This window comes from Carex rostrata, chromosome 32 (genome assembly GCF_964058835.1).
Source record: "Carex rostrata chromosome 32, lpCarRost1.2, whole genome shotgun sequence".
NCBI lineage: Eukaryota > Viridiplantae > Streptophyta > Magnoliopsida > Poales > Cyperaceae > Carex > Carex rostrata.
The window spans coordinates 5,589,170-5,661,258 of NC_135949.1; the positions used below are offsets into that span (position 1 = coordinate 5,589,170).

At 34.5% G+C, this 72,089-nt stretch overlaps 4 protein-coding genes, 2 long non-coding RNA genes and 2 pseudogenes across 9 annotated transcripts in view; 7 read left to right on the forward strand and 1 right to left on the reverse strand.

The window, feature by feature from the left end:
* LOC144547897 (beta-amylase 2, chloroplastic-like) overlaps positions 1 to 3,569 on the forward strand; it is a 6,115-nt gene extending 2,546 nt beyond the window's left edge. For both annotated transcript variants that reach the window (XM_078296575.1, XM_078296576.1), the window contains exons 4-9: positions 640 to 834; positions 1,329 to 1,493; positions 1,938 to 2,198; positions 2,759 to 2,977; positions 3,101 to 3,320; positions 3,535 to 3,569. In XM_078296575.1, the coding sequence (XP_078152701.1) occupies positions 640 to 834; positions 1,329 to 1,493; positions 1,938 to 2,198; positions 2,759 to 2,977; positions 3,101 to 3,320; positions 3,535 to 3,563 (1,089 nt within the window). In that variant the 3' untranslated portion in view covers positions 3,564 to 3,569. The remainder of the gene's footprint in view (positions 1 to 639; positions 835 to 1,328; positions 1,494 to 1,937; positions 2,199 to 2,758; positions 2,978 to 3,100; positions 3,321 to 3,534) is intronic.
* A 6,968-nt stretch (positions 3,570 to 10,537) lies between these two features.
* On the forward strand, positions 10,538 to 19,411 carry ATSAC1 (Phosphoinositide phosphatase family protein). 2 transcript variants are annotated; one of them, XM_078296590.1, is made up of 16 exons: positions 10,538 to 10,717; positions 11,198 to 11,402; positions 12,454 to 12,619; positions 13,191 to 13,416; positions 13,550 to 13,626; positions 13,912 to 14,099; positions 14,866 to 14,963; positions 15,065 to 15,198; positions 15,636 to 15,773; positions 16,605 to 16,980; positions 17,314 to 17,435; positions 17,534 to 17,671; positions 18,122 to 18,325; positions 18,463 to 18,654; positions 18,799 to 18,907; positions 18,997 to 19,411. In XM_078296590.1, exons 1-16 carry the CDS (start codon positions 10,589 to 10,591, stop codon positions 19,249 to 19,251), a joined length of 2,757 nt encoding a protein of 918 aa, XP_078152716.1. In that variant the 5' UTR covers positions 10,538 to 10,588; the 3' UTR covers positions 19,252 to 19,411. The 2 variants fall into 2 exon arrangements, with proteins under 2 accessions (XP_078152716.1, XP_078152717.1); XM_078296591.1 differs by having other exon boundaries at positions 18,140 to 18,325.
* Positions 19,412 to 23,114: 3,703 nt separating this feature from the next.
* Positions 23,115 to 24,607, forward strand: LOC144547931 (UDP-glycosyltransferase 87A1 pseudogene; annotated as a pseudogene).
* Positions 24,608 to 35,956: 11,349 nt separating this feature from the next.
* LOC144547957 (uncharacterized) lies at positions 35,957 to 41,035 on the forward strand. The gene is made up of 8 exons (XM_078296645.1): positions 35,957 to 36,279; positions 36,601 to 36,736; positions 36,966 to 37,035; positions 37,119 to 37,209; positions 37,708 to 37,921; positions 38,640 to 38,781; positions 39,495 to 39,665; positions 40,710 to 41,035. The coding sequence occupies exons 1-8, from the start codon at positions 36,018 to 36,020 to the stop codon at positions 40,899 to 40,901; spliced, it is 1,278 nt and encodes a 425-aa protein (XP_078152771.1). The 5' UTR covers positions 35,957 to 36,017; the 3' UTR covers positions 40,902 to 41,035.
* Positions 41,036 to 41,876: 841 nt separating this feature from the next.
* On the forward strand, positions 41,877 to 43,575 carry LOC144548211 (4,5-DOPA dioxygenase extradiol-like; annotated as a pseudogene). Its single transcript, XR_013509286.1, has 3 exons — positions 41,877 to 42,293; positions 42,786 to 43,131; positions 43,305 to 43,575. The product of XR_013509286.1 is annotated as a 4,5-DOPA dioxygenase extradiol-like (transcript).
* LOC144548212 (uncharacterized) lies at positions 43,381 to 44,587 on the reverse strand. The gene is made up of 3 exons (XR_013509287.1): positions 44,451 to 44,587; positions 44,006 to 44,409; positions 43,381 to 43,522 (listed from the first exon to the last, which is right to left on the reverse strand). It is a non-coding gene; the product is annotated as an uncharacterized LOC144548212 (long non-coding RNA).
* On the forward strand, positions 44,471 to 45,885 carry LOC144548210 (uncharacterized). Its single transcript, XM_078296918.1, has 2 exons — positions 44,471 to 45,444; positions 45,754 to 45,885. Exon 1 carries the CDS (start codon positions 44,471 to 44,473, stop codon positions 45,344 to 45,346), a length of 876 nt encoding a protein of 291 aa, XP_078153044.1. The 3' UTR covers positions 45,347 to 45,444; positions 45,754 to 45,885.
* An 8,275-nt stretch (positions 45,886 to 54,160) lies between these two features.
* LOC144548223 (uncharacterized) lies at positions 54,161 to 56,451 on the forward strand. The gene is made up of 2 exons (XR_013509296.1): positions 54,161 to 54,291; positions 56,193 to 56,451. It is a non-coding gene; the product is annotated as an uncharacterized LOC144548223 (long non-coding RNA).
* Positions 56,452 to 72,089: the final 15,638 nt, after the last annotated feature.

Genomic DNA, 72,089 nt, shown 5'->3' on the forward strand with positions numbered 1-72,089 from the left:
TACTATGGATCAATATCTTTATTTTCAAAGTTCAAATAATTGATCTGAACAGTTCAACATGATCTCCATATGAAAATGTACTTGCAAACTAGATTTTACATTTTTTAGAACTTTTTTACTATTTTGTTAGATATGTAGAAGATCACAACTTTTGAATGGTCTAAGACTTTTTAGATCAAGTGATTTTCTATCTATCTAAAAAAATAGTGAAAAATTTCTATAAAATGTAAAATTTGATCTCCAGGTACATCTTCATATGGAAGAAACATGAGCGGTTCCGATTGACTGTTTGGATTTTGAATATGGAGATATTGATTCATAGTACTGACCAATCCGCACCATGCATAGTATCATAGCCACACTCGCTATGCATATGTAAAAGAATATGTGCAAAACACCCCTTGAACTGTTTTCATGTCTATCGATTATCTCTAAGGGTGCTGACATGGGCTTTTGATTACTCGAGCCAACACATAAAATAAATAATAAATAAAAAATCTACGAAAGTTTATGTGTAGGTCATAGTTTTTGATGGGGTCCACCTACCTGTTAATTCGTCAACTCAATAGAATCAGAAGATTTCTGGAGACTTAACATTCTACTTTCTCTTTTCTTTTCTTTTTTGGTTTGGAATATTAGGTAGTGATGTCTTTTCATAAATGTGGGGCCAATGTAGGGGATGATATCACAATCAATTTGCCAAATTGGGTTCTAGAGATCGGCAGCTCCAATCCAGACATTTATTTCACCGATAAAGACGGCCGGCGTAATACTGAATATCTCACTTGGGGTATTGACAAAGAACGAGTTCTGCGAGGCCGAACTACTCTTGAGGTAATATTAATCATTCGTCTTTTTTATTTATTTATTTATTAAAGGGCCTTGCTACACCCAGCATCTTTTAGATGCTATTCCCGAGAATTCAACCGGTGTCTCTTAGTAGAGAGACGAGGGCTCGTGTCACTGCACTAAGCTCGCGGTTCCTTTGTATTGTTTCAAAAGTAACCATTTTTACTTTTACATATATGGACTCCTCTAGTCCCCTATTTTGATTGGAGAGTAAAAGCTATCTAATGGGATTAAAACTTTACAAATTGCACAATTTATAAATTTTTTTTTCTTGAATGGAAAGATATTTGGTCTAGCAAATCTCATGATTTCTGCATCTTTTAGTAAATAGTAAGAAAAATGTGCAAATAAGAATTCATCTTATGATATTTACTTAAGAGCACAATATATCTAAAAGTATGAACCCATCTCAACATATCTTTGAGCAAAAAACTTTGCATAGTTACACCCAAATTGTTTGTTTTTTCATACATTTCTAGGTTTATTTTGACTTCATGAGAAGCTTTAGGGTAGAATTTGACGAGTTCTTTGAAGAAGGCATAATCTCAGAAATAGAGGTTGGGTTGGGTCCATGTGGTGAACTGCGCTATCCATCTTATCCAATGGAGCACGGCTGGAGATACCCTGGCATCGGCGAGTTTCAGGTTACAGTCCCTTAATATCAAAATTTATTTATGATCTGTGATTCTTAGTATCGGATCAAATGTGATTCAACTAGATCCAGTGCACTTATATTTCCTTCTCATGCACAATTATTTATTTATTTATTTATTTTTTTTGTGTGTAGATGTTACTTTATACATATTATTCTAAAAGGGTTGGGTACTTGTTTCCAGTTTGTTTGGTAAACCTATACAGTCCAAGAGTAACGAGCTCTCGACTCAGACCCAAAATGACCTAACTTGACAGTACCCAACTTATTTAAGACCGGGTTGCGCATGCAAGGATCTCTCAACATATGCTCTACTCATTTTGTTGTTACTATTTGACCGAAAAAAAGAACTCCATTCAACCTTTCCCATCTATAGTTGAAACCATGATCAATTAACATAATGCTTATGTCTCGTGTCCATTTTGGTCATTTCCAGTGTTACGATCGGTACTTGATGAAAAGCTTGAGGAGTGCAGCTGAAAAAAGGGGCCATTCATTTTGGGGGAAGGGACCCAGTAACACGGGCACATACAACTCTAGACCACAGGATACTGGTTTTTTCTGTGACGGGGGAGATTACAATGGATTCTACGGCAGGTTTTTTCTCGACTGGTACTCCAAGGCGTTGCTTGACCATGCTGATTGTGTTCTTATGCTTGCTAAGTTAGCGTTTGAAGGATCTTCCATTGCTGCTAAGGTATTGGCCACGAATTTGGATCCCCTACAGTAACTCAAATTTTTAGTTAAAAGTGGTCCCGTGCATTCTACCTCAAGCCGGATTGGTTTGAATTCTGGTCGGATGGTCCAGATCCAAACTCAAAATTTGGGTTACTTTTGGGGATCCGGACCCATTTGTCAGTGGGTGTTTTGCATATTTATCCAGGAGTTTACTGTATATGTTGCCTTGACAGATGGCCCAACACTTGTATCTGAAACTTAATGGCTAGTTGGTGGTATTGGGTGATACAAAAGATATCCCTACTGCACAATGACGATGTTTGCATCTAAAAATGGCAAATTGAATTGAAATCATGCCAAGCAGGTGAAATGTTGATTTGCTAGTTTATGTAACAATAGTGTACTTTGTTTTGCATGCTAGGTTATTGCAAAAAGAAAAATGTTGGCTGCTTGTGGATGTGTAAGCATGGGATATGTTGCAAGATATATTCTAATGTTCTATATGCATCTTTGGGAAGTAGAGCTTGCTTTTATTACAATATTCAGATATTTAATTTAATGGCATTCTACATGAAACAGATACCTGGTGTGCATTGGTGGTACAAGACAGCTAGTCATGCAGCTGAGCTGACAGCTGGATTTTACAATTCTTGCAATAGGGACGGTTATGCCCCTATAGCAGCAATGCTGAAGAAGCACAGTGCAACCTTGAACTTAACGTGTGTGGAGTTGTGTAGTTTTAACCAGTTCGATGACTTTGTTGAGGCGATGTCAGATCCCGAAGGTTTGGTTTGGCAGGTACAATTTTTTTTTTTTTTTTTTCTGTAGATTATTTTCTGCACAACAACCTTTTGTTTCTAGTACTATAAGCAGGTTTGTTAGGCATTACTTATTAAATGAATAAACTACTACTTTAATTAGGTACTAAACGCGGCATGGGATGCCGGTATACCAGTGGTGAGTGAGAATGCTGTGCCCTGTTTTGATAGAGATGGATTCAACAAAATATTAGAAAATGTGAAGCCATTCAATGATCCGGATGGCCGGCATTTACAATCATTTACATTTCTCAGGCTGACCCCTGCACTCTTTGAGGAAACAAACTTTTTTGAATTCAAGCGCTTCATCAAAAAAATGCATGGTGAGATTTTCTGTCTGATTGTTTTCTTGAATTCAAAAAGAATCCGCACGGGCCATTCATATCACCTAAGGTAACAGAATAGTTCTGTTTAAATCTGGACCATTCAATCAGAATCCGCACAGGCCCTGTGCATTCCACTCGGGCCAGATTGACCTGGATTCTGATCGGTAAAATGTCAAACATTTTTCATTTAATTTTTCCATTTTTGTTTCAGGTGAAGCAGTTCTTGATAATTATACTTAGGTCGAATCGAAAATAAATATTATTTAAATTCTTAAAGAAAAGAAATGGGGAGGATGTAGAATCTTGTTTCTATTCTACGTCTTATTGACTCGAGCATGTGAAGACATAAGAAGGCTATTTTGTACCCTGCTGTTCAAATCTCGGTTGTCGGAATTATAAACATGTGAAGAGTCTCTATTTTAATTAATCGTGATTGGTTACATAGTTGGAGTTGGAGTTTCTAAGAAAAAACTCGAATTTAAAACAAAGTATTTAAGATAAAAAATAAGAAAATAAAATGGGTAATAATAATTCATAATTCATAATTCTCGCGGTTATTGCTGATCATCTCTGTTCGCACTGTGTGCCCCCACAGTCCGCCAAATTAACTTCCAAGATATATTGAATTAAGTCTTCCTGTTCTTTTTCTTTGAAGACTCAATTGTATCGCTCTCGCCAGATTCATTATTTTATATATTTGTAAATTTTTTCAATGAGATATTAGAAAAAATCAACTAACCTAAATAAGACAAAAATGTATAGGCAATTGTCAGAATTTATGTTAATAGACCATTTTACTAGAGTTACTGTGAGATTAGAATTGATTAGAATTGATATTGTTATAGTTATAACAGAAAAAACTGTTAGGATGAATGACATTAATGTAATTTTTAGTAAATGACAATACTGTAACAAAATACTGTTAGGATGAATGACGTTCATGTAATTCTTAGTAAAGGGCAATACTGTATATAAAAGCAATTGTAATCAATTATAAATTATTGTTGTTAATAAGAATTACAGTATTCATTCTCTTGAAATCTCTCTGTTTAGATGTTATCAGAGCTGTATCATCTTCTCCGTTCCTCTCATGGCCAAATTACCAGCATCTGATTAGACCTCTCAGACCACTCGCACCTCCACTGTACCAATGCCTTCTTGGCTGATCCAAATCAGTATTCCTCTAGCGACGTTCTAACTTTCTGGCATGGGGATGCACGCCTATAGTCTTTTTCGCCATTTGGATGATTAGACTCCCTCGCCTCCTGAGCGCATCATCACCAATGGCGTCTCACAGGATAATCCGAGCTATCTCCCCTGGCGAGTGGCGACAGCAAGATCAATTCTTGCTAGGGTGGTGGATTCGCTCTTCCATCACTGGACCAGTCCTGGCTCATCAGGTGTATTCAGCAATTTCCAAAGCCAAAATATTGTTATGGTGTTGCAAATATGCATGTAATATTTTTTGTAGAATAGAATGAATTTTCTCCTCTAATTTTAAATATACACAAAATTTATTCAGTAGAATTTCAAATCTAGCAAGGTTTTAAATAACGATTACGTATCATCACTGAAAAGATAAAAAAAAATAACTATAGCTAGATATAGTGTTAAAAATGGTTGATAGTGTTATAGCTTTTAAGGTCGAAAGAACTATAGCACAATTATAACTAGATATTTAGAACTTTGAAATCTAACGATCTTCCACCCCAAAAAAATTATTAATGTTAAATATAACAAACTTTTCAAATATATTTCTACAGAAATTATCATACGCGTTCCGTTCCACCTCCAATCCAAACTTCAGCATAGAACAATATGTAAACCCTTTTTGGAGAGTAGAACTAGGGTGTTCTTAAGTTCACCAAGCTCCTTGGTGAGCTCAAGTCTAAAACTCATCAAATCGACTTTAAATAACGAATTTGAATTGTTGAAACCCGCCTATCTTACAAATGATGCGTCTATATGTGAAAATTTTATATATTTGAATTAATTTAGTATAAAATCAAGCGGTCAAAATTAGAAGGTTAATAATTTAATTTTAATGCATTCATTTCTTGAACTTTTTTGTCCTTTTGACTCTATGCAAAATTAGTTTCAAAATTAAATTTTTTTACATGTAGATGCATCGCTCATAAGGTAGACGGATTTCAATGTTTGGATTCGTCATTTGAATACGATTTAACGGGTTTTAGACTTGAGTTCACCAGAAGACTTGGTGAACTTAAGAACACCCTAGTTCTACTCCCTTTTGGATACATATATTTAGATGGCTATGATTACATGTAATAATACACACTATAATAATGCCTATGTTTTTTGTTACTTTTGTAATAAGAAAAATTGAAAAATGTATGGGATAGATAGTCAAGTACACGGACTCCATACAAATAATGAAGCAAAAATTAACGGATTAATGAATATTATTAGTGGTTTATACATGTAAATTATGCCCAAGAAAGACAAACATAGAAAGACTTAATTAGAAATACAGCTGCAAACTTGCATGATTAATGTTTCAATTGATAATTTGAAACTTATAAATTGGCGTAGTCATATAAATACATAGTTAAAACTAGAAAGTTTTGATTGAAGTGATTGAAATATAAAATAGTAGAATTTGAACTTGATTATAAAGTGAAATTTCAATCACTTAGTTACAAAATACACATTTAACAATTTATGTGGGAGACGTACTGAACCATATATATATTTTTTTCAAAAATAAAATTCAATTAAACTTGAATATACATAATTAAAATTTTAAAATCCGTCGTACTTGATTCGAACTTGGTTTATCAAAAGGAGGAACGACTTCTATAAAACATGGTCTAATTATATAATTTGATTTCATGGAGTTGGGAGGCTCAAACATTTATTCAAGTATCAAACACTATATCTTCTATCCACCATAACGCATCCCAATTTCTTGTATTGTTCAAAATCAAAGGTTTAAATAGCGTTTATCGCGTCATAGAGAACTGGCTAAAAAAATAGCGCTATGCTTAAATAGCGACGCTATAGCGCAGAATAGCGCGCTATAGCGCTGATAGCGCCATAGCTTTTATGGTCCGAAAATGTTATAGCGCGCTATTTAGAACTTCAGATTAAATAGGTAAAGTTAAGATGTGATGTGCCCACTAAGAGGATTTGGTGAGCATAATTCTAAAAGTATATTGGATCAACTTCAAACATCAAATTCAAACCGTTGAAACCATATATTTCATGAGTGATGCATGCACATGCAAAATTTTGAAAGTTTTGAATTTATTTGCTAAAAGATCAATCGATCAAAGGAATGTTAAAAATTGAATATATAAAACAACTTATAAATTGACTTATAAAAAGTTCATTTCTTTGACCGCTTGACATTGTATCAAATAAACTCGAAACATTCAAAATTTTGCATGTACGTGCATCACTCATGAAATACATAGATTTCAACAGTTTGGATTCGACGTTTGAAGTCAATCCAAAATACTTTTAGAGTTGTACTCATCAAACCCTCTTGGTGAGCACATCACATCCTAACTTTGCTCCAGATTAAATATCAGTTTTATATCTAGTAAATTATTTAAGTAGTGTAGTTGTATATTTGGATGTCATATACTCATAGATTACATATTAAATATTTAGTAGGGGGAATTTCATGTATATTCTTCAAAAAATTTCAATATTACGTATTTATCTCTCTAAAATCAATAATTACATATTTATCCTTAAAATTGTACAAACTCACATATTTATCAAATCTAACTCTATTAACATATCAAATATCTCCAAAATAATTAAATAATATTTTTTAAAACTTTAAAATTTATTTTACAATATTAATTAATAATATATTGACTAGTATGCCATTCGGCCTCTTTAGTCCGTTTGAGTTCTCTTCTCTGGAAAGCACCAAACTTCCCCTGCTTCTCTCTCCACATGCGTCAAATCACAAATTTCTCCTTGCCTTCCCTAGTCGCCTCCCTTCTCATATATTTCTGCCGCCCCTCGGTGCTTTAATTTTCCATCTTTGTTTGGAGAGAGGCGGGAGGTTTGATGCCTTAGAGAAAAGAGAACTCAGATGGACTAAAGAGACAAAAACAAAGGACATAATGTAACACTGTGAACTTTTAAAATTCAGATTAATGAAAATAATATGTGGTTAAATCAAATAATATATATATACGTATATACGAAATTAGTGATGTGGATGGTGAAAAATAATTATACGATTAATTGTGTTAAGAGAGAGGAGCAATTGGGGTTATATAAATCATTTAAACAATATCGAACAAGTGGAGGGTTTATTTTGCAAAAATACCACTTACAAGTGGGGGCCCCTTGTCATTCCCTCCTCTTCCCCTCCTTCCTTTCCTTTCCTGCCCCCATCTCTTTTCTTCTTCTTTTCCTTCGTTTCCGCCAAGAGAGAAAGAACGAGAGAGAGAAAGAGTGAGAGAGAGACACCCCGGTGACCGTTTTGCCCGAAAACCGAGATTTAAGAAGAGAAGCTCAAATCTCGCACATCCATCCGTTCCATTGGTAATTCCCGTTTCTATTTCTCTCTCATTTCTCGATTCCGTATTTTTAGGGTTTCGGTGAAAACCCGTAGAATCGTACCAAATTGATTATTCCGTGCCTTTGTTGTTTATATAGTGTGAATTGACTGATTCCGTGTTCCAAAGTGCAACCAAATTCCAATTTACGGATTTTTCCCAAAAAAATTGATTTGAGGGTTTAAATTGTAAAAATGCCGGAATTTAATAAATTGACCTATGTATAGATCCTAACGAGCACGGCTAGCGGGATTGACGAGCTTACCGAGTCGCGAGATCGCGGACCCTCTACGTGCCCTACGTAACCAGGTGCGGGGGTTCACGGGATCTGTTTTGGGGTTTATTCGTAGAACTAAATAACGGTGCATATTATTATATTTATGTTGATTGCTTGATTTAAATAAACTGTGCATAGCATGTTGAATCTCTGATTGAAAGCATTTGTTGCCGCATTGCATTAATTGTGATATTAGTGAAATTGAATTGTATAACTGTTATGATTCTCATGTTGGTACGGTTTATCGATTGTTGATCTGTCGTTTTGAATAAGTGAGTGGAACCACAGTATGACTTGGATTGATTGTGTGAAGTGAACAGTGTATCATAGTGGAAAGTCTAGCTAGCTACTAGACTTTCATCCAGGACCCTTATGCGCATCTGGAGAATGGCCCTAGTGAACCCAGTACCGGTTGGGTAAGGGAAGTGCAGTGTAATTTTAGGTAGAACTGTGGTTCAGTGGTTCAGTGATTCAGTGATTCAGTGATTCAGTGATAGTGTCAGTGATTTCTTTTTGAGAAAAATGGTATTCTGTTGCATATTCGCGGAATATGCCCGTGTTTATTTTAAGTGATGAATTGATGAGATTGTATGACTTGAAACCAGAAAATAGAACTGTTAAGCCGGAGGCGATAGATAGTTGATATCTGTACCTCATAACCAGACTTATATATATTATATCTGTGAAACCAAATCTTTCTGGAAATTCGTTGATTGATGTTGATGAAATGTGAATTGAAATCCGTTTGAATCTATTCCTGGTACATGTGCATTTATTGTTATTGGTAAATAAATAACTCGATGCCTATTGCTAGTGTATTTAGTTCTGGTGATGGATTTCGCACAAATCCAGTAGCCCTTTAAATTCCGCACTGAGAAAACGGATGACAGGTTTTCTCACCCCCTCCCCTCGGGGAATTTTTCCCTTTGAATTGATATGTGCAGGTAAACGCGAGTGAAGTGGGACTCGGGCTCGACACGTGAGTTTAGGCCGGGCTAATAGGTTATGCCAAACCCTTTTTGTACCCATTTTGAATGTGTAGTTGAACCCGTAGTCGGTTATTTTGATGTATAGGTTGTTATCGAACCGTATTATGTTATAAAACCCTAACGGTATGTTTTAAATAGTTGTTATGATTTAAATGTTGAAATTGCATTTTTAAATGTCATTAAAAGGTCCAGTGAATGGGGAGTAATTGTTTAAGTATACGGGGATTTGATCGGGTTTGAAAACGGGGTGAAATTCCACGAAAATGGGCAAAGGAATGAAAAACAGTACTCTTATTGCGGGCCGCAATAACCCTATTGCGGGCCGCAATGAGAGCAGACAGAGGGAAGTTCGCAGGCTGACTTCCAACCAGGTCATTGCGGGCCGCAATGACTTTATTGCGGGCCGCAATGAATGGAGGCAGAGGCTCCCTTCAGAGGCTGGGAAATTTGGAAATTGTTGCGGGCCGCAATGAATGGAGGCAGAAGTGCTGTGCAGAGGCTGGGAATTTTGGAAATTGTTGCGGGCCGCAATGAATGGAGACAGAGGAAAATTTCAAAGGCTAGAAATTTTGGGAAGCGTTGCGGGCCGCAACAGCCCTATTGCGGGCCGCAATGGGGATTCTGAAAAATGCTGTTTTGAGTATAACTTAGCCAAATTAAATCGGATTTGAACCAAACTTGTTTTAAATCAAATCATATGATAATTTGACTAATCTGGACCGTCGGTTAAAGGATTTTCATGCAATTTGACTTCTCCAAAATAAAATTTTCCGTGCTCTATTGAGCGGTGCTTCGTAACCTCAGACAACGCTCGCAGGGGGCTGCCGCCCCCCTGCCACCCCCCGCATACTAATAGAATCAGGCCCACCCACATAAAAATATAATAATATAAATATAAATCCGCATGCATGAACAAAACCGCATTTTAAAACAAAACTGCGCGACCCCCTGTTCCGGGGTGTGACACATAATAATCAACATATTATTAATTAATACTATAAAAAATTTAAGTTTTAAAAAATATTATTTAATTATTTTTGGAGATATTTAATATGTTATAGAGTTAAATTGGACAAATATGTTTGTATGATTTCTAAGGATAAATATGTAATTAGTGATTTTTGGGGGATAAATACGTAATATTGAAATTTTGAGGAATATACATGAAATTGCCCCCTTTGTTCACAGGTAGTTGATAAATAATAATTTTTTGTGAAATAATATAATATCAGTTGAAAGTAATTTAGCTGCAAAAATCGAAATCATAAATTAAATTTTAATAAGATCCCGTGAATTTATTTTCAGGATAGAAAATACTGAAACTAAAATTTTAATACCGAATTTACCCTCCCCTTCTATTTTCATGCATTTTTTTTAAAATCCACTCTCCTCTCCAATTGTCAGAGAACTTATTAAATCCTCTCTCCTCTCCATTCCCTCTTTCTCAATCCAGCAATGGCGAGGGCTGAAAACCCCAATTCAATTTCTAGATCAATTTCGCCATCGCCTCTGTCACTGTCAGACCCTGACATGGATCCCACCGTCTCGTCGCTTCAGAAATTTCGCCTCTACGAGACCCGCGCTGTACTCTCTCTATCTTTCCATTTCCCCTTCTATTCCTTTTTAATCATTTTAACGAAGGTTGTTTCTCGTGATTAGTTTCAGAGCTAGTATTTTGATATTTTTTGGTAAATTTAGGTCTTAATTCCAAGAGTAGTAGTTTTTTTTTTGCTTGAATCCAAACTCTAGTAGTCGCTTGCAGTTGATTCCATGCTTTAATCTCTAAAGGAAAGGCCATTTACAGGTCTTCATCCTGCCAAAGTCCTTTGTCAGAGCGCACGAATCATGAATTTTGTTATAATTGAAATTAAACATTGTGTGTTAACATCACTGAGGATTACACTCTCAAACTTCTATACTGGTACTGGTACTGGCACCAGTATATGCTGATTAGCAGTGCAAAAGATCCTAGAGCTTGCTGCTTTTGTTTATCATGTTTGAACCTTTTAAGGGCTAAAACAAAAATTTAACTCATCTGATCGATTGACCTCTTGATGTTTGTAGCGCTATTACCTGATAGGAAGTGACAAAGAAAAGAGGCACTTCAGAGTGCTCAAGATAGATCGATCCGAGCCGTCAGATCTGAGCATAAATGAGGATCCTGTGGTGTACAATGCACAGGAGATCAAGAGCCTCCTTCAGAGGATTAGGGAAGGAAACCGCTCTACTGGTGGCCTCGCATTTGTAACCAAGGTTTATGGCATTGCAGGTCTCTTATTCTTTCTTCTTGCTTTTCTTCAATATTGATATTTACCCTCCAAAATCTGATAATTACATGTAGCCTTTCAAAAACTAAATTATTGTGATTCCTCATACTAACGATAGTAATTATTATTGATACTGCCCATTAAGCATCAAAATATGATACTTATCCTCCCTTTGTCTGGTCTAGAGAAATTTCCAAATGGCCACTCTATAGAGGGATCACTTGACAATGGTTATTTTGACAATCTTGACAATTAAAAAAAAGATTTAAATTAAATTGAAAATTGGAAAATAAATTTATAGGTATGGACATAAATAGCCTAACAATCAAATTTCATGCAATTTTAGTATTGTTTGAAGGTCCATTAATTTCTGACCATTGAAGTTTCAACTCACCCAATGTATGGTGAAACATACACCAAATCTCATCCTTTTTTATAGACATGATATGCCAATAATATACAATCATGTCTATAATGTTGGATTTAAAATTTAAGCTTTATTTTTAAGATTGTCAAGATTGTCAAAATAATGAAATGTCAAGTGATCCCCGTTATGTTGTTTTGCAAATAAAACCAGACATATTGTAACGTATGCAAATGACACTCAACTGCAGGGTAGCATGGTAAAATGGTACTGCATTCAACTTTGACAACTTTACCTCTCTCTCATGGATAAGTTATTTATTTTGTATTTTCCAACCCTAAATTGATTCAAAACCAAACCAAGAAGACACAGATGTTGGGTTCTGAGTTATATCAAATTTGTTTAGCTGAGTTAACCTTAGTTTCAATGGTACAGCTTGATTGCAATAACCCAAGAAGTTTTGGTTGTTACTTGCAAGAAGAATTTTTCGGTGTCATCTGCAAACCTGGTTTGACTCAGGTGTAGTTAGTAAATAAGCCATTCTTATTTGACAACATAAAATGACAGAGGTTGGGTGTTAGATGCTATATCATTCTCCAATTTTTACAAATATTAAAATATTTGTCATTTGTTCTTGACAATTTGTTCCAATTCTTCATTCGTTCATTTTTTTTGTTGTGATGGAAAAGGTTGCATAAAGTTTTTGGAGTCGTACTACCTAGTACTGGTAACAAAAAGAAGTCAGATTGGGAGCTTATGCGGCCATGCCATTTATGCCATAGATGAATTCGTGTTGCAAGCTGTTCCGCATCAGTCTGTCCAGTCTGATGTGGCACACTCCAAAAGCGAGCTCCGGTCTCTCTTTCCTCTCTCTCTCTCTCTCTCTCTCTAAGTTTCTGTTGGTTCATTTTCAGGTGTAATACAACCACTAGAATCAAACAGTCCCTCCCTTGTGGTTTTCTTTATATAAATGAGAAAAAAAAGTGGCATGGTCTGGTCATTTTAAAAGAAATTAGGAGAGCAAAATATCTGTGAATTTATGATATTAAGTGTAGCATATTAGATCTTTGTCTTTTGGAGGTACCGCATTTCTGTTGGTTCAGCAAACTCCTCAAGTATCTATTTGACGATGTGGAATTAGAAAAGGTTGGAAACAGATGTTGCTAGTTCTTGGACTATTTGGAGACTTTTAATTCGTAATTAAATAAAAAACAAATTGACAGTGCTAAAATTGAAAACTTTGACATTCTTTTTTTACATTTAGCATAGTGTGGCACTGAACCTTACCATGTTGGTGTCCAAATACTTGTCATGTGGGCCATATAAATAGAGTAATGATGAGGAGCTCTTGTTGACTTCCTCGTTTATCTTTTGTTTATTTTCTTAATTTCCTTCTAAAATAAATTCTTATCTTCAACTGAAACAGGTACAAGAAGCTGCTACTAGGTGTTGATCTGACAAAAGACTTCTTCTACAGCTACACATACCCCGTAATGCAAACTTTGCAACAAAATATGGTCTCCATTGGAGACATGAAAGAATTCCCGTATGATAATTTGTTTGTGTGGAACTCTTTTCTGACTGAACCAATTCGGTCTAGGTGCATCAACTCCCTCTGGACTATTGCTTTAGTTCATGGTTACTACAAACAGGTAGAGCTGAACTATCAAGGGCACTACTGTCTTTTACCATTTAGAGTGCATTTTTTAGATGCATCTGTTTGCAAGTATCCTATGCAATTTGTGTTAATGAAGAACATATTTTTTTTTTTTCAAAATATGCCAGGTTAAGTTATCGTTATTTGGGAGGGTTTTCAGCATTTGCCTAGTATCTAGACGGTCTCGTCATTTTGCTGGAACTCGGTATGAACTTGTTGTTTTGCCTTAATATTGTTATTATTGTAACATATGTGATACATCGATGCCATACTAAAATTTAGTTGAGTTCCAATTTGTATTAAGAAAAAGTACCAGTACTGGCCCTCAACAAGTTCTTTGGTTTGTATTTCTGGATTCAGCCCAAATCAGTATCAGTTAATTATCAACTCATTCCAGATTTAAACAAAAAATCATCCATTAGGGGGAAAAAAAAATGAATGTTGTCTCGGTTAAGATTACATAATTCTTGTGATAAATTTTGGGAATTAGGTACTTGAAAAGAGGGGTAAATGACTATGGAAAAGTGGCGAATGATGTAGAGACGGAGCAAATAGTTGTAGATGAAGAGGCGGGGTCTGCCAAGGGGAGAATGAGCTCTGTTGTACAAATGAGAGGCTCTATTCCTCTCTTTTGGTCCCAAGAGACCTCCAGATTCAGCCCCAAACCTGACATCATTTGTATGCCTTCTCTTTGTTTTTTTTTTTTCCTCCTCCTGCTGCATTCCAAATCAAGCAGAGTGAGGCTATGGTACTTTGCAAAGCACACATCAACCATACTATGTATCCATATCTTTGATTTTAAAGTCCAAACAGTCGATCCAAACCGGTCAATACGATCTTCATATGAAAATGTACTTGGAGATAAAACTTCACATTTTTTATAATTTTTTTACTATTTTTTAAAATAAGAAGAAATCACCTAAATAAAAATGTTGGACCATGTAAAATTAGTGATTTTTACCTATCTAAGAAAATAGTAAAGAAGTTCTAAGAAAAAGTAAAATCCAATCTCGAACTATATTTTCATATGGATATTATGTTGAGCGGTTCAGATTGACTGTTTGAACTTTGAAAACAGAGATATGAATTTACAGTACGGGCCAATCTGCGCTTTGCAAAGTACCATAGCCTCACTCAATCAAGCATGATATATTTGTTGTCTTTATAGTTGAGGCTAGTTTGAGGAGAAACTTGACTTGACCTTAGTGAGTGAATTAAACAGGGGCGTGGTGGGTTATGTACTGAATGTGAATTGTCATATATATAAGAAATCTCTACGCTTGGGGGGCCCTCAACAAAGTGGCAACAAAATAAATGACTGTTTTGATTGTAAATTCTATATTATTGTAGTTCTTTTTGTTTTTAAATTTATGATTGTCCTTATCTCTGGAGTCTTTTTCTTAATAAAGGAAAACCTTTTTTTTTTTTTTTCTGGGTTTTGCAGTACAGAGATATGATCCGACATATGAAGCCACCAAATTGCATTTTGAAGACCTCACTCAGAGATATGGCAACCCCATTATTGTACTTAATCTGATTAAGGTTATAATAATTTATTTATTTTATTTTTCTTTTTGTTTCCATTTCCTGTGATAATTTTCTTCTCTGATTCACTTCTGCTTTTCTATTTGGAAATGGCACAGACAGTAGAGAAAAGACCGAGAGAGATGATGCTTAGACGGGAGTTCACTAATGCAGTTTATTACCTGAATAAAATCTTTCCACCAGAAAAACAGTTGATTTTTATACACTGGGATTTCCATAAGTTTGCTAAAAGGTTTTCCTTCCTTCCTTTCTTTCTTTGTTCCTGTATCTTTTTTTTGAAATCTTGGTAGAGGCTACCAAGTTGAATTCTTTGTTTTTTTATCAATATTACACTCAAACACCCCCAAACAATGACTATTCTGATCCAAAACAATTTCATCAGTAGCAATCTAATTGACATGAGAAATTCTAGCACTTGAATTTCTTTATTTGAAACTCCTGCGATTAATATGCAAAAGTTAAAGCCGAAATGATGAATCCAGACTGTTGACCTCAATCTTCATCACTAGTTACACTTCTTAGACAAATACCTATTCAATGTGGAGTTCATATACTAACTTTTTATTCCAATTTTCAGAATCTTTGTTAAGGTTTCTTTTTCTGGTCTTATCATAAATCTGATCCTCCAAGAGTAATTGTTTAAGATGAAAAATCTGTGTGTTATGCCAGCAAATCAGCGAACGTTTTGGCTGTTCTGGGGTCAGTAGCAGAAGAAGCTCTCAATCGTACCGGGTTCTATTATAGTGGTAAGTTGAGAGTGTATAAGAGGAGGCCAATGCAACCAACCGGAGCTACTAGCACTACGAGGTATGGATAAAGTTGTATATTCTTGGTACAATTCAAGGTTTAAAACTTTGGTGTCTATTGAGATAGTTAGAGTTATAATACTAATTTTGTTTCTCTAAGGGTATATATTAAGGAGCTACAAATTTATCCATGTTTTCCCTTGAATGAATAAGGGGAAGTTATGTGCTTTTGGACTACTTTGGTTGAATTTTTGAATTAATTCGGTCTTTTATGTTTGGTTCGGTTTAGATTTTTGAAAACTGAAAAGAACGAACTGACCTAACTCTATATGGTTCAAATCCATGCTTTAGTGTGATCTATGGTTCGCTTTTTCCCTCACTGCTGGTTATTTTGGACTAAATGAAGAATTCTTGGTTTGGATATTTTATAGCATCTACATATTTTGTATGGAATTGAACAGTGTGTGTATTGTCAATAACTTGTATATATAATTCATATTTAATTCCATAATTATTAAATGTATTTTTCATGAATTTGAGTTTTGTCCTTTTAAAATTTAATCTCTCTTATTTTGGTTCAACTAAACAAACCGAAATTTACTTTGGTTATTTGGGTTGGTTATTCTGTCTGTTGACAAGTTTAGTTCGGCTGGTTCAGTTATATTTTTTAAAACAGAATAAAATTTTGGTTTGGCTATTTTAATTGGGTTTTAACCGAACTGATCCAACAAATACATTTAACCGAACTGATCCAACTGACTATTTTTTAAACCCCTACTTGTAGTACACGAGTTATTTTTCATTTTGTAAGGGATTGTGCTGCTTTTGGTATTTTTTCCAGTGGTACCTAAATCATTAAAAAGGAAAATATTTTACATGTTCATTGACACAGGGCCAGTACCGGTGACCTCACACGGTTGACAAGCTCCCATTCTGAAACCTTAACAACTCTTACAGCTGCTGCTGCTGTCTCGACCTCTAATAGAACGACGCCCGGACTGCAGGAGAGTATAGAGTACACTGACGGTGGGGCCCGGTTCCAGAGCGGGGTATTGCGTACAAACTGCATAGACTGCCTGGACAGAACAAATGTAGCCCAGTATGCATATGGCCTGGCTGCTCTGGCCCGCCAATTGTGCGCCATGGAGTTCATTAACGTCCCCAAGTTGGACCCGGACAGCTCCATTGCCACTGCATTGATGGACATGTACCAAGCCATGGGAGATGCATTGGCACAGCAATATGGCGGATCTGCAGCCCATAACACGGTAAATTCTTTATGAGTGAAGGAGGGCTATACACCATACCTACAGCTACCCTAATTGCCATTACCTTCGATTACAATGTCAACTATACCCTTGATTTTAGTAAATATGGGCATGAAATTATCTGTAGGCTGTACTTTTGAAGTTTTTAATGTTTAATTATTGTGATACACCAGGTCTGATACGTATTGTAAGGGAATAGTAGGTGTTTCTGTATCAGATAAAAAGATTATATTCTTGATTTCCAAAATTGAACTTTGTAAAATTTTTGTTCCCTACCTCTCTCTTTTATTGTTTCATTATGTAGTACCATAATTTCTTTCCTTATCATGCTAGGTATTTCCAGAGAGACAAGGCAAGTGGAAAGCCACAACCCAATCCCGAGAGTTTATGAAAACAATACAACGGTACTATAGCAACACTTGCACTGATGGAGAGAAACAAGATGCTATCAACTTGTAAGTGTTTCTTTTCTTTTCTTATTTTCTTATTAATTCAAAGGGAACAACGCTCAACCTCTCTTATATGATTACTTGTTCTCTCTTTCTTTTGTTAGGTTTTTGGGTTACTTCCGACCTAAAGAGGGGAAAACAGCTCTTTGGGAGTTAGACTCAGATTATTACCTCCATGTGTGTGGTCTTTTTGATGAGGTACCAAGTTCAACAACAAGCACTGATACAGGTGGTAACAAAAGGTCAGTTTGACTAATTTTAAGAATAATATCCAATACGCCCCTGATAATGAGAAGCACCTCAACTCTTTGCTTATATGCTTGTGTATAATAGAAAGTTAGAAACATGTCAACTTGTGTTTAATAAAAACATGTAAAAATATACCCCATTTTTGTGCTCTCCTCGTGTCTCATTTCTGAAAAGCAACCCTTTGTTTCAGCTGCAAACTCAAAACTATGTTTCTAGTAACTTCCAATTCTGTAATTTCATTGTGCCCCTGCAAATTGTTAAAGGCCCACATCTGGCTTTGCCAAACTAAACAGTTGTCAATATATTTGTGCATATCAGTGGGATGGATGAAATATTGGTTCATTATTTACAAGTAGACATGTTATTTGATAATTTGGACGGGCTTTTTGATATACCTGAAACCTAAGTCATTTCTGTACAAAAATTCTCTCTTAAATTGACAGTTCATTTGTTGGTGTTAGTGGGAGTGGATTTGACGCGTTTAAGACGAGAAAACTGGCTCCAGTTGCAGCTTGCAAGGAGGATTTCTCAAGAAAAAAGCTGACATCATTCGACAAGTTCCTACCAAAATCATGTAGTATGATCAAGAATGTCAGAGTGCATCCTGATGGCGGTGTGGCCAGTTCTGGCGTGGCCCCTGATGCAGCGTATTATTCCTTTCCATTTTGTCTATTTTAACTTTTTTATTTTGTACGGAAAAGTGCTTAGATAAAAGAAGCTGAAATCGTGAATTTGATTGCCGGAATTTCAAAATTATTTCGTCTGATGTTTGAAATAATTGCAGGGAAATACAATTGAAGACCCCTAATTGGTTGTTCGGCCAAAGAAAGTACGAGGAGAGTAGCCCTTATACAAAGACCACTCTACTTGAGACTGCGCATAAAATGGAAGCGGATGATTTAGATATCTCTTCTTTTCCAGGGTTGAATTTTCTTTCTCGCCTTGACAACTCTTCTGAAGAGGATATTTTCAGAAGGTACTTAAGTGCACTTGGTCCACAAGGACCAAAGACAGCATAATCATGAGAATTTTTTTGAATCTTTTATTTCATTAATTAATTTTTCTAGAAGAGATGCTGATGCTTAGTTTTATAATTTTTTTGATTTATTTTTCTTGTAAGATACCTATCCTACACGTCAGCTGAGGAAGAGGATGGTTGGTACAGCGGTTCCTTAATTTACGACAACGAGGATTGTAGGGCTTACAAGCACTATGCTGAAATTATAGAGGTAAAAAATCTTGATTTATTATCTTTTGTCTATCCATGTGTTAAAATGGGGGAAAAGAATCAACTAATTGCAAATTTGGAATTTTCCAGGGTCCTCGGAGGGATATTTTCGGGCATGATCATGAGTTGGAGAGAATGTATGAGGAGTCCCTTAATGTGGTTTTTGATGATGAATATGAAAAAAGAGTAGAAAGCGAAATGGCAGCTGTATTAAATGATGTTGATCAAATCGGGTCGGATTTGGTGCTTATTACCTCTAATCGAATGCAAGAGGTTGATTCAAGCCGGTTGACCCGGTGGCTAATCGGGGAAGAGAAAGACTTGTTACCTCCCAAAAGGAGATAATTGAAGGTGCATTTCTTTTATAATAGGTGTTTCTTGTTTATTTTGTAAAAACTTAGGTGTGCACGTGAAATTTGCACATGAAAACATTTTTTTGCAGAAAATTATGCAACTTACAATTGTTAATATAATTTTTTTATGAAATTGTAAATTGTAAATTGCCATTGAATGCTTTATAGTTGGTGCTATATATATATTTTTTCTCAAGATGCTTTTCGCAAGGCTAAATTTTGTTACGGGCTTTGCAGTAGAAAATAACACGTGCAATTAAGACGTATCAAACTGAAAAAAAAAAAAAAAAAACATCATTTTAAGTATATTGGTACCAGGGTTGAAAACGGGCCGGATAGCGGTAAACCATATTTCTTTTTCATTTTCCGTCGGATACGGAGCGGACACCGATATGGGTTCGGATTGGAACGGGTATTTATTAAAATAATATAAAAATTATTAAAAAATATATTAAAATTCATAATATTTATTTAATTATAATAATGAATAATATTTTTTATAATATATATTAAAATATATGATATATATCTATTATTTGAATTTAGATAATAATTCATTCGGTTTTTGGATATTCACATTTAATTTTTTAAATACGAATTTGATATTATTCATACTGTTTTAATAAAATTACATTTAATATTATCCATACTCGTTGATTTTTCTAAATTTCAAACACTATTAAACTTGTCTTTTATTGGCAACTTTTTGTAAAAAATAATTTCAGCCATCACTGTTGGAAATGTGGTGTTGATTTTGAATATCTAAAGTACCATGAATTTTAACGATGTCTAACAGTAATAAGACCAAGAGTTGCTGGCAATTTATTTTTATTGTGGAAAGAGTTGATTATATTATATTTCATACACGATTAATCACATAGAATCAAGGTTCTACATAAACTTAACATCTTTTTCTCTATCCCTTTTTATCTATTTAACATTTTATTTAACTATTTTAAAAATAAAATTGACAATTATACCCTCTCCCTCTCCCTCTCTCTCTCTCCTTCACCGAAAAGGCTGAACTTAACTTCACCTTTCTCTCGTCTCTTTCACATGTTTTCCTTCTACGATGATTTGTTAGATTCAGTTAGAGAAACTTTTAATCAGATTAGCGAATTAAGCGGAAATAAGCTCTTTTTTTTTATAGTTTAAAACCCATTTTATTTGTCTTTTTTTCTTTCTTTTCTAACGACTAACGACGGAGGTTGTTCCTTCCAAAAAATTGCAAAGGTGAAAGGGATGAGATGCCCGCACTCCCAATTTGAACATTCTAATATCTATACAGAGGCGAAGCTACCCTTTCAGAATGGGGGTCAATTGACCCCCATTTTTATTTCCAAAATTTGTATGGTTGTACTCAATTTTCTATATAATTTAAAGTAAATTATTACCGATATTCTAAAACTGACCTCCATTTGCAGCATGAAAATTTTATATGATTAACCCCCATAGTCAGAAAGAAGTCTAACTCCGCCCCTGATTCTATAGCATCGGAAGACAATCTTGCACCAAATAATTATGCAATCCTTCTTTAATTCCTTCTTTGTTTTTTTGTTAGGAGTCTTTTTTATATTATTGAAGTTATCTTTGGGATGCTGTACCCCTCCTTTTATGAGAAAGGTATTTGGCTGTGCAAATTATTTTTCTTCAAGTTGTTTTCCTCGTTTTTTTAGGAGAAACAGGGATCATGCTCCAATTTGATTAAGTAAAGTTTATTACAGAGTGATGTAATAAAAAATGCTCAAAATAGTTGAGCAAATTAAGTTAAAATAGAACGGTAAACAATAAAAAAAAAAAAATAAAGATAACAAAGTTCTCATATGAAAATTAAGCTAATCTAAGTTAGGCTAAACGAGCATGTCTCTGAAGCCTTGATCTTTGTTCATCTACTGCTCGCTGACGGCACACTGTCTCCAATCTTCTGTTTCAGTTGTTGAACTGTTTCAGATTTGTCAGTAAATATTTTAGAGCAACGTTATCTCCATATAATGAATTGGGCAATCAGTGCGGTAGACCTCTCTTTTCTCTCATGAGCCCTTGTTGTACCAGTATTGCTGTCGGACTGATACCAACCGGTATTCTGATACCTTGTGTTACAGAGGGAGACACATTTATTGAACAGGTAGTGGACCGTCTTCTCATTTGTACCCATCTTTTAAATGTCCTTGCTTTCCTATGTCATCGTAATCTATCTCATAAGAAGTTAAAGAACAATGCAAAAGCTTTTTTTTCTTTGAAATAGCTTCACTAAAAACTTAGTTTCAAACTGTGAACCTTTTTGGTGAAGGGAGAGGGAAAGGGGTATAATAGTCAATTTTATTTTTGAAATAGTTAAATAAAATGTTAAATAGATAAAAGGGGATAAAAAAAAGGATGTTAAGTTTATATGGAGATATTAGATATTATGGTGTTTTTATGAGGATATTAGCTATTTTGAAATTATCCCATTTTCTTATTACTGTTATAGGGAGAATTAAATAAGAAATATGTTGAAGAGTTGTAGGATATATAATATATTAAATGCTCAAAGGAGAAATAAGAAAATCAAGATAAGTTGAAGGGCATATAAAAAATTAACCAATAAATAAATAAATAACAGCGTGTTAAATGGGATCTCCATAAAAAAATATTGTTAGCATGTGAAACTCTCAGATTTAATGCTACTGTAAGCGACACCTACTTGCCTTGGGTTGTCGCTGTTGGGAACATAAGGGGTATACTGGGTTGCTCCTTGTTTCCCATGGCAGCTTGCTTCTTCCATGCTCTCAATAATTGGGATCAAAATCTGCTGTTATTCTTGTGCATGAACAGTGTTCCTGCTATATCTGCCTTTTCAAATTCAGTCATTGAATTGTTTCGAGATGCGTGTACAGAAAAGTTATGAAAAAAATTGCTTTGAGATTCGTTTCCGGAAAAAATTAAATGGTTAGATTCGGAAGAGCAGGGATAGTAGGGTTACTGTTCACGAGAATAAAATAGCAGTGGATTTGATTCGCAATAATTGCGACCTGCTGCCGGTGCTGACATCTGATTTCATAGCAGGTACTTCAAATAAATGGATTGCTGTATTAATTGCTCATTGGAGAATATTTTTGGAAACCATAAATAAAAAAAATACCAAACCAACTTTGATTGCTTTGGTTTTTACAAAAACTATAAAAATCGAGATGCTATTTCGGTCCGAATTTTTTTTTTTTCAGACCAAATTGCCATTTCGGTCCGAGCTGTTTTTATAGATTTTGAAAAAAACAAGGTTAAAAAACTTGTGAAAATACCTCGGACCGAATTGCTATTTCGGTCCCACAAAAAAATATTTTGGACCGAAATGGCATTTTAGTTCTTATGATTTTTGTAAAAAAACAAAAAAAAAGTAATAATGTTGGTTTCATAATTTTTTTTTTAATTATGGTTTATAAAAAAAAGTTCCTCATTGGATAAATGGATTGCTTGTTTAAAATGATACCTGGATATTACTGTTCACTGATCAAAGATTCAAAATACAAGGAAAGAAAGAAAGAAACAATAAAAAAAACCAATCACGAAAAAAAGCTATAGTAGCTATAGTGCAGCTATAGATTTTATGATTGGAAAAAGCTACAGGTTAGCTATAATTAGCTATTTGGAATACTGCATAGATTAGTGCACTGTATTATAATTTTATTGCCTTTTGCAATTATATCGACATACTCTTGAAAGAGAGTAGAATTAGGGTGTGATGTGTTCACCAAACTTTTTAGCGAGCATAATTTCATAATCTATTGAATTGACTTCAAACGAGACGAATTCAAACCGTTGAAACCGATCTACTTCTGAAACCTCAAAACCAAAACCCCTCTATTCAAAAGCAAAGCAATGGCCCCTACCAGGAACGATGGAGAACCATTCCACATGGCGGCAATAGCATATCCTGGCCGTGGCAACATCAACGCAATGATGAACTTGTGCCGCCTCCTCTCAGACCGTGGCGGTTTCCGTATCTCATTCGTCGTTACGGAAGAATGGCGCTCTATTCTCTCCTTTGATGTGCCTCCCCCGCCTTGCGTGCAACTATGCACGATCCCGAACTGCATCCCCTCTGAACGACGCCGTGTAGCGGACTTGAACGGGTTTCTGGAAGCTGTTCATAATAAGATGGAGGAGCCATTCGAACGGCTGATAATTGAGCAGTTGGAGCCGCCCGTGCAGGCTATTGTATGCGACACCTACTTGCCTTGGGTTGTTGCAGTAGGGAGCAGGAGGGGTATATCAGTTTGCTCCTTGTTTCCAATGGCAGCTTGCTTCTTCCATATTCTCAATAATTATGACCTGCTGCCGATACACGTGCCAACATCTGATTTCATAGCAGGTACTTAATTCAACTAAATGGATTGTTGTGTTAATTAATTAATTAATTAATTGCTCATTGGTAAAATTTCATCTTTATTTTGTTTCATTGTTAGGTAAATGTATTTCATATATTTTTAACTGTAGAGTGTAATGATGAGCCATTGGAGCAATATATTCCCGGGCTACACCCTTTAAGGTCTAGTGATCTTAATACAGTGCATATGGCAAAGCCATTGAAGAAGATCCTTCAATCTTTCCCTTGGGTGAAGAAAGCACAATGCATCCTTTTCACCTCATTTTACGGGCTTGAATCAGACACAATTAACTTAATAAAGCAACAAGTTCCATGCCCTGTTTACCCAATCGGACCTTGTGTTCCATATTTACAATTAAATGATGGAACAAACACAAACCGAGACTACTACTTGACGTGGCTAGATGAGCAACCGAAGATGTCGGTCTTATACATCTCCTTTGGTAGCTTTCTCTCTGTATCACAAACTCAGTTAGAAGAACTTGCTTATGGTTTGGTTACCAGTGAGGTTAAATTTTTGTGGGTGGCTCGTGATAATTCTACTAGGTTTCAACAAATAGTTGAAAAATATGGTTTGATCGTGCCGTGGTGCGAGCAACTAAAGGTGTTATGTCATCCTTCTATCGGAGGGTTTCTGACACACTGCGGGTGGAATTCTACACTTGAGGGAGTGTATGCTGGTATAGCAATGCTGACATTCCCAATTTTTTGGGACCAAGATGCCGATAGCCGGCTTATAGTGGAGAAATGGAAGGTGGGTGTGAGCTTAAAGGGCAAAAGGGGAAAGGATGAAATTGTTCAGAAAGAGGAGATTGCAAAGGTTGTCAGGGATTTTATGGATTTGAATGGAGATGAGAGCAAAGTGTTGAGAAAAGAGGCATTGAAGTTGAAAGAGGCAGCACATAATGCAATACAAGTAGGAGGTTCCTCTTATAATGGCCTGAGCAATTTCATTGAAGGCCTCTCAGTTAATTTTCATTCCTGACAGGGAGATTAAATTAATAAATTATATCTCTAGGTTTTGCGCGCTTTGAATATTTTTTGCTACTGGTTAGTTTTATTGGTGATTTAATATGCATGTGATGGCTATAAGTTCTTCTTAATTACGTGCTTATATTTTCAAAGTTTTAAAAGTTACACGTTCCCATTTTTGCAAATTCATAAAACATTTCACTATTTTGCGTCATACATTGTATTATTGCACTGAAAAATGATTATAATTTGGTTTCATATTTTGGTAACAGTTTTAATGTACTACAAACATTTTTCCGGTTAGTCAATTTCTTAATTATGTTGTGTAATGGTACAAAATGAAGATTTTTCAGACCCTACAATTTTGTTTATAAGTTGGAGAATTAATGAAACAGTGAATTTTGTACCAGTTTTAATGTATGTACACGTAACAGTTAATTTGGAGAATATGTTTTTCAATTTAGTAATTTACTCAACCATATAAAGTGAAAAAACACAACATGAATTGCAGTTGCTATAAACGATTACAGTAACTCAAGTTAAAATACACACAAAAGCTGTATACAAAAAGGACCTTCTAGAACATGCTATGATTTTCTCGTTTGAAGTTGCTATAATTTACTAGTATCTAATCTAATAATGCATTGTAGCTGAGGGTCAAAACCAGTGTTCTAAATAGCACGCTATAACGTTTTTGGACCCTAAACGCTAAGCTATTGCATCAAAACACGTTATTTGAGTTACGAACGCTATAGTGCATAGCGTGTAACATAAATAGCGCGCGCTATGCAACATGAGCTGTTTTTTATTTTTTTGTTTTCAATTTATATGGACTTTAAATAAAGGCTCAGATTGAATTTTAACTGTGATTTTTTTTTTTTGCAATTGACGCACTAAGCTTTATATGAAACTATTAAATATTAATTATTAAATGAGAGATCCACCAAACGAAATCAAATAAGGAAGCTACAGCGTGCTATGTAACATGAGCTGTTTTTTTTTTTCCAATTTATATGAGCTTTAAATATATTAAGATATTTCTTGAAGTAACAAAATGATACTCACTATATGATAGTTTGAATATTTTGAATAGATTAAGATAGTTAATTATGCCATGATGTCTAGGTTATTTTGAAATTTAAATACAAAAAAATAGATTATGTCATGATGTTGAATATATTTTGAATAGAAAAAGATCAATAGTTTATGATATTAGTATTATTATGGATATTTTGAGTTGCAATTTGGACTTTGTATTGGTTCAATATGAATATTATATATTTTTTTAATCAATTTGATGTTATTTATTTTTCTATGAGACTTAGATAATGTTGATATTTAGTACAAATATATGATATAATTTTTATTAAAAAAAAAACGCTATGTAGTATAGCTTTCGCTATAGCGACGCTATTCGCTATAGCTTTTTTTGTAGGCTTTCCGCTATGACGCGATAAACATTATTTAGAACCTTGGTGAAAACAATATGTATAATATCCAATCCGATCTGTATTTAAAAAATTAAATGTGAATATTCGATGTTTGAATATCTTTATAGATATAGATATGGTTATGGTTTTATGTTTTAATTATCTATATCGAAATAGTAGATATATGTCATATATTTTAATATATATTATGAAAAAAATATTGTTATTCACCATTATAATTAGATAAATATTATGAACTTCAGTTTTTTTAATAACTTTTTATATTATTTTAAATTTTTAATAAATATCCGATTCAATCCGTATCCATATTCATATCTGACTGATATCCAATCCGTATCCGTATCTGAAAAATTAAAAAGAGATGGATATTGTTTTACTACTGTCCACTCCATATCCGCTCTGTTTTCACCTCTAATTGTAGCAATTTGTCAACAGTTCAGTAATCGAGTCCCTTATCCCTTTTGTACTAATAAGTTATAATCCAATCATGGTTTGAAAAATCCGTTGAGTTTGAGTTTGAGTTTGAGTTGAGTCGGCCAAGTCAACTCAGAACTTAAGACTCGACCGAGTCAACTTGGAATCAGATGGGTTCAATTTGAGTTTCACCCGATCGAGACTTGTATTTAAGTGATTTTTTCATCAAAATTCGGTTAAACAATGTCTGATTTGGCCGAGTTAACTAATTTTTAGTCCGAATCAAACTGAGTCAGATCGTGTCAAGCCCATTTCTTCACTGATTTTATATTTTTTTTAAAAGTCCGTTGATACTTAATAATTATATTAACAGTTGTTGATATACAGCTACGACCAGGGGCGGAACGAAGGGGGTGTGAGCAGGGGCCAAGCACCCCCCATAAAAATCTAATTTTTTTACTGGATCTAATGTACACCAAAGAAGTAATGTTCATGTGGCAACTCCCAAACTTATCAAATAAAAGCCTCCTAGTTCCGCCTCTGGCTACGACATGAAGAGAAAGTAGTCAGAATCCCATGGTTATATGTATTTTTTTTTTCAAAATGTGGCGCACCTCTTGAAGCAACTCAGAGATGCTGTGTATGATGCAGAGGATGTGATTGCTGAGTTTAAATATTATGAACTACAACGACAGATAGATGGCAAGGCAAGTCAAATTGTTTATCACTTTCTTGAAGAAAATATTTAACACAACAAATTCATATGTCGAATTTTTTGTTTCTCATGTTAATCTCATCAGAAAGGAAATTTTTAATAGGTGTTTCTTGTTTATTTTGTAGAACTAATTAGGTATGCACGTGAATTTTATTCATGTCTAATAATTTTGAGTAATAAAACCAATAGTTAACTACATTATATTGAGTTAGGCTAATATGACACTAGTGTTATATCAAATTAAATAACACTACATCTTAAACCCTTAGATTTGCTTTAAGATTCGTACAAATTAAATGAAGTGCTTGAACAGTAAAAGCGGATAATACGAATCTTAAAACAGATCTAAGGGTTTAAGATGTGATGTTATTTAGTTTGATATAACACTAGTGTCATATTAGCCTAACTCCATTATATTTCATACACGATTAAATACATAGAATAGAGCAGCGTGCGTATTATAATTAATTTTATTGCTTTTTTCCCCGATCCAGATCAGAAGAATAAGATTTCTCTTAATAATTCTCTAAACATAATCACTTGACCATCAGATCAAAGATCATACACAAACATGGTGTACCTTAAAAATTCATAACAGAAAATAAATTTGGGCAAAATAATCTTATCATGAACCCTCTGATTAAAATCAGGCGGATGAGCTTTTTAAAATGGAAATTTGAGTTCTTATATATCTCTATCGTACTTGCACTATTTTTTGGTGACACCAGATTACACTCTATATTTCTAAAGTCCAAACAGTCGATCCAAACCATTTAACATGATGAATATATATTAAAATGTGCTTGTAGATCAAACTTTACATTTTTTTTTGAATTTTTTTACTATATATTAAGATGAGTACAAAAATTCAATGGTCTGAAAACAACGATTTTGTAAAATACTTAATAAATAGCAAAACAAATAAAATGTAAAATGTAAAATTGGATATGCAAGCACATTTTAATATATTTATTATGTTGAACGGTTTGGATCGACTGTTTGAATTTTGAAAACTTTGAAAATGTAGAGTATAATTCAGTGTCACTAAAAAAATGTGTAAGTGAATCCCTCCTCTATTATAATATTTAACATGTCTCTCAAGCTAAAATTTCAATGCAATTGCAGATTTGCAGGTATGAAGATAATTAAAAATAAATGGGAAATACTTTTTAAAATTGCTGATGACTAAATTGTTTTGACAATTACAAAGATGATGACTCAGCAACAGGAACGGCAACGCAACCGAAACTATAGAAAATCTTGCACCTAGACTAGTGATTTGCTCTCGGGTAGGGTACAGGTACCTCGGATAAACCCGGGACGGGTAACGGGTAGGCGGGTACTCGGGTAGAACGGGTACGGGTAGGCGGGTTTTTTTGAAAAACTCTACCCTACCCGTTTCATACCCGTGCGGGAACGGGTAACGGGTAGGTGGGTATGGCTAGGGCGGGTAACGGGTAGGCGGGTACTCGGGTACTCAGGTACGGGTAACGGGTACTTCGGGTACGGGTAACGGGTATCTCGGGTAGGGGCCGGGTTTTTTATTTATTTATTTTTTCTGTTTTTTTTTTTCTGAATCGGCGGAAATTTTTGAAAAAAATTTGAATTTCAAATTGAAACGGGTTAATGGGTACGGGTTAAACGGGTAAAGGGGTGCAGGTACAACGGGTAAAGGGGTGCGGGTTCGGGTACACGGGTGCGGGCACGGGTACAACGGGTCCTGGTAGGCGGGTTTCGGGCACGGGTACGGCGGGTACGGGTTGGACGGTTTTTTTTTTTTTTTTTTCAAATAATGGTGTCCGGTCCGTCTCAAACCCGTACCCGTTTACCCGCCTATACCCGGGCACGGGTACGGTACCTCGGGTAACGGGTATGGGTGGACCGGGTTTGGGTAACGGGTATGGGTGGACCGGGTTTGGGTAACGGGTATGGGTGGACCGGGTTCGGGTAACCAGTTACGGGTTTTAGCAAACCACTGACCCAAACACGGGACTAGTCACTCGTCTAGTCGTGGGTCCCGCAGGCCGTGGCGAGTTCCGATCCAGTGAAGTAACCCAATCTTTGGGTTTTAAATCAGGACCATATGATTCGAATCCGTGATAATCCATCCGAAGTGGAGCGCACATATCCGAGAGATAAATTTGAATCGCGAAGTAATATCGAGCAATGAATTCGAATCGGACGGTCTCGATCCAAAACTAAAAAATTGGGTTAACTTTAGGGGATCCGGACCCAGATCTGGCGAGGGGCGATCGAGTTTGATTCCTAGTCGAAATTCGATATCAGAAACACATTGCGGGTCAGTTTTAGCCTATTTCAGCCTATCATAAAAGCACCAAATGAAATGTTATAATGTGTTAGCCATACGAACTCCCAGAAACTTCAAAAATAACTGTAATCAAAAGAAGAAGCACGTAGTACTGGTTTTTATTTTCTCTAGTTTAGTCCAATGAATATTTATAATTTGAATTTTTAAGATAATATTATATGCCCAATGGTTTTCTTGAAAAAGAAGAAGCTTTGTAACATTTACTTATTTTAAAATTCTTAGAATTTTTCCTATTTTTTGATAAGGGAAATTGGTTCCATGCCACCTCAAAATGTTGAATTTAGAAAAATATCACCCCAAAATTTTTGTTTTGCTAATTGCCACTTCAAATCTCATTTATTAAGAAAAATGTCACAATTACCATATTAATGTAAAATTTTAAATTAACAATTTACAGTATAACTGAACTGACCGAAATACCCTTGCTCTTCAAAATTTCTCTCTTCTCTAATGCAGGTATTTGCTTTGCCTCCTCTCCGTCTCTGTTGCCTCACTTACATGCCCGTAGGAATTGAGTGTTAACATCAAAGTTGAGTGTTAATAATATATGGTCAACATCTCGTCTAAGTCAGCAAAATAGAACATCTCATATAACTTAAATTTTCATATTATTTTTTTAGATTCTTACATGCCCCATACATCAGAATTTTGAAATAAAAAAAGAAAGATAAAAACTTGGATGAGTGACCCCAGTTCTATCCCATGAATTCATCTTACTCATATTTGCTAATGAGTGTGCCATCAGAAGCCTTCTTTTTCCCTGCCGTACCAGTGCACGTACCAGTGGTACGGAGTTTGTACCAGAAACTGATTCGCACCAAAATTCTTACCAGTAATCGTCCCCACTGGATCTCCAAAACCTGATGTACCAGAATGCGTACCAGTGATACTGGTACACCTGTCAGTGACTCATTTTCTAAATTTTTGGAAGTACAAGAACAAACTAAAATCGCAGAGAGTGAAATTGTTTCCCGCTACTGATTGGGTTTTGATCAGAAAATTTCAGACAACGTCAATCCTATTTCGCGTTTTAGAGGGAGAATTGGCGTTCCGATCAGAGGGGAAGAGAGGAAGACGAACAAAAATATATATAATCGGACCCATTAAGGGTTACAAAGGAAAGTGTGAGGGTATATTTGGAATATACGAAAATACTACTCAAAATACAATATATTTTGTTTATTTTTTATTACAAATGTATAATAATTTGTTAATTGTGGCATTTTTCTTAATAAATGTGATTTGGGGTGACAATTAGCAAAACATAAATTTTGAGGTGGCATTTTTCTAAATTCAACATTTTGAGATGGCATGAAACCAATTTCCCCTTTTTGATATCTTTGTTTTAAATTTTCAACAATTTAAATTAAAATATAAAAATAAAGTTTGATGTGAATAATTTACGTCACATCATATCATGTCATGTGTGATCACGGGGTGACCACACCTGACGTGACCGTTCCTTATCATTTTAGTCACTTCACATAAAAAAAAAAATTGACCACATCACGTCACGGCGTGTCACTATTTTTTTTTCTCTTAAAGGGCTAAAGAGTATATATGAATTTATAAAAGAAATTATAAAACTAATTGGACATACATGTAATTTTATTTACAAGGAAGCATGTCTTTCCTCTGTCCCTCAGCGTCTCGGCCCCTATTTGGCCGCTCGTTGTTTCTCATTTTATGCAAGAAACTTTTACACAAATTTACTCAATGTTCTAGGATCTAATTTTTGTAATTCATTAGAATTTGCGGTAAATATATGAGAAACTAAGATCATTCGTTGCAATTGCTTTGTGAATTAAACACATAACAAAGTAAAGTTTTTTAAGAAAAAAAATGCTTCACTTTTGCAAATATTATTTTTGTTATAAACCAGAATTTTTTTTTCAAATAATATTAAATATTTCTTGAGCAAGGAGAGATGAATTTTTTTTAAATGCATAAAAAAACTGAATCATAATTTGATTCTTTAGACATTTTCTAAGAAACCGAATAAATGATAATGAGTTTGAATGTACATCAAATATTTTTTTTTGTATCTAAGATAGAGATCTACATACAAACTCTAAATCGAATCGATGATTCATTTACTTCTAATGCATCAATCTTTTTCATATTTCTAGTTATTTACTATATATTTAATACATTTCTATAAATAAAACTCTGTTCTTAGGGAGATATTTGAACTTTTAATGATAATTTCGAGGATTAGATGAATTACCTCATATTAGATTCCGAATTTTTTTTTAAAATACCATAATAATAAAAAAAATAAACCAAAACACACTAGATTTGAGAGATTTTTATATTTACCCGGTCAGCACAGCCAATCTGCGGCCTATTTATGGGGGGCCGCATATTGGCTTATAGACCCCTAAAACTTAAATTATTCAATATTACAGTGTATTTTTTTGTGCTTTTGAGGTACCTCTAAGCTAATCTGCGACCCTCCATAAATGGGCCACAGATTGGCTGTGCGGCCCGGATAAATATGGAAATCTCCAAAATCTAGGTTGTTGGTTTATTTTTTTGTGATTATGGTACAAATAAAAATTTCGGTATTAGGTTAGACAACCAAATTGTTTACCCTATTAATCTGTTTTTATCTACAGATTCAACGTATCAAAAGTATATTTTTACACAAAAACAGTCAAAGGTCAATTAAAGGATAAGTTCTTAGCTAGCGAGGATCTGTTGCAACTTGCAACCACTATGTTACTTTATTATTGTGGGACCTCTGCTTTATCCTTCTATTTTGATACGTAGCTTCTGTTTGGTTCCCCAATTTGCACCCTTTTCCTTCTAAAATAGTAGTCCAAAATAACATGCGATATTTCAAGAAGAAGATCAATTTCGTAAATAATTTATAATTCTACATTTATTCATATAGTTATTTTATTATTATTATTATTATTATTTTTTTTTTCTTTAAGTAGTTGTTGGTCATGCTCTATTATAGCAAAGTATTGAACCAATCACAAATTGTGTCTCTGTGCATTTTGCAAAAGTCGATCTTTATTAACTTAATTTCACACCAATCAGGGTTCTAAATAGCGTGTTATAGCGTCGCTATACCTTTTTGGACCATAAAAACTATAGTGCTATTAATGTTGTAGCCCACTATAGTGCGCTCTAACAGCGCTATATGGTCATAGCGTTTTTTTTAGCCATTCTGCTATAACACGATAAATGCTATTTAAATCTTTGACACCAATAATGAAAATGACAAATATGAATAGTTCTTCTTAACTCCAAATTAGTATGTAGTACATATTTGAAAAATTATCAACTAAATAAAGTACTAGAAATAATAAATAAAAATACAGAATAAATAATTAAACTCAAAGAAAACAAATATAATAAGTAGAGAGAGGAGTGGTGAAGAATTGTATAGTATTTATAGCTTCATGGTAATACTTTTTTAATTTAGAATTTCTATTTTTACCGGAAATGAGTTGATTTCTAATTTTCTTTTGTTACGTTACGAAATTTGTACAATTAAATTGAAATGAATTAAAAGAAAGAATCAAGTTAATTGTGTTAATAAAATGGAAGTTTAAACCTTAATTAAGGTTTCCCTAAATAAGTAAGTTAATTGTGAATTGAAACCGCGTCGAAATTTCGAGATTTCGGAACTTTATAGGCTCAGTGCGGATTAGATTGACCGCAGTGCGGGTGGAAGTCATCCGCAGTGGCTCAGACTTTTTCTGGAACTTTGACAAAAAAATGACTAAGTAGTGAGTGCGGGTGAGGGATCCGCAGTGCGGATGGGTTTAGCCGCACTCATGAATTTCTGTATTGCACTGAATTTTTCTGAAATCGGCTAAGTAGTGAGTGCGGATGAGGTTGAACCGCAGTGCGGATCAGGTTCATCCGCAGTAGGCTCGGACTTTTCCTGGATTCGGCTGACAACCGACTAAGTCTCGAGTGCGGATTAAGTCACCCGCAGTGCGGATTGGCTAATCCGCATTCAGGGTAATTTTAACCCTAAAACCCAAATTAAACCTTCTCTCTCTCTCTCTCTTCCACCATTCCCCATTTCTAAGTGAAATTCGTCCAAGAGAGAAGGAAAAGATCCCGTGAGTTTCCGTTTCGTTCAGACTCCCGATTGTTGCGAGAAATCGAGTTTGGAACCGAGAAAGCAGCCGAGGATCTCTCAGAACCCTTCTATTTGGTATTTCTTTCTCTCCTTTTTGCTTTCGAAACCTCGAATTTTCTCGATTTCTCGGATTCTCGTTTTAAACCCGAGATTTGTGCTCGAATTGCTCGATGACTAGTTCCTCTACACTTCTTACTAGTTTGTTTGTCATTCTTTTTCCCGATTTCTTCCGATTTATGAAATCTGATTTCTAGGGTTTCGTGCCAAAAATTGAAAGTTGGCATAATCGTGATTTGATTTGCTTAACCCGACCAATTAGACTTGTAATCGGTAGGGTTGCCTCCTGATCGTGAATTTTTAGAACATTTAACGGCTGATTTGAGATTTTGACCAAATTAGGGTTAACCAAACGGTGAATTGAATTGATCCGAGAACCAAAGTAGTGAAACAGTGATTGATGGTTACCAAAGTGAAATAGTATAAGGCTAGAGGGCCTAGATGAGATTTTGTGTGGTTTTAGAGGATTTTGGTAAGAAATAATGAACCGAACGAATTGATACCAAAAACATAGGAATTGATTAGAGAAGGTATAAGCCCTAGAAGTAACTCGAATAAACCTCTCGATCCTGAACCAATGTTAAACCAAGTATACGCATAATATAGGTGTAGGCTCGGTCGAGCAAGAACTTGCGAGACATTACGAGACGTCCGATCCTTAGCTTAAGCGGTACGCTCGTCATAATCAGGTGCGGGATTCTTGGACTTGTTTGATACTTTATTTTCAGGAATTAAACTGTGTTTTCGTTTGTCATGTTGAATATCATTGATTGCATCACTGAATTGCGTAGAGTATTTGCATAGCCCAATCAAATTAAACTCGAATTGATCTGAATTGAATGATTTGCATACTGGTATGGTTATAGGTTATGTCGATCTATTGTGATCTGATTTTGATTTAAAGTCACCACGAGTGGAATTGATATGTGTGTGAATGGATTTACGAAGTTAAGCACTTGGATCCAATTAATTTGCCAAGTCGGGCTGTATGCTGACTTGGATTCCCAGGATCCTAAATGGCCTTAGGTGAACGGCCCTCGATATTCCCAGTACCGGTTGGGACGAGGGAGGGTGATTATGTTATGAGATGTGTGATTGGAAATCGTGGTTGACTTGTGTAACGTCTATGGCTCGGTAGCATTTTCCTACGTGTTAATGCATTTGAACGGTCGATTGAATATGACGAATATTGGAAACGATTCTAAAGTGGATTTTCTTTACATGATTTGAACCAGACCTTAATAAACTGTTAAGCCAAGCGGTTGCAGATGGGTGTCAGATAAAGGGTCCAGCGGTTGGCCATCTGTAGGTGTCAGTAACCCTACAGATGTGGGTTTGATAAAGGTTCAGCTCGAAAGAACATCTGTAATTGCTACAAGCCCTACTGAACTGAGTTAGGAATCGAGTTAAGCCAAAATATATGTTGTGTTTGAGATTCATCTTGGAAATTCCGTAAACTGTGTTTCAGGTTGATTAACTGTTGTCGAGTAGTGGCATTCTGTTATTTATGTTTTCTTATATAACTGTTTGCATTGTTGTTGTTTGGGTTTCATTATTGAATATAGAGTTTGATTGCAAGTCCAATAATTCAAATGTGGCAAATTCGCACTGAGAATTTATTCTCACCCCCACCTTCCCCGTTATTTTACAGGTATTGGTGCGACTGATTCCGGAGAGGCACGAGAGTAGTAGGCCTTAGTAGCTTACCAGTATATGACCCTAGATATCTTTTGTTGTATAGATTTAGGGTAGGCCTCGTGGTTGGTATCCGGAGGAGATACTTTTGTTGTATTATATGCTGACCAGACTGTGTACTCTGATATATATATATATATATATTAGAAACTTGTTTGAATTGCTTGTTGTTTGGTTTGAAATGTGAGTAGCCTTGTAAGCATACACGGCGTTGTATGCTTACGGCGGGGGACTGTTACGACCCGTGGCCGCGGGGTGTGACATGTTTTCTAATTCTACACGATATTTTAAAAAAAAAAATTTTATCGGTGGCCTAATTCAACTCTAAATTCCAACTTAATTCGTGTCAAAACGGTACCTAAATTGGTTGGGACACAAACTCGGTTCTCTGTAACAGCGGGTGAGTATTCCTACAGTAACGCAAATATTTCTTTTAATATAGACCGTCCGATCAGAATTTGGTGCTGCACGGGCTCTTTAATATTCGTGTCAGGGCAGATCAAACGGTCTGGATCCAAACCCAAATTCTGAGTTAATTTAGGGATTCCTTATTTTGTACCAACCCTTTTAAGTATTAATACAGTCCTAATTCCTAAAAGTCTTCTCTCCATCTTTCTCACTCGCTAACTGATCTCTCTCAATTCACAGTTCTCACCAATGGCGCAGTTCTCCTCTTCTGCTCGCTCTCTCCACCGTCGCCTCCTCTCCGGTAACTCCATTCCAAGAATTTTTCCTCGATGCCTCTCCACATCCTCCTCGGAGGGAGTCGGCGCCACCACCTCCGCCGCCGGGTACAACGTCGGAGGAGGTACCTCCTTCATGAGGGGTGTCGTTTTCTATGAACCAGGTCGACCCCTCTCTATTGAGGAATTTAAGATGCCACGACCCAAGGCTGGAGAGGTTCTAATTAAGACCAAAGGTAGCTCCATTTTTGCTTTGCAATCATCTCGAAATTGTTATCATTCTAGTATCAAATCTAGTTAGTTTTGGTACCTTTTTCATGTGTCAATTTAAGCTATAAGCGAACTTACATTAGAGAGAGAAAAAGAGAAATCACCACAATGTACTCTTTCTGAGAATTATAGGAATGGTCAGATCTTCTTTGCAAACAGAAGTTAAGAAATAAGAATGGCAGTAAAAGCTGGTTGCAATTTAAAAAATATACTATTATGTTTCTCAAAAGATGTTGCTTCTGATTTTTTCAATAGTTCAATAAATATGGCAATGGTTATGCATGTAGGATGTGGCGTTTGTCATTCGGATCTACATGTAATGAAAGGAGAGCTCCCATTCCCCAGTCCTTGTGTTATTGGCCACGAGATTACTGGAGAAGTGGTCGAGCATGGGGCCCACACTGACAATTTAGTTAAACAGAGGTATATGCATATTTCTCTCTTCATTTTCTTGTACATGTGAAACCGGCTATATAGTCTTCTATCAAAATAAAAAATAAAAAATAAATTCTTGTACATGCAATAAGCAATCAATTCTTCGTGTGACAAGAATTACATAATTTCATATTCGTCCTGACAAAAATTACAGAATTTGTTACTTTGAAACTTGATACGACCAGTGTGGTTTTAAATTCTCTGTGTGAAATTTCAGGTTTCCTATTGGAAGTCAGGTGGTCGGTGCCTTCATCATGCCTTGTGGGAATTGCTTTTACTGTGTAAAGGTGATTTTTTTTTTTTTTTAAAATCTGATCCCAAACTTTTGTAGTTAGTTAAATTTAACAATCTAATGCATTTTTTACTCTAGGGTCAAGAAGATCTGTGTGAGGCTTTCTTTGCATATAATCGTGCTAAAGGAACACTCTATGATGGCGAAACCAGACTATTTCTTCGAAATGGTACTTAGAAAACTCGTACCAGTAAACATTTACATGCCATTTATCTATTCCTTGAAGAGTGAGAGGTTATGTACTATGCATAGCGCGGATTGGTCCGTACTACGGATCAATATTTTCATTTCCAAAGTTAAAATACTCAATCTGAACCTTTCAACGTGATCTCCATATGAAAATGTACTTGCAGATTAAATTTTACATTTTTTAGAATTTTATTATTTTTTTTAGATTGGTAGGAAATCACTACTTTTGAATGGTCGAGGAATGTTAGATCAAGTGATTTTCTACCTATCTGAAAAAATAGTAAAAAAAATCTAAATAATGTAAAATTTGGTCTACAAGTACATTTTTAGATGGAGATCATGTTGAACATTTCAGATCGATTATTTGAACTTTTAAAATGAAGAAATTGATCCATAGTACGGACCATTATGCGCTATGCATAGTACCATAGCCTCCCTCTTCCTTGAATATTATTTCTAACTTTTCAGTTATTAACAGGGAAACCAGTGTATATGTACAGCATGGGGGGATTAGCAGAGTACTGCGTAGTTCCTGCAAATGCACTTGCGGTGCTTCCAAAGACACTGCCGTACACTGAATCAGCAATTCTAGGTTGTGCGGTGTTTACAGCGTATGGTGCCATGAGACATGCAGCTGAGATGCGTGCAGGTGACTCAGTTGCTGTAATTGGAGTTGGTGGTGTTGGATCAAGGTTTTTTTTTCTTCTGTTCCTTCTTTTTTGCTTTTTATTTTCCAGGGAAACCAGGAACATAATCATGTATCTTTTAGAAGTTTCAGCAAAGCGCCATTTCAGATTCTTCTTGCTTATAATTGACAGGATCATAACTAGGGGCGAAACTAGAATTTTCAGATTGGAGGACTGAAATGTAAAAATGCATAATATGTGTAAATGCATAATGTGTTATCACTGGGATTTGAATTCAAGTCTCCACAACCACAAAGTATAATCTAACCACTAGGCTACAAGCACACATTTGACATTTTTATGAGGGGGACTGAGCTATATAACAACTTAAAAAAAAAATTTCAATTAAATATCTATACGCATGATGAAAAATTTAAAAATTATGGGAGTGGCTAAGCACCCACTACTCTACCTTAAGATCCGCCTCTGATCATAACCTATGACTTATGGAAAGAGCGAGCCTTATGAAGATAATTTGTGCCTTTCTATATGGAATTTTGAAATATACAAGTTTGAGTTGAGGAATTATGTTCTTGTATTAATATATTCCTGGTGTTGCAAAAGAGATACTAGCAGAAGGTGCTTCGAATTTAATTTTTCTGATAATAAAATAAGAAAGACTTTTCTTGCAATCCATATATTAGGTAATTAAGGCCTTGTTTAGTAATTTCCTAATAAAATAAGTAATTGGTGTAATATTTGATTAAAAAATATGTGAATGCAGCTGTATACAGATAGCAAAAGCATTTGGCGCATCAGAAGTGATAGCTGTTGATGTACTAGACGAGAAACTAACCAATGCTAAATTACTTGGTGCAACACACACTGTAAATGCTAGAAATGAGGATGCTGTACAGAGGATAAAGGTTTGTATTGCACAAGTTTCCACTTAATTTCTATTTTTTTTTAATTTACTTGGAAATTTCCAATGCTTGGTCAATATTGAGAAGTTACTGGTAGCCTCTTTTTTATTTATTTAATTATATGAATACTGGTATCGTGACACCTGTAATCCATCTTTTTTGTTTTGTTTAGTTTCTGTGTTTGTATTTTTCCATAAAAACTATTGAAGTGACCCAGCATTCAGCATTTTTTGTTTTGCACGCAAAAAAATAAATAAACCTTCGTACTTATCCTTACTAAAAAGGCATGATTTATTTGCAAAAGATAAGTCCATTACATGAACACGGAAATAATCAAACAAAATATGTTCTCTATTGCATTTTTTTAAAGGCTACTTTCCATTGTGTTGTGGCTTATCAATAATAATTGTTTATGTCAATTTCTTTTTGTCAAATAAGTGACTGGGGTTAGGTTTCAGAGATTCGGAGACAGACCATTATCACGAATCAGTCTAATCTAATCCTGTGCAAATGGTCACTTTTGCAATTTAGTACTACAAAATTGGCATTGTTTGAAATGCCACTATTCAGCAAATGCTGGTATATAGGGGGCATTTTTGCAAAAGCCCTGCAACAATGGGAGTGAACCTAACATTCTCCCATAAATTTCCATCTCAATATAGATGAATATGAATAATATAACCAGGAATGTGGAACTTCATTTTAATAATGAGCAGGAAATAACAGATGGGAGAGGTGTTGATGTGGCGGTGGAGGCATTGGGAAAGGCACTTACATTCGCACAATGTACACAAAGCGTCAGAGATGGGGGCAAAGCAGTCATGATTGGCCTCGCCGCAACAAATGTCGTTGGTGAGATTGATATCACACGCCTCGTTCGTAGACAGGTATCATATATCCTGTACATCAAAGCTATTATCATATAAGAAAATATATTGTAGATAAAAAATGTGTAATAATGCAAAAAAATACAATACATAAATAAATTATATAGGTATATTAAATTAAATGAACTATGCTCTACTTGCTTCATCTGATTACCTATTTTAGGGCCATGCATATGAAATCCTAAGCATATTATTTATTACCCTGTGTATCAGCTGGCAACATAGATAATAGCTACAAAAATATAGATGATATGATGTATGCCCTAACAAAACATGAAAATTACTCCTGCACCCTTTTCACAATTTTTTTATGAAGAGCAGGGTCAAAATTCCCCATTGTTTTCATGCCCCAATGTGCCTCACATCCTCATCTCCGTTTTCAAAGTCCAAACAATCGATCCGAACCGCTCAACACGATCTCCATAATAAAATGTGCTTGGAGACCAAATTTTATAATTTTTAGAAATTTTGTACTATTTTTTTCTAAGGTCCAGTATCTTCTGAAAAAAGATTGATTTTGTACCTATATAAAAATCTAGTAAAAAAATGCCAAAAAAAATATAAAATTTGGTCTCCTAGCACATTGGGAATCAAGAAGAAATTCACTTTGGGCTGGCAATTTAGCACGTCTTTACTTTTGGCCGACCTTAGCGGCCTCTAGTTAAATGACTTCAACTCTCATAGATAGATGTACTTTTCTTTTACTATCTATATATGATAGAAGTGGAGAGGCAAGCAATGCTCAGTGATCAATTAGTAATATGGAGATCATGTTGAGCGGTTCGGATCTAATGTTTGGACTATGAAAACGGAGGTTAAGGACGTGAGGCATGATTGGGGCACACAAAACCCTTCTCTTTTATGAATGTCTAAATTACCCATTCTTCACAATGTTTTTTCTAAAGAAAATGTTCTGGACATCCATGGTTGGAACTAGGCAAGAAAGGCATTTTTAGCCCAGAATATTTTGCACACTTGAACATTTTTTTTTAAATTAAAATTGTATTTTTTAACTACATTGACCTATTTATGAATTAAAAATAGGTGAAGATAATTGGTTCGTATGGTGCAAGAGCAAGACAAGATCTTCCCCAAATCGTGAAGCTCGCCGAATCTGGGATTTTTAACCTAAAAGACACCATTTCTAGAAAATGCAAAATTGAAGAGGCAAATAGTGCCTATGATGACCTTGACAAGGGAAAGATTGTCGGCCGAGCAGTTGTTGAAATCAATTAAAAAGGAACAGGTTTCCTTTGTCTGGTAATTGTCATATTTTGGAACTAATAATTCAGAATTTGTGTAAGATGTCCTTTTAATGTTAATTGTTCAATAAATTGTATATTAATTTAATATGATCCCTAGGACTGAAATATTTTATCCCGCTCTTTTCTTAAGAAAAAAAATGGCCAACTTGTGAAATAGAACCATTGAGGCTTTTCTTTTTCATTTTGAATTATCACAATACTGGAAAGTCTAGATCCCTTATTTAGATATTATGGCAATTCGGGGTATCAAATCTTCCTTTTTGAATTTGACACATATTATTTTAAATACACTGTTTTAGGAAGAGTGACGCGATGGTAATATACATATATATTATGGATCGACATGGATTCATATCTCTATCTATTTTTAAAGTTCACACTTTGTTCGAACTGTTAAACGCGATATTCTTCTGAAAATATGCTTGAAGACAAAATTTTATATTTTTTAAAATTTGTTTACTATTTTTATTAGATAGATAGAAAATCACTTGGATCTAAAAATTCTAGGCCATTTGAAAATATCAAAATAGTGATTTTTTACCTACTTGTTTACTATATTTTGAGATATCCTCACTCTTATAGGAATGCATAATCAACTCTTATAGTGATTTTTTACCTACTTGTTTACTTTATATTTTCTGAACTATTGGATCAACGATTTTCAAAGTGGTTTAATAAATAGTAAAAAAATTCTAAAAAATGTAAAATTTGGTCTCCAAGCACATCTTAATATATAGATCGCATCTAATGTTCGGATTAACTATTTGGACTTTGAAAACGGAGAAAAAAGATTTGAAAGATAAGGTGCATTTGGGTGCACAAAAATTTGAGTGCATTTGAACCCTCCTCATATTAGTAAGACATGCATTAGCCTCTCCAGTTCAATGTATCACTGGAGAATATGGCAGCTTGATTATTACCTGAACTGAAGTCTTCAACTTAATTATTACCTGAACTGATTTTTTCTACAAAATTACTTGAAGCTCAAGCTGTCTTTCGCCTATAATCCCCGACCAGCTCTTTGTGAAAAAAACAAACACAGCATCAGAGCAACCGTATATAATATATATATATATATATATATATATATTTTTTTTTTTTATCTCTTTACAGAACTTCCCATTGTGAATCTATCATGGACACGTTCTTCATTGCTCACGGTGCAGTGACAGTCGTTGTGGATGAGACTGTCCCTGTACGGTCATTTTTGCAATCATGGAAATCCGACACAATGCAGGAAGCACCAAAGGCGATAATCATGGTTTCGGGGCATTGGGATACTGATGCACCGACTGTGAACCTAGTCTATGGAGCAAATGAAACCCTTCATGACTTCAAAGGGTTTCCAAGATTCTTCTATGAGGTTTGGATGCTATAGCAATATATAGGTTTGCTACAAGAATTTTATTCTTGTGAGTATCACGAGGGTAAAAGTGAATAACAGCATCGGTATCCTTGCGGATATTCTAGTCGGTAATTAATGGTGATACCCACGGGAATAACAATTTCTGCCAGCTTACCCTCGGCAATAGTCATTTGTATTAATTGTCACCATAAATTAATTAAACATTTTATTGTATAGTTCATCTCACTAGCTAGCTACTTGAATTTCGAATTATTTGGTCGATCGAGGATTAGTTTTCTTTTGGAATGATAAGGTTCCAAGTGCAACCCTTCATTATATTTATACAACAAAAGGTTCCAAGTGCATTTACCTTCAAGAGATATCTTAGTTGATCTTCCAATTAACAGGGCAGTTAATTTTCACATATTTTCCTTAATTTTTTCTTTTGTAAGGATAATTCAGTAACAGTTATTATCCAACAAAAACAATTAATTACAAAAAATGGTTCAGCTCAAGTATCCTGCACCTGGTGCACCTGATCTCGCCCAGAGAGTGACAGAGCTTCTCGAAAATTCCGAGTTTGGACCTGTCAAGCAAGACAAGACCCGTGGCCTTGACCAAGCTGCATGGGTCCCACTGACCAGTATGCCAGCTATCGGTACAGACCGGGAAGGGTGCAGAGTACCATTACAACTTGGGAAAGGCACTCAAGCCACTTAGAGATGACGGTGTGCTCATTATCGGGTTCGGGTCATATAACCCACAATTTGCAGGCTAAAGGACCCAATGGTGGGCCCATCCCCAAATGGGCCTCAGATTTCGACACGTGGGTCGAGGATTCTCTTTTAAACGAAAGGTACATGCGTACATATATGCTTCCTCCCTGATCTTCTTGAATTCTGTTTCAAATGTACATAAATAACTTATTACAAACAAAAAACCATAAAAACGAGTATGTTAAGTTGCTAATAATTGTGAATTTCTGTTGCTTTTTAGTAAAAAGTTGAATTAAAAATTTGTTATGTGAAGGTATGATGATTTGAAAAACTATGAGGAGAAGGCCCCGGATGCGAAGAAGAACCACCCGAGTCCGGATCATTTATTTCCTCTTCGTGTGGCTCTTGGTGCAGCAGGTCACGGAGCAAAAGCAAAGCTGATACACCACAGCTGGACAGACAGTGTTATTTCTTATGCCTCATACCGGTTCACTGCTGCCAAGTGATGAACTCCTTTGCTGGTCGATCGATCTGTGATTGAAATCATCTAATATTGAAAATAGCATCAAAATAATGTTGTTCTTTGGCAGGTTTCTATTTTCATTGCTGTATTCACACTATTTATGTAGAAGCATACTGTCATCTTTGCTAGACTTTGGGGTAATGAATTTTATGGGAAGGTAATGACTTCTGTAGATTTTATTCGATCAGTTGTTAAGCACTAGTACAACAGTGGTCCAAATTTGATGTTTCGGGGAAATATCCGTATGTTCAAATTTTAGGTTTCGGTGCACTATCTGTATCCTACTGGTATTGTCAGTGCCCAATTTGATGTTGAATAATAATTGTTAAAGATAGAAAGTCAGAGGTGTATTAGCTGTACGGATTTAGGATTAGCTGTGTGAATATTTGTAGTTATTACTTTCCTAATTTTATCGTTTGTCTTTGATTATATATGTATGTAACGTTGATTAGATGAAGATATACAGAAATTATAATCCTTCCAAAACTTACATGGTATCAGAGCCGTCTCATCTCAGGCTTCTGTACCCTAGGCGGCTAGGGTTCTGTCAGATCCACCGGCAGGTGTTCCGTGCGCGCTGCTCCGTGCTCCGCTTCGCCGCGCAGCCCCGTGCTCCGCTCCGCCTCGCAGCCCCGTGCTCCGCTTTCTGACTCCGCATATCGACAGTCTCTGTGCGATTTATTTGCTCCGTGAGTTGTTTACTTGGCCCTCTCCTCTCCTGTTTGGTGCCGATTTATTTGGTGCCGATTTATTTGCTCCGATTTATTTGCTCCGTGAGTTATTTATTTGCTCCGATTTATTTGGTGCCGATTGATCTGTTTATTTGGGGCGATTTTGTTCTGCCGATTGATTTGTTATTGATTTGTTTGAGACGCTCAAATAAATCCTGTCTGACCTCTTTTTTTTTTTTGAAATTCTGATAGACTCCTGTCTGACCTCTAAAGTTTAATTTTTTAATGGAGAAGGTTAATGAATCTGCCACTCTGGTTCCACAACCGATTTCCACTCACCAACTGAAAATTCCTGTTAACCTCTCTAGCTCTAACTGGGAACAATGGTCCACATTTGTTGAGACTGGGTTAGATTCCCTTCGAAAGGGAAACTATCTGAAAGAAGAATCACAAGCTTCTGAGGACTGGAAAGCTGAGGATAGCTCTATTCGCATGATTCTATGGAATGCGATGGAGCCAGATATTTTATCCACTGTACACACCTTTAAGACCACTAAGAAAATGTGGGATCATCTCCAATCCACATATTCTAAAAAAACCAGCATGGCACACGCATACGCAGTTTCTCAGGCACATGCAAGGTGTGAACAGGGTGATGCAACTCTTACCGAGTACTTCACCAAATTCAAGAAATTATCTGATGAGATGAGTGATTTATTTCCCTTTGGTGCTGATTCAGCCACAGTATGGGAGCAGCTGAATACACTGACATTTATTGGAGGTATGTCATCCAGATACTCCTCAGCACGACCGATCCTTCTTGGTCAGACGATTGTACCATCACTGTCTGCTACCTATCATCTTCTGCGGGAGATGTTCCCATCTGATGGGATTGGCTCATCACCTATTACTGAAAACTCAGCATTAGTGGCAAACTCTTACAAAGGTAGGAGCACAGGTCAGTCATTTGTGAAAGGAGGAAAAGGATCTGAGGGCACTTCTAATTCTGGTGGTAATAAGAATGTGCAGTGTCGCTATTGCAAGGAGTGGGGTCACATGAAGTGGGACTGCCCAAAGCGCCCAAAAAGGTTCACCAAACCCTCCTCGTGCTCAGGTGGACAATGTCAATCAATCACCCAGCGAACGCACCAATTCAGATGAAGTTGCTACACTTGTTCAGCGACTTGAGCAGCTAGGCTTCTCTCGTGCCGACATGACCTCTCAGTCACAGACTCCGAGGGCTACTTTAGCCCACCCAGGTATGACTTCCAACTATTTTATAACATCAAAATCATCATGGATTGTTGATTCAGGTGCTACTGACCACATGACTGGTAACAAAAGTATACTGTCAGGACTTGCCACTACCTCACAACCACCTGTCCAAATAGCCAATGGCTCTACCTGTAATATAGAAGGAATTGGATCCACCCAGATTTCACAAAATATGCCCTTATCATCTGTCTTATATGTTCCTTTTTTTTCCTGAAAACCTTATGTCTGTAAGCAAACTAACAGAACAATTATATTGCTCTGTTACCTTCACCCCAACTAAATGTACCTTTCAGGAACTGGGGACGAACTGGTTGATTGGCACTGCATATAAGGACAAAGGTTTGTATTGCATGGAGAGCTCACCTCAGCGAGTGGCATACCTGAGTACTAGTAGTGCTAAGGAGGTTCATTATCAGTTGGGGCATCCATCTCTCCAGGTGTTGAAGAAGATACGTCCTGAATTTCAGTCTATTTCAGAATTAGTTTGTGAGTCCTGTATCCAAGGAAAGCATGTCCGTGCTTCCCATCCACCTAGAGTCATTAGTCGGTCTAATAGTATTTTTGATTTAGTGCATTCTGATGTATGGGGTCCTTGTCCAGTTACATCTGTATCAGATTTTCGATATTTTGTTACTTTTGTGGATGATTTCTCTCGTGCTACTTGGATTTTTGTTATTAAATCTAAACAAGAAATTTTTGCAAAATTTTCAATCTTTTGTTCTTTTGTGAAAACTCAGTTTGACACCACTGTTAAAACTCTTCGTAGTGACAATGCCAAAAAATATTTTACAAATGAATTTGTGCAATATATGACTGATAATGGTATCATCCATGAATCATCATGTGCTTATACACCTCAACAAAATGGAGTGGCTGAACGAAAGAATAGACACATACTTGAGGTGGCTCGTACTATGATGATACATGGGCATGTCCCTCATCGTTTCTGGGCTGATGCGGTTCTAACTGCATGTTATCTGATAAATCGGATGCCATCCTCTGTACTTAATGGTGCAATACCCTATAATGTCATATTTCCCTCTGCACCTTTATTTCCTGTTTCACCCAAAATCTTTGGTTGCGTTTGTTATGTATATGATAATCGACCAGGTCGTACGAAACTTGATCCCAAGTCCCTCCGATGTATGTTTGTAGGCTATTCTGGAACTCAAAAAGGTTATCGATGCTATAGCCCCACTATTAGAAGGTACTTTGTTTCATCTGATGTTATTTTTATGGAGTCTGTACCGTATTCCTTAAATTCTGAATCTGGTCCATTATCTACATCTAGTAATTCTCCACCTATCATGACTTTTCTGAAATATCCTGATGTTCACATCGGCTCTTCTTCAATCCTCGAGAGTCGAGTGCCACCAACACCTCCTGCGCCTCCTATTACTCAGGTATATACTCGAAGGGGTAAGAATCTCCCTGTTAATACTAACTCTGTCCAGACTATAAAGGACCATAAGACTTGTGCATCTCCTGTTGAACCTGACCCAACCACTGAATCCCCACAATCTCCTACACAATCACTTGACCCTACCACACCTAGTCCACAGATTTCTGCTCCAATCCCACCACCTCAAATCTCTGATGTTGACCTTCCCATTGCCCTTCGTAAAGGCTCACGTAAATGCCCCAGTACCAGATATCCCATCGACCGCTTTTGTTCCTACGCAGCCCTATCCATAGATCACCGTGCCTTTACTACTAGTCTTGACAGTTACTATGTTCCTAAAAATGTGACAGAGGCTCTGCACAATCCGGGGTGGTTTAGTGCTATGCAGGAGGAAATGTCAGCTCTGTGGAAAAATGAAACGTGGGATCTTTGTCCTCTCCCTCCTGGCAAAAAGACAGTCGGTTGCAAGTGGGTCTTCACGGTCAAGGTTCATCCTGATGGGTCACTGCACCGACTCAAAGCTCGCTTAGTTGCTAAAGGGTACTCTCAGGCATATGGCATTGATTATGATGAGACATTTTCTCCTGTTGTTAAGATGGCATCTGTTCGCATCTGTATGTCTCTAGCTGCTGTTCGCCACTGGCCGCTGCACCAATTAGATGTCAAGAATGCATTTCTCAATGGCATCCTTGAGGAGGAGGTTTACATGACTCAGCCACCTGGATTCGTTGTTCAGGAGGAGGCTTCCAAAGTCTGTCATTTGCGGAAGTCTCTATATGGTCTGAAACAATCCCCCCGAGCTTGGTTTGGGCGTCTCTCCCAAGCACTTGGTCAGTTTGGCATGACCAGGAGTGCTAATGACCACTCAGTCTTTTATAGACACTTAAAGGAGAAGACCATCATCCTAGTTGCATATGTCGATGATCTGATTATCACCGGTGATGATGTCGAGGGGATCTCGGCATTGAAGAAGTGTTTGAGCGAGCAATTCCAGATTACAGATCTTGGTAAACTCAAGTACTTTCTTGGCATTGAGGTATCACGGTCTCCTGGTAAGATCCTTATTTGTCAAAGAAAGTATGTTCTTGATATGCTTTCAGAATGCGGGTTGCTTGGATGCAAACCCGTTGACTCACCGATGGTCCCTGAGACCAAGCTCATGCCTGATGACGGAGCACCCCTACATGATCCTGAGAAATATCGGAGATTGGTCGGGAAACTAAATTATCTAACAGTTACTCGACCGGACATTGCTTATCCGGTGAGTGTAGTGAGCCAATTTATGTCAGCCCCGCACACTACACACTGGGATGCAGCTATTCGGATCCTTAGATACCTCAAGGGATCTCTAGGTAAAGGACTCGTATATTCTGATCAGGGACATAGTAGGATCACAGCGTCCACTGATGCCGATTGGGCAGGTTGTCCTACTAGTCGAAGGTCCACTACTGGATATCGTGTCTTCTTTGGTGGTAACCTTATATCTTGGAAGAGTAAGAAGCAGACAGTTATATCTCGATCCAGTGCGGAGTCAGAATACCGCGCAATGGCAAACACATCCTGTGAGCTAGTTTGGACAAAGCGTTTACTCAGCGAGCTAGGTGTTCGCCATGATGGTTTGATGAGGCTACACTGTGACAATCAATCCGCCATGCATATCGCCAAGAATCAGGTGTTCCATGAGAGGACCAAGCACATTGAGGTGGATTGTCATCTGATTCGAGATCTTGTCATAGGAACATCCTCTTGTCCCCCATGTATTCAACTCATTCACGTTCAGACAGATCTTCAGCTCGCCGACATTCTAACCAAGCCTCTTCGCAAAGCCCCAATTAATACTATATGTAACAAGTTGGGCATGTTAGACATATACGCTCCAACTTGAGGAGGAGTGTTAAAGATAGAAAGTCAGAGGTGTATTAGCTGTACGGATTTAGGATTAGTTGTGTGAATATTTGTAGTTATTACTTTCCTAATTTTATCGTTTGTCTTTGATTATATATGTATGTAACGCTGATTAGATGAAGATATACAGAAATTATAATCCTTTCAAAACTTACAATAATCATCTTAGGTGTGCCCAATTTTAAAGAGCACTAGTGTGTTTAGAGTGATGGCTGTTAGTGAAAGAGTAATTAATCTTCCAAGCAGAAGTTTGTCAAAGGAAAATTTAATTCTGTGTTTTTCATTTAAACAGATGGTTAAATCAGCAATCTCCTCTGTTGTATCGGAGAAACGAACTGTAATTTTTTTAGACAACTGCTGAACTGCTTTTCTTAGTTATTGTCATGACATGACAATGACACACTTTCAAAAAAGACTCTATACAGTATTTTATAATAGGTATATGGTAGATTAATGGATTTTATCTCTATCATTTCACCAAGTTTTATTAATGAAACACTTAATCAGGAAATCCTAAGAGAGTTATCCTATTGAATAGGTGGATATAATCTCTGTCTAAAATGACATGAAAGGAGGGTGGAAAAGGAATAATTAACCAGAGTAAGGTGCTTGGATTAGGTAGACAGCTGATCAGTATATACAGAATTGGATGCATTTATTTGAATGCGCTTTTCCTTGAAATTAGTGCGGTATGTAGCAGCCTAATTAGAGGAATAGGAGATTTATTCCTCCCTTAAACCGTCAAACAAGAATAACTTATATATGGTGGCTTAAGATGAAGTAAAGTATGAGTTATGACGGAGTAGGTTAAACTATCTCTTCACGTGTTAATTTATTTCACCCATGTGGCCTGTTGTCACAGATTTTTTTTTTTTTTTTTTTTTTTTTTTTTCAGTTTCTTCCTTAATTGAACTTTTAAGTTATGACTCAAGCACAAACTTCAACCTAACAAAATAATTTTAGCCACATTAGTTTGTATTAAGCAACTTAATCCTCTTTACTGAACTCAAGTATCAACCAAACATGATGAAAGGTTTGGAATGAGATGACCACTAATTAGCGAAAACGAGGGATCGGACAGAAAGGGCAGAATTGTGTTTTTTTTTTTATATTAAATTTTTTGTATATTTTTAATTGATTAAAATAATAATAATCAAATAAGTGAATTTTCTTGAGAAAATAATTATTTGAAAATTTTGATGAATAAATATATAAATGATGAAGTTCTTCTGATGAGTATGTCCGTATTTCTTTTCGAATACTAAACTGACACATTCCACAATAGAGCTGGGCAAAAAAGCTCGAACTCGTAACTCGCTCATTTACAGCTCGTTTAACTCGGCTCATTTACAACTCAGCTCATTTATAACTCGAGTTGGCCAACTCGTTTAATAAATGAGCTGAGTTCGAGTTGGCCCCAACTCGCTCATTTATAACTCGAGTTATATAAAGTTATATAGTATTGGTCACAATAAATCCCAAAATAATCAAATCCGAATCTCTAGACTGTTATTTGTGCTTTGAGATTCGTGTAAAATATGTTTGAACTTGTGTTGTAATACTATCACTGGTTAAACGAGTTGTGAGCCAGCTCGAGTTGATAATGAGCTGAGTTTGAACTTGTGTTGTAATACTATCACTGGTTAAACGAGTTGTGAGCCAACTCGAGTTGATAACGAGCTGAGTTCGAGTTGGCTCTACAACTCGTTATTATCATCTCAACTCGAGTTAGCTCGCTCGTTTATTAAACGAGCCGAGTTCGTGTTGGAGGTAACTCGCTCAAACTCGGCTCATTTACAGCCCTATTCCACAATAGTAGCTACATGAACAGATACATTGATTCCTGAAACAAGGATTTTTTAGGAGCACCAGCTGAGAAATCCCTAAGCATATGTGGAAACAGAAAGATCATGCGGTTCATTAAGTTGAATTCAAGAGTGATTTGTTTCATGTTTCAGATCACATGTTCAATTACTTTTTATCATTGATCATTTATACAGTAAATATTGATAGAAAAAAACGCTGTTTCTTTTAGGTTTAAAGGATGCAAGAAGAGAATATAGGCTTGTATAAATGGACGTAAAGATTGGTGCAGCAAATTAGGAGGTTACATGTTAAGAATAGCCTTAATACATAAGCATATCCTGTTGCATATTCTGATTTTATTTTACGATTAACAGCATCTCAGCGCATGTGAGCCTTTATTAGTATAATTAAGAAATATGAAACTAGCTAAAAGCAATACCAAACAGTGGAAATACAAACACAACCCATCAAAAGAAGAACAAAAGGGTCAATTAATTAAACTATATAACATTTTAAGTTCTGGAAAACATTGAATTCAAAAAATTTAAAGCTAGAGTTGCATGCATCCGTCTTCTCCCCATTCTTCAAAATACCAAGCTGCTACCGATACCTATTTGGATGCATGGTGCTTTAGGAACTGCCTCAAGTGGTTTTGCATTCTACGAAGAACCAACCATCATGATCAACGAGAGCCTCTTCTTGTATAACAGATTTCGAAATTAATAAGGAGATATTATCATAAGGTGATGCTCCTCGAGAAACACACGTCTTTAACGGGTTTCCGGCTCTATCAAGTACACTTAATTCAAAGTTTTGTTGATAACCGAATGCATTAATCCAAATATTGAGCGACACAGAACCCCTCGGTATGGATGAGGACCGGCAAAATGCATTAGAGTAACATAAATGCCAAACAACCCCTCCAGAACAAATCTCGGGGGACAAAAAGGGCGAGAAGGCAATTCTGTTTTCAAGTTCTATATATATAATTGATTTTGAATTGGCAAAATCCAGCCTCAAATTCTTGAATCCATATGTAATCTGTGTTTTCGCCAAAATACCTCATGATGGATACGAATGACTTAAGTACAGCTCCAAACTTGATAACTGTTCATGGACAAATCAGTTGTTTAGTATTTACAAAAAAGATGTGAGGAAACACTCAGGGTGAGTTGAATTACGGCATTTTATCAAATAAAACCTAGTCGGATGCATAGGTTCAGATGAACCCGAAAAATTGAAATACTAGAATGGTGAAATATGAACTACGTAAAGTACATAAATATTGAAGATTGAAAGTGAAGTTGAAAACAATACCTTCCAGAACAAAGACTAATGAAAGATCACCTTTCGTCTTTTGAGTTTCTATCTGATGTAAACCGATCAGGAGAAGGAGAAGATGAGAAATGAATAGAGAAATTAGCCTCTCAATCTATGTAAATATACACTCCAAAGTACCACAAATTCGGCATAGTTCTAATTTGGAAAGTATAATTTTAGGTTACTAAATTTTGCCAAGGTATATTTTGTGTTCCTAATTTCGGCATTCAATAACAGCTCTATTTTAATTAAACTGACAAATTTAGCAAGTCAGGCTGCTGACTTATTACGTCCATCTGTATTTTTAGAATATATTTTTAAACTCAATTGAACTAACTTATTTATCACAAGTATAATCTTGTCACGATGACATAAAACAAGAAATTAATGATATATTTAATTAAATTCGTAATTTGACATCTAGGAAATTTCTAATTATAGATATAAAAAAAATTTATTAATAAGGAAGTTGTATCTTAGATACAGATCAATACATTTTTTATGAAATTAATTATTTATTTTCATCAATTATAAAAATAGAATAAGGTTAGTGTTGTAGCATAGGAACATACCGTGCTACCTCTAAAATTCTTTTTAATAGACTTCACGAGTGAAACATTTACAAAGTCATTTTAATGCGTTCATTATAAAGTCAAACGGTCAAAAAATGAAGATTTATAAGCTCATTTTAATGCGTTCATTTTTTGTACTTGATGACCCCTTAATTTTATATTTAATTGCATCACTCATGAAATAGATCAGTTTCTACGGTTTGGATATGTTGTTTAAAGTATATTCAATAGATTTTGATTCAGACGTGTATTAAAATGTTGTACAGAGGACATTGTTTTTTTGTTTTTTTTTTCTAATCAGAAAATCACTAAATATATGCCATGTGCCTTTTGATGCCCCAAACACATGAATTTTATTGCATTGAAAATGATAAACGTTGTAAAACTATTTAAATTGCCGTAGAGTGTGATTCATTAGCAAATTATTTGGTTATACGGGTTTACTTTAGTTAGTGAAGGACAAACGCAATGTGACGTGTCAAACACATCGTAACTTAGTCACGTCATGTCACATCACAGAACGACACATGATCTATTTTATTTTTACGTGACGTGATTAAAATAGTGGATGATAGTGATGCAAGCGGATTGTCTTGTCACCCAATCAAATGTGAATTGACTGATCTAGTTTAATTATTGTTTTCAAGTTTTAAGTTAATCCATAGAATATAATAACAAAATGTAATACAAAAGAAACTATTACAAATAAATTATAATTAAGAAATACTTTTCAAAAAGTTGGTCACATAACGTGTCACGTGAGGTAAGTTAACATGACTGAATCAAATTGCGTGACGTGACAAGATGTGACTAAAGTAGTGGAGGTCAATCACGTCAAGTGTGATCAACACATGTGACCTGACGTACCCTGTTATTATGTAACATAACTGGTAATAACATGACTAATTTACTTTACTATTTTTTAGTGCGGCAAAATTCATGCATATGAATTTTCAATTTAGTGCAATTGATCATTAGTCGAGAGTTATGTGATCACTCTCGAACAAGCTAAATATTTTTCCATGACGAAAATTGTTATATTCCGAAATTTTAAAACGTGATTTGTTTCTAAATTGAGCTTTACACTAAATAAAATTTTCTAACCAAAATAAAATTCGATCAGATTTATCTGATCAATTAAAAAAAAGAAAAAAAGAGAGACTAATCTAAAAATTTTGAAATATAAATTATGAAATTACGTATATTAAAAATGTAGGAATTAAAAAAAAATAAAATAATTGAGTTCGTATGGATAAATAAATAATTGAATTCTAATTAAGAGTATGATTATACAAAATTATTTGTACAAATAAATTATAGGATTTATAAGACTCGTTCATTTAGGAATTTTAGAATGTATATAATTATATAAATCGATATCAAATTCTTCGGATCCTAAATTGAAATATAATTACTCGAATAAATCGTAACAAATTTTCCAATCAAATTCATTGAAATCAAATTAACTAATCAAGTGATAACAAATAAGAGCATCTATTAATTTCCAGAAATTCTTTCACCCATTGGATCCCATCCAGCACGGATCTTGAAGTCATCTCAAACTTTGATTTTAATTAAATGGAACATGGGGGATTTAACCCCATTTGATAACCCTTCGGGTCCGCCCCTCTCCCTCTCCATTTCTCTGTCTCTCCCTCTCTCGCTGACTTCCCTTCCCCACAGAGGAGATCCCCTCGTGGCTTGCTTCGGCGAGAAGCAAGGCTCCCGCCCTTCTCCTTTTTGGTCGAATTTGTCACCGCTGTCTCTTCCCTTGTCAGGGGACTCGTCCTTCCGACGACTTTGTTCGTCCGTCAGATACCTACTCGGTACTTCTCTGACTCTTGCGTGATTTTGGGTTTCCTTGCCTATATATTGGGTTCTCTCTCTCTCGTTGGTTTTTGTTCTTGATTTTCGCTCATGTGCTGAGAAAATCCCTCTGTCCCCCTCTTTCTGTTGTTTCTGGCTTGTTCTGGCACGCCCGTTCTGGTACGCCTATTGGCTGGTACCGTTCTGGTGCTTGGCTGGTGCTGTTCTGGTGCTTAGCATGGTGCTGTTCTGGAATTCGCTTGGAGCTGGCCATTTCTGTTCCCACTCCATCTCGTGCTAGCTCTAATCGGGTAAATTCTGAAATGCTCGTTTAATTGATCGGATTTTGTTCTTTGCTCGGGTTGTTGATTTTCCCGGCTGGACCTGTGTTGACCTGCGCCCTTTTGCTTGCCTAATTTGCTTGTGTGATCTTGATTAAAGGAACAATTTCAGTTCTTGGCAACAACCTAGACTTGGGCACCCCTTATGCCTCTTTCACCTAAATTAAACTTGTGTATTCTGACTTGATTATGTTGATTTGTATCTTTTCTCGGTTCTGAAAATTCTTGGGTTTTCCTTGTCTAATCTGGTATGGTGTTTGTCCATAACTTGAATGGTGCCTTGATTTGTGCTTATTGGGAGATTGTCTGTTACGGTGTATTATAGCAGTATTTGAATTGCTAGGGACCAATTTACAATTAAATTTTATTAGGGCTGATTTGGTAAAATATATGCCCTTATGTGAAATTATATTAATCAAGGACCAATCTGAAAAATGTGATGGAATTTGAGTCTGGAGCCGTGACCCTTGCTGTTAGGCTTGTGAATTAATTAATTAAATTGATTGAGGCCGTGGGCCTTTGCTTATGTAGACCTTAATAGATAAATGTTGAGGAAGCCTTTATAATTTTATTGGACATAGGTCCAATCCGAAAATACAAAAGAATTGGATTAAAAAGAATTTGAATTAAATTATGGAATTTGACTTAGGTCAAAAGACGTAATTAGTCGGATAAATACGCGGTTTTTAAATTTAGGTTTTAAAATAAAGAATCGCATAAAATTAAAACACCCAACACATTAAACTAAAATAAAAGTTTTAAAGTTAAAATAATTCTTTTAAACATTTTTCGAACTTGTACAAAAATTTGTTGCTAATTAATAAAGAACAATTAATTAGCAACGAAAAATATTCGTTATGGACTTAGATTCGAGACGGCTAATTAAACGTAGAAATTAAATTAGTTATAAAAATAACAAACTGCGCGACTTAGGAATAAATTAATTAGAAACACGTAAACTAATTAAGGGTTCGTTTTTAATTTTATAAAATGAATGATACATCTAAAATATAAAATAGCTTAACTATATTAAAACGGATTATAAATTTCGCAATAATCATATAATTAATATATTTTATTAAAATATTTGCCTTGGGGATTTTAATTATAAATTAACTTTCGAAACCGAATTTCGACCCATTGAAAATCAACTATAGTCCGTTTAAAATAAATCGAGTAAGTAGGAAATTAAAATATATTAGTTAAGTAAAACACGTGAAATTTATCGTAGCTTTCGAATAATTATTTATTTGCGAATAATTCAACATTGAAACTTTACAAGTAATACATCTTCAAATTAAATTATTAAAAATATAAATTAATTTAGGATTAAATTAGATTAATTTAGATCAAAGTGAATGATCAATATCTGACGAACATATAAAGAAATTAAGATTAATTCTAAGCTCAATGACATGAAATTAACTAATTAATATATGCCTAATCGGATCAGTCAGACTGACTGAACCGGTAATTTTATAAAACTGAAATAATCGAGAATTTGACTTGCACATTAATTGGGATGAGGGTTAGAATAAAATTAGCGTAGATTTTAATTAGTTTAAATTACGTGATCACAGATCAGTCAACTCCGTACGAGTCCGACCCGTGGGCCGATCCGACTGACCCGCAGATCGGAGCATACGCGGAGCACGCTGATTTTTAGCGACAGAGACTCCAGCCCCCTCAGGTGTGGGATATCTGAATTATTCTTTTCGTGGGCGTACTCTTACCAGTCGTTCCATCTGACTTGACATCCGCACTTTATTTTTAAGTAGTTGCATTAAAATTTTAGAGCATGTTTATCCTTTCTGCACTGTAGGTAGAATTGCATAAACCCTGAAAAACCCGAATTTACTGTATTTTAAGAGTAGAGTAATTAAATAATATTATATATATATCTTATTAGAATATTAGGTTATTAGTTGTTTTCTTCTCGTAGAAGACTATATTATTATTTTACGTGCATATGCATGCATTGGTGAGAGCTGAGTAGAGCCGAGTGACTTCTATCCGTCTTGGTGTCACTTGGCATGGGACGGCCCGACAGCCACTGAGCTGAGGATCACTTGATCCTTGGATGGCTTTAGGAATATATTATATGTATAACTTGATTATATATATCCTTTTCGATCATTTTACTATTTGACGTGAGCAGTTCCGATCTCGAGTTCTGTGGCACGATACGATTCGGGAATTTATTCCTTCCCTACATTAGGAGCTACTTTGCCTAGAACAGAAGTTCCCAAGTCCAATGCAGGCCTTGAGGAATGATGTGCAAGTGCATAAGGTCGACGAGCCTTGATGCACGGGGTCGACGAGCCCCTGATCCTATTGGTCTGGCCGGACGGTAGAGTTCTCTCCTGCTCATGAGGGAAGAGATTAACTTTTTACGACTTGCATTGTATGATTTCTCCTATTGGATATGTTTGGGTGATGAATCGTTAGGCGATATGACACACCGGATTTTGATATAACCATCGACTAGTGTGCTGTTCTTGTGGAGCAATGCGCGATGTCATTAGGCAACGTGTATCATTGCACTCTGATCACAGTCCTTGGATTATATTATTCAGATTCTTTGATAAAGGTATAACCATCGGCTAGTGTGCTGTTCTTGTGGAGCAATGCTCGATGTCACTAGGCATCGTGTATCATTGTACTCTGATCACAGTCCTTGGATTATACTATTCGATTCTTTTGATACTATTGGCACGACACGGGGTGATTTACTTTATCCATATTATTATTATTATTATTATTATTATTATTGTATTTGGGCACACAGTGCAAGGAGTACTGGATTCCGACTTGATTTATATCCGATATTACACCTTGATTTTATTTTGGGTTTATTTCGCATGTTGGCATAATAAAATAATCGCATCATGCATCATTCAAAAGTATTATAAATTCTATTAGCTATTGATATAGGTTCACACATGTGCATATTTTAATTGTATTCATTTTATAAATGAAAGTGCTTTGACCGTAGAGGATCCCTGAGGGGATAATTCTGGGTCACATACTGGGCGATTCGTCGCTCACCCACAAGTTGTTTCGTGGGTTTTAGGTACAGGTTTTGGCGGTCCGCAGCAGGAGCTGTCCCCAAGGGCCACACCATTTGACCTAGTTAGGATTAGGTTTATGAGTCCTGTATTTTCTGTGTTATATATACGGGCTTGATAGATCATGTATCCCCTTCTATAGATGGTGTGATTTGGATCCGAGATGGATCGAATTATATGTTATGTATGTGTATGTTTATTTATTTGCTATGTGACTAATGCTTGATATTTATATTATTTTGCTTCCGCTGCTGTTTGATTTATTATTGATCATTAGCCTTGCGTGCTTAATGCTTAATTAAGCACGAGGCGAGGTTGATCACACCTTAATCCAGAATTCCTGGTTAATTAGAGTTGTAATACTTAGTTAAGAATGTTTAAATTAAAATTCGAATATTGGTTGAGAAAAATGCCACTTTTTTTTTTTTTTTTTGATTTAAAGGATTCAGGGATACAAAATTAAATATAGGCTTCTATCTACGGAGGTATACATTGGTGCAGCAAATTAAGAGGTTAGATGTTAAGAATAGCCTTAATAAATAAGCATATCTTGTTGCATATTCTGATTTTATTTTACGATTAACTGCATCTCAGCGCATGTGAGCCTTTATTAGTATAATTAAGAAATATGAAACTAGCTAAAAGCAATACCAAACAGTGGAAATACAAACACAACCCATCAAACGAAGAACAAAATAGTCAATTAAACTAAATATAACATTTTAAGTTCTGGAAAACATTGAATTCAAAAAATTAAAGCTAGAGTTGCATGCATCCGTTTTCTCCCCATTCTTCAAAATACCAAGCTACTACCGATACCTATTTGGATGCATGGTGCTTTAGGAACTGCCTCAAGTGGTTTTGCATTCTACGAAGAACCAACCATCATGATCAACGAGAGCCTCTTCTTGTATGACAGATTTCGAAATTAATAAGGAGATATTATCATAAGGTGATGCTCCTCGAGAAACACACGTCTTTAACGGGTTTCCGGCTCTATCAAGTACACTTAATTCAAAGTTTTGTTGATAACCGAATGCATTAATCCAAATATTGAGCGACACAGAACCCCTCGGTATGGATGAGGACCGGCAAAATGCATTAGAGTAACATAAATGCCAAACAACCCCTCCAGAACAAATCTCGGGGGACAAAAAGGGCGAGAAGGCAATTCTGTTTTCAAGTTCTATATATATAATTGATTTTGAATTGGCAAAATCCAGCCTCATATTTTTCAATCCATATGTAATCAGTGTCTTCGCCCAAATACCCCTTGATGGATATATACTAATAAGGTCAAGTACCGCTCCAATCTTGATAACTGTTCATGGACAAATAAGTTGTTTAGTATTTGATAACTGTTCATGGACAAATCAGTTGTTTGGTATTTACTAAAAAGATGTGAGGAAACACTCAGGGTGAGTTGAAAAATTGAAATAAAACCTAGTCGGATCGATGCATAGGTTCAGATGAACCCGAAAAAGTGAAATACTAGAATGGTGAAATATGAACTACGTAAAGTACATAAATATTGAAGATTGAAAGTGAAGTTGAAAACAATACCTTTCGGAACAAAGACTAATGAAAGATCACCTTTCGAGTTTCTATCTGATGTAAATTGATCAGGAGAAGGAGAAGATGTGAAATTGGCCTCTGAATCTATGTTAAATATATATGGGCGTAGATTTTAACAGCGAAGTTTTGGCTCAAAGCAGCAAAAAGGTTAGAGAAATTTTTAAAAATGACTATTTACCCCTTCTTTAATACATACCTCATTAATGAATATTATCAATTGATAATTCTTTCTTTAATTAGCCGTCAATCATAATTGATATTTTTGGCACAACAAAAAAAGGCTGCTGAACAAATTCATGCTTTGAGTACGTGATGTGATTTTGGACAGCTTAACAATTTAATCCCTAATCATAATACAATTCGGTCACAAGCGCATGACCTTATCGCTTAGTAATTTGGGTATCGAACCACAGAGAGGTATTGTAAGTACTGGTTTTCCGGTTTTCAGTAATCTAGACAAGCAAATATTGAGTGGTTTTCTTTTAAACTTAATTATAAAAATGCTGGATATATTAACTAAATGCAGAATGAATTATAAACTAATGCAGACTAAATTCCAGAACCTCAGCCTGAATTCCAGACAGAATGCAGATTGAATTATCTGAATGCAACTTGAATTAACAGAATGCAGAATAAATTCCAGAAACAGAAAATGATGAGAAATACCAGAGAGAATGGATATCTAGGGTTATGGTTTCACTATGATACTTTTAATTATGTATTTCTAATTATTTTTATAATATTTGGGTTGCAATTATTGAGGGGGTGTTATCCTAAGGTAGATGTTTATCCACTTTCGTGGCTTCGCACCGTATCTAGATTAAATAGGTCTCCTACGTTCGTGGCTTACCAGTTTTAATCTAAACCCATTAAGCTATTTGATAACCCGTGTTTTTCCCCAAAAGCCTTTTGGACTACTTTCGTAGCTCCGAGTACTTAAGTTTGTTTATGTTGTTCTAGCAATTCAATTTCTCCTTTCGGTCCATCACCAAATTCACCTAATATTATTTGCATAATTATCACTATTTTAAAAAGTATTTCTAATATAAATTTCTCCTTTCGGTCTCAATTTATTATTAGCGGATCCCTTAATAAAATAAGATATAACTAAACAAACCAATTAAGCATTCATAAACAAATCAATATCACAACCACAAATAAAATTCAAACAATTAAATTAACATAATAAAAGTATCAAGTTACTCCCATATCCCTAGATAAAATGTTTAGCCAAGCATAATTTCAACACAAACACAAGTCATATTTGATTCCATTAAACTCATAGAAGTAGAAGAAAAGAAGAAGAATAAAAAAAGATTGCTAAAACCGAATTCAAAGAATCGAACTGCAGCTTTCCTCTTTTCCTTCGGTTTGCCTCTGACTCCCTTTAGCAAAAATGAAAATCTGACTTCTTCTCCTCTGGCCGACTTCTCCCCCAAAAAAATTACAAGCAACGAAAATTAAAAGCTAAAAAATAAAGATATGCCAAAGTGAAGATAATATGCCTTCCTTTCCCCTAGCGCCAAATATATCAGGTGCTTTTAACTCCCATCAAATTTTGGTAACAAATAAAATCGGCTCAATCAGCCAGCTGCACCTAAATTCATATTTGGAAACCAATTTGCGCCAGGTGAAATCAGCCAAATAAAATGATTTAATTTCGGTAGAAAAGATTATGTCCTCCATTTGTTTCTCCATTCGGCTTGGATCTTTTGTGTACATGCAAATCGTACGGTTTCGTGCTCCAATTCTGCAATAATTAACAACTTGCGCAGTATCTTTTGTCTTGACTAACATTGACTAAAATTAAACTAAATGACAGATAAAATGCAACAAAACATGATGATTAAGGTAAATTTTGGGTTCAACCGTGTTTCAAATAATGCGTCAAATTATGGTTCATCAGTACGCTATTTCTTTCTTCTTGTTCAGAAATTCTCAAATCAAAATCAAAGGTAATTTAAAATATTTAACAAATTTCATTTTTTTTCTCTCATCAGATGTCGATGATAATTTTGATGTTTGAAGTCTAGCATAATAATAAAAAAATAATTTTCTGCAATATTTTAAGAGGTCATTTGATTTCTTTGTTTTATTTATTTTCATTTTTTTTTGTTTAATTGATGAATATTGATGAGTTGGCAATTTCATTTGAACAAGAGGCTGAAAAACTTGAATTACTCGGTTTCAAGTACAAAACTCGCGAAGATGTACTTATTGGTGTTAGAGCATATTACTCGGCTAAAGGATACGCATTATCTATTTGTGGTTCAAAATCAGAGAAATATGTGGTTTTACAATATGATAGAGGTGGTCAATATCGTGATGTACGGGGTGTGCCTTTAGATGAAAGAGAAAAGACAACAGGGACACGACGGACCAATTTATTTACTTGGGTATTGCCCGCTGGATTATTTAGCGGTCCGATTTAATTTTGTCATATATTAATAAATAGTGCAGTGGAAGTTTGTTTGATGTCCAATTTGCTTTACTATATCTTAAACTTATGAGGACATTTGGATGGAAACTAGAATAGTTAGAACAACGAGATTTGAAAATAATAAATGAGAATAGAGAAAAAATAGTAATTTTCAAATTAGTGTGAACATGGTGCTATTCAGATTAGTAAAAATGTTGTTTGAATTTCACATTCGGAATAGTGAATAACTATTACCAAAACTAGGTCACAGAGTTTAAAAATTACAAAGAGGTCCAAAAAAAAGACTTTAATTACATAAATAACATATATTACGAATAAGTCCTCAAATGATGTCGGGACCCAACATATTTATGGAGTAATGGTTCACAAAAATGTGAACGGAACTCATGTAATTAAATGGTCTTTCAGATTTAATACTATCCAAAATGTATAAGAACATGGTCAGACTGGAACAATAATTTTTAGTGAAGAGGAAGGTCTCTTAACAATTATTTATTTGACAACATTAACAATTTTTAATAAACGAAATTAAATTATTTAAACTATTAATTAGATAAACATTGTTTGGTGATCCATTACCAGTTAAGATGTATATATATATATATAGGACGACTTAATTCCATCATCATTAATTATGCGTACTTGCGTGTTAGCAGTTAGCACCATCATCATTACCTTCTTTTTCGCCTAATTAGAATTTGTAAGTATAGTTAATCAGATATCATTCGATTACAAGTTTTGAAAGAAAATTGAAATTTTATGCATCCACGTGGTCGTCATTTAACAGATTAGATCATTGGATGGCTTATGAGAGAGGCGAGGCAGAGAATATATAATATTTAGACCTTGATCCCACGCTAGCTATTCTCCAAATCTCTATTCTCATCATCAATTAACCAATCTTATCACCTTTGCCTTTGCCTCTTTGCTTTTGCTTTTCTTTTTTGCTTTTGAAAAGGAATCAAATTCTTTTCCCTCTTAATTCAGCATATATATCAAATACTTTTCCCTCGGTAATAACATTATCATAACATTTTCATTAACTTATCAGATAAGGATACAGATAATACATATATATATATATATATAGCTATTTCGTAATCAATACCCGATGTGATAATTGACTAATATTAAATTGTACATGATAATATTTTATTTATATGTATAACTATATACTGTTCATTATTATGATTAGACTGCTTTATACAATATTTTTTATATTTTTTAAATTTAAGATAAAATTAATTTATCCAACAATTTATATACTTTGAATGTTATTAACTTATGACAAAATTAATTTATGCAGCAATATTTTATATTGTTTTACATAGAATTAAAAAGAAAATCAAACGGGAAAAATTAATTTTATCGTCTCAAATAAACTTCTAGAAGCATAAAGCTATTAATGTTACAAAGGTATATATAGCCGCACTTTTTGATGTAAATAAATGACAGTTGGTATATGTAGATTAAACATATAGTGGGGTGCATATAGGGGTGGCAAAAAAATTCGTAGTTCGTGAATCGATTCAAAATTAGTTTGTTATGAAACAAATCAAACTAGTTCGGTTCGAATCTTATTCAAATCAAACTCAAACTAGGTATAATTCGTTTGAGATTAATTTGCGAACTATTGAGGTTTGAATTTGAAATAATACAACTAATGGATTCGTTCGGTATGATTTGGTGCATATATGAAACTCAATTATTTTAATTGATTATGTGCTATATATGTCTCTATTACAATTAATAGATCCCTCATGGATTCTTCGATCTTTGTGCAAGCCGGGTATCAAACAGAGAGAGAGGTTTTAGTTGATGGAAGTTTTTATTGCACAGTTATGTTAATAATTGCTCATAACAACATTGGTATTCCTAGCTAGAAAAGAGAAGGAGCCATTCTACGTAATTAGAATTTGTAAGTATGTCTTCTTACTTGAATTTGAATAGCTAATCCGAGATCATTGGATTAAAAGTTTTGAAAGAAAATTGAAATTTTTATGCATCCAGGTGGTCGTCATTTAATAGAGATCGTTGGATTGAAAGTTTCGATCAAATTTGGATGGCTTATGAGAGAGGCGAGGCAGAGAATATTTAGAGACCTTGATCCCCCGCTAGCTATTCCCCAAAATCTCTATTCTGATCATCAATTAACCAATCACACCACCTTTGCCTTTGCCTTTGCCTCTTTGCTTTTGCTTTTGTGTTTGAAAAATAATCAAATACTTTCCCTCTTAATTCAGCAAGTTAGAATAATATTAGCATATCAAATACTTTTCCCTCCGTGCTTGAGGTGTCAATCAAATTATTTGACTCGAATTGTATTTGATAAGGCGAGTATTGGTAAAAATTATTTTTATGAAGTTAACACATGCGTATAGATATGGATAAGAAAATATTTTTGTTAGCTTATCAGATAAGGATACAGATAATACATTTCTATTTTGTACTTGTTACCCGATATGATAATTAATTAATATTTAAACTATATACTGTTTATTATTATGATTTGATTGATTTATACAATATTTTATATACTTTTTTTAATTTAAGATAAAATTGATTTATCCAAGAATTTATATACTTCGAATATTATTGATTTACATTGCAGCATTTTGTATTGTTTTACATAGAATGAAATAGAAAATCAAACGGAAAAATTTTTAAGTGGTAATTTTACATTTGAATCGCGAGTAATCTTAAAGTAAGAATAGTAACATATAAATATTTCTTAACAATACAAAGATATTTTTTCATTATTTCTTTCAAGTGCAACATGCAAAAGGGAAAAAAAAAGCATGAGGGATCAGATTGCTCCATGCTGTTGTTAAGAAATAATTTACATTTGCTGTATTTTAATAAAGAATCCTGATAACAATCTCTGCAGCTTTATCCTCGCACAAACTGCCAAAAAAATCATGGGGGGACCGCTCAATCATTAATAAACGTTTAGAAAACTGTTAGTATTTAACTTGAAGCATCAAAGTATTAATCTTGAATTTGCAAAAGTATTAATCCCTCTACAGTGATCTCTATTTATGAAAGAATAAATCACTCCATCAATTGTCCCTGCACAAAATTTCTTTTTTTTCTTTGAATCGTGCCCGCACAACTGGGGACCATTAAATAAACAATCCCCTCATAAATACTTGTCAGTTATCCCCGCACAAAATTTCCTCTTTTTTTCTGAATTATCCCCGCACAACTGGAGACCATTAAATAAACAATCCCCTCACCCAATGATAAATACTCTCAGACATAATGATAAATACTTTATGTTACATGGATAAATATTTTATATTACATAAATAAATACTTCTCAAACATAATTGCAACTTTCAGTAAATACTTTATGTTACATGGATAAATACTTCTCAGACATAATTGTAATTTTCAATAAAACATATGTATGTCAAAGACAACGATAAATACTTCTCAGAATCAATGATAAATACTTGTCAGAAGCAATGATAAATACTTTATTGAACTTTGTTCTTCAACTTGTTAATAAGTAATGTTTAATCAAATCAAAATATTATCATGTCAGAGACAATTATAAATACTTCTCAGATATTATGATAAATACTTGCCAGAAACAATGATAAATACTTTCTTGAACATTAATCAACAGATAAGTATTTATTAGCGGGGATTGTTATTAGATGACAGCATAATTAATGCGGAGATTGCTATTAAAGGACAGTATAATTAATGCGAGGATTGTTATTAGAGGACAACTTAATTAATACAGGGATTGTTATTAAATGACAGTCTAATTTAATGTGGGGATAAATGAAAAATATTAGCAAAATAAATGGGGGGATTATGACCGTTAAGGAAAGAGAGAGAGTGCGGAAAAAAAGAGGGAACAGGAGTGAGGAAATTTGTATAATTATTCTTTAATAAATTAATGTCCACTTCTTCTTCATATACCAATTTTTTTATTAAATAGTATGTCGAACTATATATGGAGGCTTTATTGAAAATGATATCGTATCAATTAATTAAGCTATTAATGTTAAAAAGGTATAACCTCACTTTTTGATGTAAATAAATGACAGATGGTATATATAGATTAAACTTATAGTTGGGTGCATGTATATGGAACTGAATTATTTGGATTGATGATGCGCTCTATATATCATATATCTCTATTTTTCTCAAATATATATGCCTTGCAAAAAGTAATTTATATAGATGACAGCTTGATACAGCGTAGACGTATATATGGAACCGAATTGTCTGAATTCTTTTATTTAAATTAAAGTTTGAAGAACTTAAGTGACATACTTTACAGAATAGGTAATTTGATGTGTTGCGTGATGGTAATTTAACTGTTTTGTCTTCTATATATATATATCAGTTGTTTAATTCCATATAACAATACCCGGTACATATCATCAATAATACATTTTCCTCTATTTTTTTAGGCCTTAATTATAATTTTTTTTGTTTGATTATGAAAATTCCATCTCGATATATGAAAATAATTTACTATTTATATGCTTGCATGTTATTATGATATTTAAAAATACATGCACCAAGCTTCTTCAGACTTTGCCATGTGTTCAAATTAATCAGAAATGTGTAAGGATTCTTCAGTTGATCAATATATATATATATATAATTGGAATAGAGCGCATGAAAATACATGTTGAATAGCAAAATCGGGTTCCACATCCCACTTCATCTAAATTTGTTTTACATATTCAAACAAATTAAAACAAGTAGAGATATTGTTATACCTCTTAATTTCAAAAGAGAAATCTGTCTCTCCCCTTTTTTTGACACAATAATCAATTGGGTCCTTATTTACATATACCATGGTTGAAGTGACTTCCATCATTAAACCTTTTTTAACACAATTATTAATTGTATTAATGCTCTAATGCGTCCATCATTAAACCTTCAAAGTCCATCATTGTGTCTGATGGCGTTCCTTCAAAGTCATGTTGCGTTGTTCCTTCAAAGTCATGCATGTTGCGTTGTTCCTTCAAAGTCATGTTGCGTTGTTCCTTCAAACTTGTATCAACAGAGGAACAGAAAGATAGAGAGAGAGTAGCATGCATATGTGAGACAATGCGCAAGAGAGCTGGAGAGAGTGTTTGAGAAATTAGTTAGGGCTTATGTAATGTGTATAATTTTCTAGTTTAATTATAATAGTCAGAGCTGGAGAGAGTTTAATGCGCAAGAAAGCTGGAGAGAGTAGCATATGTGAAAGTATAAAACTGAAAAATTTTCAATCTATAGCTAGGGAGCACTTTTTTTTAAAGGTCAATAAGCAAAGAGCTCATTGACCATCTATTCTTTGTAGATATTTAATAGTTAGATGGCTTAACCATCTAACCTTTACTCAAAAAAAAAAAAAAAAAATGAATGAGCAATCAAAGAGCTCACCAACATTTATAAAGAGCGCTTAGCACTTCTTTTCTTCTATCTACTTTTGTTCCCGGCACTATCGGGTTAGTCGATTTTTGAGATGGTGTTTAACCTATTTTTGAATTGGTTCTTTTCGGCATGTCCTTTTGAAAAAAAAAATCTATTAAAATGAACAAAAGTTGGTAAAAAAATTCAGATTTATTTAGTTCTATTGAGGTTTTTATTTTTGAATATTTTTGGAATTTTTTTCGAATTTGTCATGAATCTAGAAAATAACATCAACAAACAAATTAGAAACACGAAGTGCAGAGTATACAAAATTTATACCAATATTTAAAAATATAATTCTCGAAGTCAATTTCTACTTCCAAACAAGTTTCATTTAATTAATAAAAAATGTTTTAATCAAAAGAAATTATGTACCACTGGTCATTGAGCATATCCATATATCAATTCTTTATTTTCTTAATTGAGTTTAGAATATTTAAAAAAATTAGTTTCAGCTTTCATACAATTAACTTAAAAAGTTAACCGGTATCTAAAATAAATATAATTATGAGAAATAAAAAAATTACTAAATTTTTAAATAATTATATACATTTTTTTGATGAAAAATTATTTACAAACTATTTTGGGAATGATATCCCTGAAATATTTTCAAATTATTGCAGATAATAATTTTCATTTTTACTACACTCAATTAACATTTAATTTCATATTTAAAACAATTTTATTTGAATAAACACCATCAATGTGTTGATATATATTTAAAAGAAAATTATATGATTTGCTTTAATGCTCCTCTTGAAGAATATAACAAATAATGAATGATATAGCTTGGTTTGTTCACATGATTGTTTTTGTCTATAAAATATTTATTTTACTCAGTTGTAATTGAGAAACAAAAAAAAAATGTAGGCCAAGGGCTTTATGACTTAATTTATCAAAAAACAAAGGCCCATATTGACAATGCATATGGATGGATTGGGCTGGATAAGTAACCTCAATTCCCAAAGGCCTGTTGTTTAAATTAGGCTTTGCAATAAAGGTATTATACAATAATCCCAGATTAAGTCTTAATCTGGTATCATAGTACTTATAATACCTGGAGGATACTTTAGTGAACCTTAATTACTGTAAATGAAAATATGGGTACCTGTTTGCATTGGCAACAAGAAACATTTTACATTACTGTTCAAATATACATCTCAAAATCACCATAACAGCATCCCAAAAGAATATGAAAGGACAAAATTACTTTGGAAATCCTTCCCCAATAAACTTGAAACCCCAGCTCGGTACTGATATCTATATATCCCATATTCAGAGTAGCATACCAGAAAACTAAAACACAATCTCAGAAAAAGAAAAGTTCAATTCTAATAAAGATAAACAGGCAATCAAAACAAATATAGCATGCCACTAATTGCAAAATTTTAGACAAGCCATTATTCGCTTTGATAAATTAAATTGAGTTCATGTCACAATTAATCTTTCTGGATACTGGTTCTAATTGTGCATCAAAAATAATTTATAATTTATATTACTTGGATACTCCACATTGGGCTCTGTACCCGTGTCGGACACGTATCAGATACCAAAATGCACCCGATACGGCACCGATACGTATCGGATACGCCATCTGGCGTATCTGCTTAGGTGGCGTATGCTTAATCCCTTGATACGGTCAAGGATATGCATTGACTAGTTGTGGTACGGTCTGACATGTCCGGATACGGTCAGGATACAGCTGCACCAGCGACACTGCATAATTGAACTGTGAACTGTGGACGGTGGACTGCATACACCATATACACCGCGCATATATACACCCATATATAGTTGAAGCAAAATTACTTTTACAGCAGCAACTAGCAAGATTCGAACCTTGGTGGTGCGGCACAAATACCAAAGCACTTTTGTTGGCTTTTGGAGCCTTCGACTTGTCCGTTTGACTAGATTTGCAAAACATACTTAAATTGTATTTTACAGTTTTCCTTCTTGACAAATTATGCAGGTTCATTACGACTGAAGATCCAATAAATACACATCAAGGATGAATTAATGAACTGCAATACAACATCAAGGATGTAGTCATGAAGCACAAGATATTGGATAGCAAAAACATTAACTCAAGATTAAGGCTAATTAATCTGTAAAATATGTAAAATAAGCTTGAGACTTGTAATACTTCGTCTCATAATTGTATTTTGAATGCATAAAAATAATTATAATATACTGTATGAATTTTGGGGACAAAATTCTTTTTGAAGAAAGGAAGAATGTAACACCATGAAATTTGAGAAATAAAATTAACGGACGACTTAGTTAATTTAAATATCAGTTTATTATTAATTAAATAAATTTATAAAACACAACATGTCTAATAAAATTTATAACCAGACCAAATGTAACATCCCATATTTTTTTTTCAAATTCTGATGAACTTATTTTGTACTTATTTATAATTATAAAATTGAAGGGTTTATTTCTAAATGTGTAAATTTTAACTTTGGAGAGAAAAAAAAGAAAAATGTGGCATTCTAAGCCACGTGGTTCCCTTGCCTAAATTCCATTCAACATTCCTTAAACCCTTTTAATTATCACTAATGCCACGCGGCCAAATCTTGTGTTGCCATATTTTTTACCACCTAACCATGAGTTGTCATATTTTTTTTATATTTTTTTTCGGGATCTATAAATTTCTCAATATCTCACCAAAAGTTTCAAATTAATTTATATATGTGTTTTGTATATTGTTACATTATTTTCCCCTTAAAATATTTCGTCCATAAAATTCAAATTTAATATGTTTATTTTAGACAATACAATCATTAGTTATAATCACTATGCTTCCGCTGCGCACTCTGATATCCTTACTTGATCCATATATTTCATTCAGTATTTTCCCAATTACATCTTTTTTGTCGACAAAAATATAGTTCTATATAAAAAAAAATTCTATATTCAAATCATATAGTATCATAATTATCAAGGTTATTCTTTACATCTTTGGATATCAGTCAAAGAGAAAAGAATATGCCATTCATTAATTAAGATTAACAATCAAAACTGATGACTAGTCAGTTTTGTCCCCAATCTTCATATTTCTTGAAAAATAAACAGTTTACTTACAACAATTAATTACAATATAGCAGCTGCATATATTTCATTATGTCATTTTACATATATAGTTGAATATAAAGGTCAATACTTATATCCCGTACTTAATCAACATATAAACATAACGGTCTAATTAACATATCATGTAATACTTTAGTCTTTTTTCTTTTACCATTATTCCAAAGTATCAAGCACAATATAAGTTACCATATTTCTCTATTACCAATATCCCATGGTTCAAGCTAGAAGGCAGGAATTCAATCAATATTAACTGATATCAGTGTTAATATAATAATAATCAGTATAGAAAGAGAAACTTGAACATGATAAGCTCCATAGAACTGAATCATTTCATGAAAAATAAAATTCTCACATAATTTATAAGAGAGACTACAACCTCGTACAGATTGGCTAAGATTATGACTTATCAGAACAACAATTATTTTCGTCATATCGATTAGTCACTATTTTACAAATAAACAATTTTCGATTATTATTTTTAAATCTCCCTAAATATTGTTCTTAGCCTTTTAACTCTATTTTCAATATGCTCGTAATTCATACTCATAAATCAGTATGCACAAATACTATTAAAATGATAAATATTATAAGATACCTGTAATAACTTGGTATTAGTCTATTATGCCTCTTTGAAATATTTATCAAAAATCATTCTAAAAATTTAACGATGCATCTTAATTTTTTTTTCAATAACCAATCCATGCAAAAATTTGGGTTTCGGTCAAAACCCTGAAATCTCAAACCCATACATTATACTACTTGATTATTTATAAATATACATGAATAATGAATATTAATTAGTTGGTATATACATAACTTGTACCATCAGAAACTATAAAGGTCCATTTAACCAATAAACCCCTAAAAATCATATTTAAAGAAAATAACAATATAATTAATGCATATGTAATATACCATTTTTTTACTTTTAGGATAACTTACGTACTACTACTCAATTTTTTTTCTTTCTTAAAACTAGAAACAATTTTCTCTTCTTCAAATCATTAACTTTTTTAATTACATTCATTTATCTGTAAGCATCAAAACAACCACATGGTTTATAGCTTTTTAGCAAAATTCCTTTCATCTGCTTATAATAATTAATGTTATACCTATATTACAATACTATTATTTAACCATGATCAATATTCATTCTCGACGATAATCAATATTCATCTCTTTCTCCACTATATGGAGGTCAATAGAGATGATAAATATTTCTTCTCAAGAATTATCGATATTATTTTCTTGTATCAAGTCAAGTTCACTTGACTTTAGTTAGCATTTTCTATCTTAATATTTTTAATTAAAATTTTCAGTTCAGTTGTTCCAATAAGATCTAATCAGAGAACCCTATAGTACCTCACTAGACTTTAATTATCTCACTTTGATCCTAAACATATTACAATCCATATCAGAAAAATAATCTCAGTATCAAGAAATAATACTACAATCAGGAACAAAGTATACATTCTCAGAAGGAATCTAAACAGAAACCTGAGATAGATTCAAGGAATCCAAAGTCTATGTCACAGTGACTACTTTGAAAATTCAGATTAACTCTTGAAAAAAATATTCGCAATATATACAATGTTAAATTTAACAATTGTAGTGGACTTGTATATTCAATATACCTTGATAATTAATTATTTCATATGCACATACAGATCTATCGATTTCCTTTCAGTTTAGATTTAATACGGCGGACCATAATAGCCTATAATATATTTTCATAAAAAAAATCTATCATGCTCAAGTTAATAGAGAAAATATTATTATCAATATATATGTTCTACATTTCATTTGTGCCCATGTATCTATCACCTTATTTCTGTTCGCTTTTAACAAAATGAAAAATTAAAATAATACTA

Coding starts and splice junctions, on each gene's coding strand:
- ATSAC1 (XM_078296590.1), top strand. CDS start 10,589: ATGGCGAGGGCTGAAAACCCCAATTCAATTTCTAGATCAATTTCGCCA. Junction 13,417..13,549: donor TTCATGGTTACTACAAACAG/GTAGAGCTGAAC, acceptor AAAATATGCCAG/GTTAAGTTATCGTTATTTGG. Junction 15,774..16,604: donor GGAGCTACTAGCACTACGAG/GTATGGATAAAG, acceptor TCATTGACACAG/GGCCAGTACCGGTGACCTCA.
- LOC144548210 (XM_078296918.1), top strand. CDS start 44,471: ATGGAGAAGGTTAATGAATCTGCCACTCTGGTTCCACAACCGATTTCC.
- LOC144547957 (XM_078296645.1), top strand. CDS start 36,018: ATGGCGCAGTTCTCCTCTTCTGCTCGCTCTCTCCACCGTCGCCTCCTC. Junction 37,210..37,707: donor CAGACTATTTCTTCGAAATG/GTACTTAGAAAA, acceptor AGTTATTAACAG/GGAAACCAGTGTATATGTAC. Junction 37,922..38,639: donor GTTGGTGGTGTTGGATCAAG/GTTTTTTTTTCT, acceptor ATGTGAATGCAG/CTGTATACAGATAGCAAAAG.